Here is a 60,883-nt window from a genome sequence, read left to right on the forward strand (position 1 = left end):
AATCCAGTAGCAAGAAAACTCTTCCATGGCACTGTCGCTGAATCGTGCGAAAAAATCTGCAAAGGCAATTTCGACAGAGGATTTTCAGGCCGTAACGGTAAGTCGAGCTGTGAATCACACTGGCCGACAAAGATCCGAATTCTTTAGCCATAAATTTACAGAAGACATACGAACCTTAACCTATCATTTAAGAATACATAAATTAATGACTTGACTTAAGTTTTGATAGGCAACGTTCATTGGCCCGGGCACTATTACGAATGCATTGATGTTGCGAATGCATTGAAGCATGAAACCAACGATGATTAGGACGGTAAATGGTGCAACTCTTACTGGGAATTTAAAGATATTGTTTGTCTTCTTTGCCAAAACTACTACATGTCATAAAATGTTTGGTTTGTCACTACAATTTTTTTATTAAAAAAGTCTTTGAATTTATTTAAATTTGACCTTTTTTCGTCATTTGCAAAGAAGACAAAAGTAAAAAAAAACACATTTTTGTCTCACTTGTTAAAAAACATATTAGTAGAATTGTTTTTTTTATAGATGGGTGTCCACTGCCCACCATTGAACATGTTTCTAAATAATTGACTTGACTTAAGTCGTTTGGGCAAAAAGACTTGACTTTATTCAGGTCTCATGGACAACTTACTTTAAAATGAAATGTTTTTTCATTAAGCAATTTATTTTATAAGATTGCGTTAGTTAGTTATATTAATGTTTGCTCATAAAACAATTTACTGGTCTTACGATCCGGTAATGTTATTTTTTACGACTTGTTTACAACACGGCTGGCCACCGTCAATAACATCGAAACTCAAACAAGCATGTCTCGACATTTCAACTTTCGCATGGTTTGCGAATTCCAATTTGCGTTTACAAATACATACCATCTCCTGCTATATAGCTCACACCGAAGCACATCAAGTATTTCGTTGAGTGCATTTGCACAACACGCAAAGTTAAAATAAGAACCATAAACCTGACACAGAGATTAAATAAAAGGCAAGCATAAATGAATATCTTTACCTTAACATTCACAACTGAAGAGAGGAGTGGACGTTAGTTTTCCCAGTTTTGATATTGGACAACCAAACGTTAGAACAGGCTTACTGGAGTAAAATTTTCAGTAACTACTGATACTAACATATGTTATCCATGAAGTTGGTGTCCGAATGACAAGAATTGCGGACGCAAACGCATTTTTGCTTAAAAGCTCAACACATTTACCAGGATTTTAACATATTATCATTATTTCCATATACTCTGTTACAAATATAACCTGCATAATACATTCAGTTTATGGTGCATGCCTTGATCGTCACATGACAAAGCAATGTAAACAAAACGTATACTCTTGTTTCCGTTGGAACTTATGCGTGCAAAAAATTTTGTACTAAACATTTGAGTTAAGAACACGTTAGGCAAAACGTCGCATAATCCCGTTACATTTGGCGTGAATTTAAAAAGTAAAAAACGCACGGAAAGGCAAAAAGACTGCACTATAGGTTCAAAAATATTTGCTAACGACAATCTTTCCAGTTTAAGATATTTTATTACATTTCCAGCTACCGTGTTCGGGCACGGCGTGTACTTCGCTACGACTGCAAGTTACTCGAACGGATACGCGACCGGAGACACCAAGCATATCTTTCTGGCTGATGTTATAACTGGAGAATACTGCCAGGGCAACAGGGAAATGCGTGTAGCCCCGGAGCAGCAGAACGGACAGCCTTTCGACAGCGTCGTTGATAACGTCACAGACCCCACCAAGTTTGTCGTCTTTAAGGACGCGAGCGTTTACCCATCCTACCTTGTAACGTACACAACAGGGGGTTAAAAGTCAATTGCCCCCTGAAAGTCGTACGCCGGCAATATCTGCGTATTTCAATTTAATTGTTAGTTACCAATTTGTTTCTGGATGCCAACGCTTCAATTGAGATTGAAATTAAGTGCAATACATTAAAACCACTTACCTCTAAAATGCCTAAACGACACTAGGCTATTATATGTTTTTTTCTGGCTAACTTTGCCACATTTTATAAAATGGTGTAACTTTATGGAATCCAAAACCATTGGCAGCAGGTTACTGCTTGTCGATCACTGTTCCGCCAACGTGTATATATACCAGATTTTGTTTTGCAATGAATGTTTTTGTGCAACAGTTATCCTTTATAATCTTGTAAACTTACTTTGTAATGTGTGTTATAAAACAATAAAAAAATTCTAATCGCCTGGCTACGGAAGATCTCGTGTACCAAGTAACTAGAAAATACGTCTGTTCGAAAGCTTCAATTTTATTAGATCTTTTTATTTTTTAGGTTGGGTTGAAGGTTGGGTTGACTTGGGTTGAAGTTAAGTGTTTTCATTTAATTTGAATGCTATACGTGTTGTTTTTTTCGTTAGTTTTTAGTTGAATAATTGCTAATAATATTTGACTTGGGTATAACTAATGACTTGGAATGGGACTTGACTTAATACTTTTTTTAAGTTATTTTACAGATGACTGACTCGGACGTAAGTCATTTTAGTATAACTCGTTTACAAAACCGAGTGTATTAGTTTTTCCTAGTTTTGAAGAGTCTTAGATTTTATTTAAAACAAACCTTCTCTAGAACTTTTGAACAATCTTAGATTTTATTTAAAACAAACCTTTTCTAGAACTTATCAGTCCAAGGTCATTTCTTAGAACATAAAATAATAAACAAGTAATATGCGAAACAGTGAAAAACAGAACCCTTAACTCAGTGTTTTTTAAACTTTTATTGCTAGCGGCATCCCTCAGAAATAATAAATAAATTGCGCTACCCCTACAAGATTTCTCGTAGGTAATTCACTAAATGTCACAACAAACGGAACTGGAACAACACACATCAACTGTACACAACGTATTAAGTTTTAATTGGATTTATTCCACTCTAATCTTTACAAAAAAGTTGTATTAGTTGACCAAAAATTAGATTTTAAAAAATTCTCAAATATCTCTGGGGCTCCATTGATTAGAAATGGCAACCTAGAGTGCCGCGGCAACCCGGTTGAGAACCACTGCCTTGTGGTGTGTTAGCAGTTGGCAATGGTGAGCGTACAAATTGGGCAAACGGTTGAATCCGTGCCATTCATCACCAGCAAAGTAGTTGCTGAAGTCAATGTCAGCTGAAAGTTTTTGAAAAAAAGTTTTTGAATAATAACGAACTAAGCAATACATCAATCTTTTAGTTTTTTTCACAAATAGAATTAAGCTGTTGTTGTTGTGTTTGCTTTCATTTTTACATTTTTTATGATAGTTGGTTCATATATTTTTAAACTATAACTTAAATTACCCCATGTCTAGCAATAAAGTATTTTCTACAATGAATCCATTGGATTTATCTGTACAGTGGCTTAATACTAAAAGTGCGGTAATACTAAAAGTGCGGTTTAATACTAAAAGTGCAATTGAAATGCGAAAAATATGCTTCAATTAAAACAATTTATCGCTCGATGAATTTAATAAGATGTGGCGCTTTTTTTTTTTCTTGCCTTTTTAAGCACTACTAAGTAATAACTTACGAATATACACCTTAACAAAACTTAAAAAATAATTTGCATTTTAGTAGATCATTTAAAGTTGATTTACTAAAAGCAACGAACGAGAGTGGAAAATAAATTTATTAAAGTAAAACACAAAAGAACATAGCACAGGTGAAACTACAACAGAAACTACAGAGTAAAAAATAATAGCACAATAGCAATAAAACTTTGTTCTTTACACGGATATGTACGGTGGCTTGAAAAGTATTGTCAAAGCCAAAAAGTCAAGTAAATCAATATCATTTAAAAAAATACATTTCGATAAGAACTTATATTATATATCATCAGTTAATCTGACTAAAATCGCTGTTCGTTGCGATTCGTTTTGGTTCCTTGCGATTCGTTTTAGTTCGTTGTGGTACGTCGCTGTTCGTTACGGTTCGTTTTGTTTCGTTGTGGTACGCCGCTGTTCGTTGCGCTTCGTTGTGGTACGTTTCCGTTCGTTTTGGTTCGTTGTGGTACGTACCTGTTCGTTGCCGTTCGTTTTGGTTCATTGTGGTACGTCGCTGTTTGGTGCGATTGGTTTTAGTTCGTTGTGGTACGCCGCTTTTCGTTGCGATTCGTTTTAGTTCGTTGTGGTACGTCGCTTTTCGTTGCGGTTCGTTTTAGTTCGTTGTGGTACGTCGCTTTTCGTTGCGGTTCGTTTTGTTTCGTTGTGGTACGCCGCTGTTCGTTGCGCTTCGTTGTGGTACGTACCTATTCGTTGCCGTTCGTTTTGTTTCCTTGCGATTCGTTTTAGTTCGTTGTGGTACGTCGCTGTTCGTTACGGTTCGTTTTGTTTCGTTGTGGTACGACCTGTTCGTTGCGCTTCGTTGTGGTACGTTTCCGTTGGTTTTGGTTCGTTGTGGTACGTACCTGTTCGTTGCCGTTCGTTTTGTTTCCTTGCCGTTCGGTTTGTTTCCTTGCTGTTCGTTGTTCGTTTTGGTTCGTTGTGGTACGTCGCGGTTCGTTGTGGTTCGTTTTGGTTACTTGCCGTTTGTTTTGTTTCGTTACCGTTCGTTTTATCTCGTTGTGGTACGTAGCTGTTCGTTGTGGTACGTTGCTGTTCGTTTTGGTTCGTTGAGGTTCGTTACCGTTTGTTTTGTTTCGTTACCGTTCGTTTTATCTCGTTGTGGTACGTTTTTGTTCGTTTTGGTTCGTTGAGGTTCGTTCCCGTTCGTTTTGTTTCGTTACCCTTCGTTTTGTTTCGTTGTGGTACGTCTCTGTTCGTTGTGGCTAGTTGCCGTTTGTTTTTGTTCGTTGTGGTACGTCGCTGTGCGTTGCGGTTCGTTTTTGTTTCGTTGTGGTACGGCGCTTTTCGTTGCGGTTGTGGTACGCCCCGTTTGTTGTGGTTCGTCGCACTACGTTGTGGTAAGTCGCGGTACGTTGCGGTAGGATGTGGTACTTTGTGGAACGTTGTGGTAAGTCGCGGTTCGTCCCTTCGTTGTGGTTCTTTGTGGCACGTCGCGGTATATTGTGGTATGTGGTACTAATAGCCCTTACCAGTGTTCAACAAATAAATTATACAGGCAGACAAACTTTTTAAGAATACATGAAATGCATGATATGGAACTGGCAAAATGTATGTACCAATTTAAAAGTAAAAATTTACCTAGGGTTTTTGATGTTTTTTTTACTCGTCTGACAGAAGTCCACAAATATGGTACAAGAAAAGCCCTTAAGCAAAACTACTATGTCCCTCGCATCTCCACAACACGTGGCCAACAATCTTTAAGATACAAATGTGTACAAGTATGGGACAGTATACCGCATGCCATTGCAACCAAAAGTATGTTTGTTTTCAAACGTGAATTGAAACTTACATACCTGGACAACTACTGAACGTCATATGTAAATTACTAAACCAGCATCCAGTTGTTGTTGTTTTTGTTTTGTTTTGCCTGGCACCACGTGGTCCGTTGTTTTTGCTCCGCAGGGTGTTCTGCCTTTGTTTTACCTCAATACTCCGTTTGATTGCAACCGCCTTGCATGTGATTAATTATTCAATTACTGTCCAGTCGTCGCCGTAGGGCGATATTCAACGCATGGTTATTTCGGTAATTTCACAACGCCTCGTTTATACTGATGTTTTTTTAAATAATATTTTTTTTTTAATTTATGACATGTATGTATTATTTATTGTTATGTGCGTAGCTGTGTTTTATTTATTTAGTTTCTTGCAAAAGCCGTATTTGTGTTTCTATGATTATTTCCTCGCTTTTTTTCTTCACTAAATCAAACTTATATATTGCTAAAACGAAAAGGGTCGGTCTCTTTGTATAACCACTTGTGGTTCAAGGCTGATCCTTCCCCAAATCCGGAACGTTATTTACTTTTCTATTTGTGTGTGTATTGTATTAAGCGCGGATGGGGACAAAAATAAACTTGAAACTTGAAACTTGTTGTGGTACGTTTTTGTACATTGTGGCACGTTGCGTTTCTTTGTGGTATATTGCGGTTCATTGTGGTACTTTGTGGTTCGTCGCGGTGCGTTGTGGTTCTACGCAGCGTTACGTCGCGTTAAACATGAACGTAATTATCAATGTTAAATATTTCAGGTAAATACTGATTTTATAAAAATGTAATAATTCGGTTTTATGAAATATTATTGTAAGAACATTGTGACCAATTCCATTGTTCTTAAAGGTCCAGGCTGGCAGCAGACTGTGGACTATTGGTCAATCGACTGGGCTTGAGGCTACGTCGCCAGTAGCAAGCTTGACGTCATTGTGGTGACGTTTGACGGAAGAAGCACCGGGTTTCGAGGCTATCACATTTTGCACATGGTTATATTTACACATGGAGATAAATATAACAATTTTGATTGAAACATTGGAACTTGCTCAGAACAAACGTCCATTATAAAGTTTACCAATTCAAATGTTATAAACGATGTCCAAGTCAACAATAAAAAGTCAACCGTGCTACAATAAAATGTCATTAGTTTATCAAATTTTTTATGTAAAGTTAGGGAAAATCACACCACTTCGTTTTCTGTTCAATTTGGATGCAGTAAATTAAGCAAGCTTGCGCATTGTTGATGTTTTTTTGTTATTTCTTTGCTCTATCCGTTTGATTCAATTCAAGGGGTATTGTCTAAAACAGGGGTCGGCAAACTACGGCCCACGGGCCGGGTCCGGGCCGCCGATGTAATTCATACGGCTCGACGCCTCTTTGACAAATTACACACGAGTCCATTCAAAATACTGTACATTTTGACTATTTTAACTTCGTAATTGCAAAACATTTTCGCGCTTCGCGCGAATCATCATTCTACGTCCGCTTTTGTTTACGTAAGTTTTATTACACTATTCATTAGTAGTATGAATCACGGCGTGTGAACTCGAATTTTAGGCCAAACAAACGCCTTTTTTCGTGCTTTGCGCCAACATTTTACTGTCTCCTTAAAAGTAATTGAACACATTTTAATGGTAATTAAATAACAAAAGTAATTAAACACATTTAAAACATTACGTTCACTCATTTCCTTAGTGACCTATTTCAGACACAAAACTGTTTTTGGGTTATAGGTTAATTTTTATTTTTACACTGTTTTAGCCAAATGCAAAAATTGTTGAGATATTACGGAGACCAAGAATTAGATCTTTAGTGCCACTCAGACAAGTGACATAATATAACACGCCATTTCATCAATGCCGCTTTCACACTGGCTGTGGGGTGTTATTAGGTTAACCGATTTTAAACACACGATATGACATGATTTCAAACACATCATATGATTTGAAATTTGTATTTAGTGACACGCAGTGCAAACGTTTAGGCTTAAGTAAAATGTTATACTGTATAAAAAAATATGTTTTATTTATGCTTCTTGCGAAGATCTCACGCTATCCGTAAAATTAATTTTTGGTTATATGATGATTCCCACATTTATCTTGCATGATCATTGGCTATAACATGAGGCTAGCAGTTTAACATGTTACAACGTAATGTACAATAGCGGTAAAAAAAAATCAAATTAGGTATATTGCCCTAATAAAAAATATTTTTTTATGGATTACGTAAAAAGCAAGGGTTAATAGTTTTTCTGACGTAGGTTGCAGCTTAATTTGGCGATTATTGCAAAGGTTTACCATTTTTCACTTTTATAAACATACTTTGAATAAACATCAGGAAACTTACACGCAACAAACCTTACCAACAATATTGTGACAGTGATTGAGGCCTAAGCCTAATGGCTTCTTTTTACAATGTGTGCATCCACGCAATTCTTGGAAGAGTTAGCAAAATATTGCGTTTTTTGCAGCAGTTTTATTAGGATTCTTTCATGAGGTACTAAGACACTTACACAGACACGTACAGCAACCCTAACCGAGTATAAACTACGCAACATTTGGCCTAAGTTTGCAAAATATCGTGTGAAGCGGTTTGAACACTAAGCAAATTGTCTTTTCAAGCGGGATTTTCTTTTGTTGGATGCATGGTACCTACCGGGATTACGTATTTGCTTAAATTTCGCGCATTTTAAACAATTGCTGATATGACTTTTTTACGTTTGTTAGTGTTTTTCTATCAACATATGTCACAGGTGTTTGTTGCGTAATATATTATGTTTATTGCAGCGGTTTCCTTAACATTCTTTTATGAGGCATTAGGACGCTTACACAGACAACGTAGAGCAACCCTAAATGAGTATATTCTACGCAACATTTGGACTGAGTTTGCAAGATATCGCGTCTATTGCAGCGGTTTGAACACCAAGCAAATTTGCTTTTCAAACGTTTTTTTTTGTTGGATGCAGTATTTTACCTACCGGGATTACGTATTTACTTGAACTTCGCGCAATTTGAACAATTGGTGCTACAACTTTTTCACGTTTGTTAGTAATTTTTTATCGACATATGTCACGGGTTTTCGTTACGTAAAATTTGCGAGACGTCTTTAGCCGAGGTTGTGTGTTTAGTAGCTCCATTTTGAAAACACACAACGTTGCAATTTGGTTTGATGTTAAATGTATTTTTTAAATTATCGACTATAACATGTAGTGGTCTGAGGAAGAAGATTATACAATCCTGGTAACACGTGATTAGTGATTAAATGGTCAGAGCGCGTTCGCGCCTTACCTTTAGTGACCTATTTCAGACACAAAACTGCTTTTTATACGTTAATTTTACACTGTTTTACCCAAATGCAAAATTTACAAAACGTTTAGGCATAAGCAAATTTGTTATGACATTAAAAAAAATATGTTTGCATTATTTATGCCTCTTAGAAAGTTCTTACGCTATCCGTAACATTAATTTTTGAGTATATTTTTATTACCACATTTATCTTCCATATTCATGGTATATAACATGAGGCCAGCAGTTTAACATGTAACAACGTCATGTGCAATAGCGATAATGAGCCCACAGTATGTTGGATTGTTTCATTTTGTTTAATCAGACAACATTCAGGTAGACTTCGTACATTATGGTGATAGTTGTTGTGTAAATAACTTTTAACCAGTGGTAAATATTCTATTTAACCTGGGCAACGCCGGGTATTTCGTCTAGTTTCTGCTATAACGACATATTAAAAGCTTTGAAAGCGCACCGCTCGAACAAAAATCAGTCAGCAAAAGTCTAAAACTTTTAATACAATTAATAAAATACATTCAAGACGAACAAAGACAAAGACAGTCAACCACCAAAGTAAAAACAAAAGCAAAAGGAGCATGCGATACGTGTAGCGGCCGCAGAAAGCCACTGATGAAAACACGGCCCAGGGGGAAGCGGTATGAGAATCAGTGACGCAGCTAAACACGGTAAATAAGAAAATAAGATGACGGTGGAAAGGCAAAAGCAAACCTAAAACAACAGTTAGACAAGAAACAGCATAAAGCTCACTTCCCGAAAAATGGAACGTTACAACCCAAAAACGAAAACACAAATCCGCAAAATTATATATAAAAAATATATACAAAAAAGCTACCGGATTTTGGTAAAATCATTTTTTGAATGTTAATTGAGACTCTGGTCAGTTTGAGCCATTTAGCCTCACATTCATGGAGCTTGCTAGGGTATTATCGAAATAGGAAATGGGATAGTTACACCGCAGAAATCCGGCACAAAAAATACTGTTTATTATATATGTCTAAATTAGAGGTAACCTAGTATATTTCCAAAAATATTAAGCAAAAAAAAACAACTAGATCTGAACCGAATGCGATAAACCAATCCTGAGTGGTAAATTCTGCCGACTCACGTAGGTATGCCGTATATATCTACTATAACGACATATTACAGTTAAAATGTTATACAATTCAAATAGTTAAAAATGTAGTTTCAAAATGTCGACTGATTAAATTTAGAACTGTCAAAAACAATACCTTTGTCCAGATGTGGTATCTGTTATCGACGACGTATTTGATTAAGTCTCGGTGCAAACATTGTGTTTGTTTTAAGATAAGCCTGCAAAAATGCTGAACCGCGGTAGCAGGTAATAACAAGTCAATTGTATGACTGCTTTGCTGGGTGCGTATTTGCTGAAAGGTTGCGCTCATGTGATGTCCTTATTCGGCGAAACTGTCCAGGAAACAAAAGGCAGATAGTTACTTGCAGAGAGGGCAGTATTTCTCAACCCATGAGTTGCCACCCAAAATCAGGTCGCCGTTTGATTTAGTCAGGTCGCCGATTGCAGTTGTTCACATGGTTAGATTTATTGAGATTTGTTCTGAGCAAGATTTTTCAAAACTTGAGAGAGTTGCGGAAGCAATAGAAAGGTATGGGTCATTTTGATTAAGTGCGAAATTATTTGTGCTAATATCTTAGAGGTATGTTTTCACTTTAAGCTTACAAAACAGATCAGTGAAGAGAATTGGGTTGCCAAAGTTCCGCAGTTAATACTTACGCTTATATAGTTTTGGGTCGCCATCATAAAAGGGCGAGTAGCACTGACATAAAGTTACTACAAGTGATGTTATCTTTTATGAACAGCAAAAACTCTTATTCAATCAAACTTGTGAATTGGAATACATAACGTCCTAAAATCGTGCGTCAAATCTCTTTACTGGACAATTTATTAGACATCCTAATGGAGCAGCAGTTCATAGTGGAGACAATATTCTATTTGGTTGAAGTTTAGAAGCTGGTTGTGAATTAATAAACTGTTTGATAACTTTTTGCAACGCTGGGGTAAATATCAGATAGTTGACTAAATAAGGCTTATTGCCGTATTCTTTCCTGCATAGATTAGGGTTTCAACCGAGATACGCAATCTTCAAATAATTTACTTCTGAAGACATTATTTCGCTTCAGGCTGTTAGCATAATATATTATGCAACACTTTGTTTTGTCACTTTGCCTATAAAAAACGTTACAAAATAACACAAAAACGAAACCCTCCTATTAGCGTTTAACTTTGTTTTTGAATTATGAGGTCATAGGCTAATAAAAAACCTTTAGGCCTAGTCTGTTTCTGACGAGTGGCCGACATTTTATTGATAGCTCGTTAAACTGAATGAACGATGAATGTAGTTACGGTTTATGTCACTGATATTCCGGAGGGGTTTTCCCTTGATCTGTTACAATCTCTCGTTGAATCAAAGCTAAGGAATGAAAACGACTTGCTTAATATCACGTGGGTGGCTCCTTTGGACGGAATAGTGTCATCGGCAGAGCTACAATTGAAGAACAATAAGTGTGAGTTTATCTCATTAGACGATTGTTTCAGTAACATTTACCCGCCATGATGTAAATACTTCGAGGCTTATTTGTTTTTATATTATCATTGAGACATTACTGTTCGGAATGCGTAAACCTACAACAACTGCCAATTACAACTAACTTGTTTATTCCGTAGAGTTTAAATATGACAAATAGATTGTTTTCAGTAATTGGTGGTTATTATACTTTCGCTCTGCCATGAATAATTCCGAAGCTCTTGATTTAAAAATATATATAATCTTTAACACATCTTGCATATTCCTTGTGTGTTTAAGGCGCCCAAGCTCTGATCAACCTGAGATCGATTCCTATAATGTTTAATGGGGAACGGCACTTAAACATCACTGAAGGTGACACAACAAGTTGGCTTCGCGAAAACGAAACTCCGCCGCTTCAAAGTCTACACGGCGCCAACGAGGAACCGAAAATTGAAACTGAGAAACTGACTCCTGGTTACAGTCACCAAAATTTATATATAGATTCAAGCCAGATCTTTCACGCCGGCAGTAATTCAGGTATGCACACATTTGTTTGCACAACACACGGTATATTGTGCAAACAGCCCTCTCCACAAGTGGTGTAATCTAGTCGGTTATTTTCCACTTTCAGCGAACTTTGGCTAATATTAAACCATGGCAAATATGCCAGATACGCTTTGGCAAAGGTAATTACCTGAAATCAGGGGTTCTTAAACTTTTTTCACCGCGGACCCCGAAAACATTTTTTTTGCCCTGCGCGGACCACGGTAAGCAAGAAATTTTCAAAAATGACGTCATAAATTGACGTCCCACTATATATATATATTCTGCAGTAAATCTGCAGTTTTTGGTCCACCAAATGTAAAAGAAAAATAGAGTCTAACTAAATTCAGTGCAAAAACGTTTTGTTTTTAATTAAACTCTTTGAAAAAAATGATTATTTCCTAATATATACGTTAATATTACATCAATTCGGGCTTCACGGGCAGCCTGAAAATAGTTCCCGGACCCCCAAGGAATCCAGCATGGACCCCAGTTTAAGAACCCCTGCCTTAAATGTTTCGAGAAAAAGTAGCTACTGAGGGCAAACCAAAAGAACAACAACATATATACGTCCCTTTATGTGTATATCTAATTATTTTGACAACTGCCGTTGTGTAACGTTGTTTAGAAACTAGAATAACCGCTGGTGAATGGTCTTAAATTCAGAATAACCGCTGGTGAAATGGTCTTAAATTTGAGCTACGTAAAGCCTTTAAGAAAAGTTTCGTTTTTCTTTATACGTACAACCATGTGTTTCAGTATACATGTTGTATGTACGTACTAATTTGATTTGCTGTTTCAACAGCTACCCATGAGCCGATTTATAAAAAATTGGAGCCAATTTACCACTCTATTTGAACAGGGAGTTCCTTTTGTGATGAAAACGTTTCCCTGAGAAACAAACAACCACGCGTTGATCGAGTTACAACCACTTCGGCGTCTTCAAATCGTAAGTAACTTTGTGTCATGTTGTTTTTATAAGACATAACAAATGAATCATATTCGAATTTATTGAATATGAGCAATCTTTTAGTAATGCCTCTCCAATTTTCTTGGGTATTGTAGAAATCTTCTAAGAACTAATCTAAATGAATCCAACCATGTGAACTGCTGTAGTAAGAAACCTAACCAAACAAATGGCCACCCAAAATTGAGTAGCGACTAAAAGGTTGAGAAACACTCTAGGCCTTTATCATACTAAAAGGTTTAGGTAACTTTAGAGCATGTACCCTGTTGGCTATAGCGAGCCATGTACTCCTTTATATTGTTTATACATGGTTATCGATTAACTCATGTTAGTTTGTTTGTCTGTAATTGCCTTAGCTACAATGATTTTGCATATTTTTTACAATAAACTTCACAGCAATCATAAATTGAATTTAGGTCGTTTTTGTTTGTTTTAGAACAACTCGTAACCGAGTTTGAAGAAGTATTAAATTATACAAAGGACATTATAACGTTTATTGTAAAATCGACAAATGGAATTGGTCCATTAGCTAAAACTTTGGAGGGTGTGGCCCAATGTGAGATCTATCAAAGTAAAAAAAATGAAAATGGAATTAAATACAAACCCAACATCCAGGTTAGTTAATTGAAAACCACTAAAACTGGTGCAAGAATTTAACAAACACTTGTATGTTATAGACTAGTTTAAACATTGATATCACTGATTGTTCGTCGAAGGCAAAATAGAAATAGGATTATTAAGAAATAATTGTTTTTTAAATTTTACGTTACATGTTTTTAACCTAGATGATAGATGAGAGTCTAAAACATAATCAAAAAAAGTTCGAAGCAAAATGCAAAAAGGAGAGTCGTACATTTTTTGAAAAGTATGTGTCGCAATCAGCTAATTACAGCCGAGACAACCTGTCAAGTTTAAAAGAAGAAAATTCGTGGAATGAAAGCGAGCACATTGTCCAGATGGGATGGACTGGAAACTTTGATGGGGAAGTATATGTCAGGTATGAAACTCACGATACGTAAATACTTTTAGGTGTGGTAGAATTAACAGGCTAATATGCCTGACACGGGGACGCAAACTGACTAAAAAAATTCTCTACTTTTGTAACTCTACTTTCGGAATCTTCATGTCTAACTCTTCTCCTAACTATTCTTCCAACACCAAATTGTAAAACACCAACTTTAACTACAACTCAAACTTCAGACTAAACTTAAACTCGAACGCCAACTTCAATTTCAATCCGATTCTAAATAAGGCTTTACCCCAAATCCAACTCCAAATTCTAACTCCAACTCCAAATTCTAACAATTTAACCACAAGTCCAACTCCCATTTCTAACTGCAAATCCAAACTGCGACTCCGAACATGACTCCAACTCATGCTAAAATAAAAACAACTCATAACTCAAAATTCTAGCGTTAACTTCACACTACATTAAACCGCATTATTCCTCGTTTGACATCTCCTTAAATCATCCGTTTTCAGGTGGGACCTACAATTCTCTACTTTGGTAACTCTTATTGCGGAATCTTCTCTTCTAACTTTTCTCCTAACTATTTCCAAATTCTGAAACACCAACTTTAACTCCAACTCCAAATCCAACCTAAACTTCAAATCCAAACTCCAACTCGAACGCCAACCCCATTTTCAATCCGATTCTGAATACAACTTTACCCCAAATCCAACTCCAATTCCGACTCTAACTCCGAATTTCACCAGAATTCCAACTCCCATTTCTAACTGCAACTCCAAACTCCGACTTCGACCATGACTTAGATTACAAACACCAACTCTAACGCCCAACCTTAACTTCGAATCCGATTCTAACTCCAACTCAAATTCCAAAGCTAAACTTTAACCTCCAACTCATACTCAAAATAAAAACTCCAACTCATACTCAAAATAAAAACTCCAACTCATAACTCAAAATAAAACCTCCAACTCATAGTCAAAATAAAAACTCCAACTCATAACTCAAAATAAAAACTCCAACTCATAACTCAAAATTCTAGCGCTAGCTCTAAACTACAACTACAACGCCCAACTTTCATTAAACCGCGTTATTCCGCTCTTGACATTTAACCAAATCAGCCGTTTTCAGGTGGGACCTACGATCGGGTTGCGTCACGGCTACTGGCATTGAAGCTGACGTTAAATGGTTCCTTGGATTTGTCAAAGCCAGCTGTGACATCACTGAAGAAGCGGTGCATTTTTCAAAACAAACTTACAGGTAAGGTAAATCCCTTATAATTAGCAATAGGTATATGTCACAAGATAGCTGTCAATATTTGGTAGCTAAAATAGCAGTTGTCTGTCGTGTTCCATCGTCATGTTAAAACACCACGTTTCATAATAATTTTAATAATATTATTCTTGTAAATTTGTGTAGTCGGTAAGGGATTCCAAAAGTGGGTAAATGGGTGATTTAAATAGGTATGGGTTTTGTTAAACATATATAATAAAGTAGTAAGTGACAGCCAGGGTATGGTTTTGTGGTACTATTGAGCACTTTGGTGATCGGTCAATTTTTAAGTAAACACTTTAAGCTATATTAACGCGTTTTGTTGCGGTCGAAAAACGCGTGGAAAGCATGAAACTGCGCAGTAGAATTGTCTTTCGGTTTTTTCTCTAGTAACTTTAATTGATGTTTGTTAAGGGCTCTGCAAGAGTGCAATGTGATTCACCGAAGCGAGATTGCGATGAACAAATTTGTGACCTTGACACCAAAATGGGAAGACAATGGCGAACAATGCGTTGTTTTGTTAAGAGGTCCCAGTAGGGCTGTTAAGAAGGAAAAAGGAAACCTTACCGCCTTTAAAAATGTGAGTGGTGTTGATATTGGCACGATGTGTATGGGCTGATGACGTATATGTAATAAGACAGTAGTTCTCAAACTTTTTCAGCTTGCGGCACACTAAAATAATCTTAAATATAGTGATTTTACAATCGCCCTTAAAACACACCAAACTATATGTAAATGTCTCAATATTATTAATTCGTAATGAATAAGGCCTATTTACATCTAAAATGCTTGCGTATGACTAAAGGTAATACAAGTAACTTATAAGTAAAATGTTTTAAAATGACAAAAAGTTTCGTGACACACTTGACAATCTCTCGAGGCACACAGTTGGGGAAATACTGAACAAGAGGCTCATGGTTGGTCGTATCAACCATAGAAGTCTCAAATAGGATGAGTTCATATCTGCTCTTGTGTGTAAATTTTGAAAATTTTCGCTGGCATTTGCTCCCCATGCCATTTCCGGTGCATAAAATATGAGTTTTCAGAAACACTTAAAATAGGGTTACAAGATAGTAAAATTATTTGAAGAGTAACTTTAAATAAACGGAAGTATGTTTATGTGTAGCGTTTAAAGACACACCTTCTGCCAAGAGAAGATAATTTGACTAAGTTCCTTCTATCTTCGCTGAAAAACGAAGCATGTGGCATTTCGAAGGAACAAGAAGATGTCAGGCAAAAAGTGCAGAATAAGTTTAAAGACGAAGATATTTATGGTGAGTTAATTGGGTTTATTCGGACGATTTTGCTATCAAATGCAAAACTATAGGCTTGGTTGTGCAGTGAAACAACATGAGTAACAATAATCAAGGCCAATATTTTAATGGAAAAAGCCGTATTGGTATTCTGAAAAGTGTTTGGCGCAACATTATTCACTTCATATTTTGAAACATGTTGCTTTGAAAATGCGACGTCTAGGTGATTAATAATTAACACGCCAGTGGTGTTAACAAGTGTATGAATGGCTGTAGCCTACTTATAGCATGGGTGTTGCTTTCATGTGGTAAATTTAACTAACTTTCGTTGAGTGTTGTTATGTTGACTTAACTGCGCTAGAGTCACGGTTTTTAAATGACTTGAGTTGACTTAAGTCGTTCTGCTACCATGATTATTTTGAACAAAAAACTTGAGTCATTGATTTAAATGACTTGGGATAAAAAGGTCCTTGCCCTTAACATTATTTCATGAAATTGAGCTGTTTATCCCAAGATTCGAATTTTTTATTTTACTGCATGCTGTTTTGGGGTGTTTTACCAATTTTAATAGTTCACTGTTTAATTTTGATATAAGTGATTTGACTTGGAATTGACTTCCTCTAATTCTGACTGGACTTGAATTTTTTTAAATTAGAGTTGGACTTAACGTATTTCAGCAATGGTTCGGCTGGGGCTTAAGTTAATTTTAAATCACGTGTTTACAACACTGTTTTCTCTACATTCAATCATTTTTACCCAGCTTCACTCCAACTGAGAAAAGGCGAGGTTTGTCTGTTTTTTGTTGAACACAAACATCGCGACCGCGCAACGAAAGCCTTCAAAGAAATTTTTAAAGAGGAGATCATCGAACTACACCACCAAGGAAACGACCAACTTGTCAAATCGACCGAATGGATGATGCGTCGCAAAGACATTAATTCTGGGGGGACGACAAAGATATTCAGCAACGTGGCGGTATTAGACATACGTAAAATTAACACAACATAATTATGCCTTGATAGAAAACTCTCTCTGGGCAATCCATTTTAGTAGCCTTTTAGACTTAATGAGCAAAAGAGAAAACTCTGGTAAGAATGGAATAGGCACTTTAATAAAATCTTAGGTGTCAGGTATCCACATGTTCTTTCAACCTAGAGTTTTTTTTATGTTTTTCGCTGCACTTTGCTTGTGTAATGGACTTCGGCAAAAAATTTACCTTTCGGATTTTTACGATTTTATATTTATCATTAATAACTTAATTTGCAAAAGTTCTATTTTATTCGACTGAGCGCTTATGTTCTGCCTTAAGTCAAACATCTGCCTGTTCATAAAAAAAATGCCACGGAACGTAATTAGTGAGAACAACGAGCTTGCGCATTACAAAAATTTACTTATTATTATCGACTACCTAATAAAAAACTTTTTGATTTTTACAGCACACTTTCAATATTCGTAGAAATATATTAAACCCTGCATTAATACAGCGACAATAACACAAAAATAACTTGTACTATATAGGCAATATACGTGTGACCTCACATGCTGGTCATCGTACAGACGGATAGCGTGGTAACTGGCAGCTATGAAATGCACGAATGTTTAACCCAGGGAGTCTTAACTTGGGGGTGCCCGTACACAGGCACCCCCAAGGGGTGCGAGAACCATTCCTAGGCGGTGCAGGAATGCTGAATTATACACAGAAAATGTAATCCTGCAATTTATTTTATTTTTCCAGTTAAACATTAAACCAATTCACATATTGGTATTGTGCTATTGTGAAAAAATTTGGAACCACTGTTTTTTCCCATTGCGATACCGAAGGATGCTAATTTATATTTTCCTACGTATAATTATGAACGGCTAAATAATGTTACAAGGCCGCAAAACTGATCTAATTTTTTAATGAAACAGGGAGATCTAACGTCGATTGCTGTCGTGGGCCTCTGGGATGAAGTTCAACCGAACTTAATCAAAGTTAACGAGTATTTCGACGAAAACAAAGTCACCTCAGCCGATGTAGCAGTACTTCCCGTCGTGGTCCAGTACTTTGAGAAATACTTATCCTTGTTCAAGGACTACAAGGCCAAGACCAAAGATGTCGAGTTGACATTCAGCAATGGAAAAAGACCGGCGATTGCTGTCAAGGGAAAACGCGAACATTTGCAAACAGGTAAATCGTTATGTCTTCACAATTAGTGAAAAGCGTTGTGAAATCGAGATTGTGGACTCAAAGAAATTGGAATATTGAAACGTCCCACCAGGGCCTCGCAATGCACAGTTTGATTAGTCCAATTTTCAGTCCTGCTTAAATTTTCCCAATTAGCTAAAACCAAATGATTTCAAAGTGTAATTTTATCGTCAAGTTGTAACTATATGCTGTAAAGTTAAATTAGTCTTATAATTGTAATCGTTTTTACAGCAATTGCCTTTATTAAACAAAAATAGCTACCCTGTTTACTTTGTCTTGTTCTCTGCGTTTTGTTCGCAACGTTTCTTCTGTATGTGCTTAATTTAAATATTTTAAATAAACACGGTATCATCATTATTTGCATTATGATTTATTTTCAAGTATTGAATGTTTTATTGGGTCTATTAAAACAAAAATCGTAGACCAGTTCAACAAAATGTTTACTTGCCCATTTTTAACCTATTACTTTTTCATACACATTTGTTGGCATTTTAATATGCATTTTTAGCTCTTAAATGGATCGAAAACAGTAGATCACAAGTCGACGTGTCAGTAAGGCAGTTGCTGGAACCGGGAATCCCCGCCTATTTTCGCACTGAAAAAGGAAGAGAGGAAATTGAACTGATCGCAAACGGCAATATGTGCATCGGGATTGTGGATCCGGCTGCGCAAGCATATCAACCAAGTAGTGAAGAAGAATGGAAGATAATGGTAGGACTGTATAACTACAGTTGTTATAACACTAAAATAACTTCAAAGGATGATAATATGCCCAAGTTCGATTATAAGTTAGTTCTCTTTCAGCGTACAATAGTTTAATGCAGAAACTTAAAAAATAGGCCATGCAGTTTGTTTATACGAGCCTGTCATGCGTAATTGGACTTAACAGTTTTGCTAAACATTGTTGGCATTATGCTGCGCACGGAAATTATGTCCGTGAATCACAAATATTTTTGTCTGGATTGTACACATCCTTATTGACTTAAAAATCGGGCGTTTCTATTTCAGCAAACAACACTTAATCGGCACTCCGACATAAAAGTTGAGGAAGGCCCAACAGTCGACGGAGTCAAACTTCAACTGGTAATCGATGACATCACACAGCTAAACTGCGAAGCAATCGTAAACACCTCAAACAAGGAACTAGAATTAAGAAAGCGAGGAATTTCAGGGAGCATCCTTAAAAATGGTAGGCTTTTGATGAAAAGGGGAAATTTCGAGTATTTTGTATTATGTTTTAGGTTGGAAATTTAATTGTCACTCAGTTAAAGCGTCTGCATATGATAAATCCATAATGCTACCAGGTTAATTTAAAAGAAGGATTTATATTGCCGTGTTAAATTATCTCCGCTATGAATACACCATTTATCTTTAAATGTAACCAGCTTCTTTTAACGATATATAATACTAGAAGGGCAATTGCTAAAATTAAAACAAACGTTTTTAGGTGGTCCTAACATTCAAAAAGAGATGGACCAAGTGCGTAAAGTGATTGGAGGTCAACTTTCAACAGGGAATGCTGTGAGCACAAGTGCTGGAAAATTGCCTATGAAACAGATCATACACACTGCAGGACCGAATTTTTCCTTTGTACCCAGGTAAGACCTTTCTAAAAATTAAATTCTTGATGTACCAAACAGTATATAACTTACACTCAAGTGGGCCTAAGTTCTGGTTGATAAATAATGTTCCTTTGGTAAACTGGAAACTATACGCATGCACAATGTTATGGGCATAACTACTTGCAATCTTAAATGTTTATTACCTGTGTTACTGAACCACAGAAAACAATCTAACGTACACTAAAAAATAGATAGGCCTACGGAAGACAATTGTTTGTTACAGGCGGTTTCTGTATGGTGCTGATCGCAAAATTGAAAAATTAATGAAATCAGTGTCAAGTTGCATGGAAGAAGCAACGGAACTTAACATAAGGTCACTCGCCATCCCAGCAATAAGTTGTGGAGTATTTGGAGGTGACCCCAAAGTTTGTGTTCCAATTATTGTTAAAACTGTCGTTGAATTTATCAAGTTGAACCCTAACACGTCTCTGGAAGAGGTACTTCAATTTTGTTTTCTATATATAAGATTTCTAAACGATTTTTTAACATACAATAAGTAAAAAACATGACAGATATTCTTTCTAAACAGTATTGTACACAAGTTATTTTGAAATTAGAATGGTCCTAGTCAATTTTGTTCAAATAATCAACAAATCCATTTCCAAAGTAGTTTTTAAAAAAACGATAGGTCATTAGCATCAAAAGTAAATGCTTTAAATCAGTGAATTTCGATCAATGGACGCGATCCAAATTTCGGTCGCCGTTTGAGTTGATTGGGGCGCCGACTAAAGTAGTTTTTACGGTTAGATTTATTGTGAGTAATTCTGAACAATATTTCTATAAAACAGGGGTTCTTAAACTTTTTTTGTCGCGGACCGCTAAAATTTTATTTTACCTCGCGTGGACCACGGTAGGCGAGAAATTTCCATAATGACGTCATAAATTGACGTCACAATGCAAATAGAAATCAGAAATCTGCCGATTTCGGTACAAAAAATGTGAAAGTCTAATGGAGCCAACATTCCGTTAATTTAAGTGAAAGTTATTTTAAAAATTTATTATTTTTCAAATGTATACTACTTTTCATTAGGCCTTCATGGACCCCCTAAAACTAGTTCACGGACCCCCAAGGGGTCCATGGACCCCAGTTTAAGAACCCCTGCTCTAAAACCTATAACAATTTCGGAGGCGGTAGAAAGACATATGGTTCTTTCAGGCTATTTTTATTTTCGGGATACTTATCTTAATTTTTGCACGTAAAACAATTATATTGCTACATATTGAATTGTGGTTCATAATCAGATGAGTTTACCAATTTAAACGTTTAGTTTTCTGATTATATTAGTGTATTGATTTGGAGATAATTTGCGTTAATAATGATTTGACTGGGACTTGACTTGGGTAGCTGATGACTTGGCTGGGACAGTCTTGACTTGGACTTAAGTTATTTCACAAACGGCTTGACTGGGACTTTAGTCATTTCAAAATTACTTGTTTACATCACCGGCAGTTTTTGTTTAGGTTGTTTTTGTTGAAAAACAAAATAAGAGCATAATTTCCGAGTTTCGAAAAGCTCTACAATTGATCAACAACGAGAGAAAAGTTCAACGTACTACACAACCTATTACAGCAGCAAACAAGGTTAATGCTTGCTTTTGTGATAGTTTTATGCTTCCCTAGTTTTACGATTAAAACATTTTTAAAACATATATTTTGAAATGTTAACAATTATTTAATTAAACGTATTTATAATTTCAAGTAAATCTTTTCAGCATCCTGTGTTGAGCTGGTTCCATTTTCGTTAAATATAAAATAATTTTATTTTAAAAATCATTTTTACATAAATATTAATCTAAAAATCTTACTTTTATAGGTTACAACACCAGGACGACCAATTAAAAACACTCTTGAAATAACCATAAAGGCCGGAAACATCGTAGAGTTTAAAGTAATGTTGCTATCTGTTAAACACAACACTCCTATACAGTTGTTTAACCTTAGTTGTGATTCAAAGTGTTAAAATTACAGGTTTAACTTCAAATACAAATATAGGTTTATTTTTTGCCTTCCGTATAATATAGGGCCGGGGTTCCTAAACTTTTTTCACAGCGGACCCCTAAAAATGTGTTTTGCTTCGCGTGGCCACGGTAAGCAAAATATTTTCAAAAATGACGTCATAAATTGACGTCACAATACAAAAAGACTTTACAAATCTGTAGGTTTCGGTCCACAAAATGTGAAGGAAAACAGAGTGTAAATACATTCAGTGCAAAAACGTTTCATTTTTAATTAAACTCTTTCCTTAGAAAAATTGATTATTTCTTAAATATACATTAAAATTTCAATTCGGCCTTCACGGACCCCCTAAAACTAGTTCACGGACCCCAAAGGGGACCCCAGTTTAAGAACCCCTGCTTTAGGGTAACTTTGTTTTGGTAAAGACCTTCTAATAACTACAGCAATAGCAAACTGGTCGAGAAAATCCGTTTAGGTTGCCCTGTTTTATAAGTCGTTTTATGTTTAAAATTCGTAATGGCACAAGAATGATATCCTGATTTCCCCAACTTAATAATAAAAATCGTATTGAGTTATGTATAGCATTTGAAATAGATAACAAAAACATCTCGCGACATTCTCTGAAAAATGACGAATAACTTGTTGCAGAGCGATGTTATTGTTACAAGCACATCTTCCAGTAATTTGGCATCTGGGGAAGGATCAGCGATATCAAAATGTCTACTTAAAGCAATAGGTCCAGAGTTTCAGGTAGGGTATGTTGTTTGGAAACACAATTTTTTTCATTAGGACTGAATTTAATGCATTGTAATCAGTTAAATTGAATAGATATTTACTTTTTTAGTCCATGTGTGCATCAGCCGCTGCCAGTAACCGCGCCCTCCAGCCTGGCGATGTGGTCAGCACACCAGTCATCAACCAATCATACAGCAGCATCTTGCACGTGATCTTAAGCAACTATGATGCGTTTACGGGCGAAGAAATGATCAAGAAGGCGGTGAACCAATGCTTGGCCAAAGCTGATGAGGATTGCAACTACTCCATCGCGTTTCCTTGTCTTGGTTCTGGTGGTTTTGGATTCCCCGTTGACAAAGTGGCTGAGTGGCTTGTTGATGCCGTCCGTTCGTTCCAGGCCAAATTCCTCCGTAAAGCGTTCGTTGTAGTTTTGCCAACGGAGGAATATTCACTCTTGGTAAGATGCAGGATTACACTATACTTGACGTATTCACGAGTTCTTAACGGGTCGTATTCACCAACAGCGTATATAGTGAACTAAAATAATGCACAGTCAAGTAACCCGATTAATGCTAACCTATTTAAATCCAGACATTCCAAATTCAACTCGACACAATCCAGCATCCCCCCCGACAACTTTATGAGCCTTTTAACTCTTTACCTATTGATGTTGCTGTAATTCAAGGAAGCATTACGTCAGCGAAGAGTGACGTAATAGTTAACTCAACTGTTCAGTTTGACCTTACAGGTATGCGAAAAACATTGTGCTTTGCGGAACCTTTAGGCTTGTTAACATTAGTCCAAACAAGGCAATGCTAATATAAAATGACAATTGGTTCAAGATCAAGTAAGGTTTGACATCAGGAGAAGAGTCATTTTGGTGAAGCACTAATCCGTGGCCAGCAAAAATATTTCGCGATAGTTTTAAAGCTATGTTTTAGCTGTTCAGGGAGTCTTTTTAGCCCAACAACGCTGTGCTTACCATTGCACTTTTCCACTGGCATTTGTTGGATGTGGTATCAAATTATATATATTAAAAAAAAAGGAATTGTGCTGAACCTATCTAAATATGTAATTTTTTCCCCACTGCTGTAAACTAAGCAAATCAAAAATAGGGTACGTTTTGTAGAAATAAACATTATATTATTATCTCGAACTGTGTCTTGACTGCAGGACTTTATATTGAACACCAAGTATGCCAAATTTTTATTCTAATATTGGTGTATTCACAGGCCAAATTGGCAAAGTGCTGGTCGCGAAAGGGGGGCAGACTATTGCACAGGAATGCGCCAATAGCCCCCAGCACAAATCAGCCAATCTTCGCATCACAGGAGCTGGTACCTTGCCCTACCAGCACATTTACCACCTCAACGTGCCGAAAGACTTAAGCCGACTGGAAGATGTACTCCTGGAACTCTTAAAAGAAGCAAACAAACGTGGCGTTCAATCACTCGCAATGCCAGCTGTCGGAACTGGTAAGCCAATTGAATGGTATACCGAAAGCCATTGCAGACTCACCGAATCTGTCGATCAATGATGCAAGCAATTCAGACTAGAAAACCAACTAACCTGCAGTGAGGTTCGAACTCACGACTTCTAGTCGAGAAACAACCATATGCCAATGCTGGCTACATTACAACTCAACAGTTAAGCAGGCTACCGGTTTCCAATACTTTTTATCAATTAAAACACAATTGAAATAACCATAACGACCGGAAACATTATATAGTTTAACGAAATTTTGCTATCGGTTAACTCAACTCTTCTATAAAGGATGTTTAAAATCAGACCTAATTAATTAAGGTTTTAAAAATACACGTTTAACATTCATTATAGGATATCTACGTTTGGGTTAACATCTTTTAATAACAACAGCAAAGAGAAATTGATCGAGTAAACTTGTTTCGTTATCTCTGTTTTTATAAAGGCGTTTTTCTAAAATTATTAATCGCACAAGAGCAAAATAATGATTTCCTTAACTTGATTATCCAGATTGTTTGATAATAAGTTGATCATATTTCATGTAAATTTACATTTTTCATTCATCTGACTTGATCCAAATAGAAGGTATTGTTTTACTGTTTGAGCTGTAACCCCTTGTGTCAGCCCCTTATTTATAAAATAAAAAGATAGATTTATTTGTAGAATTTCCAATGATTTCTAAAATTGGTTTGAATACTATGATCTCTTTGTTAGAGAAGAACAGTTACAGGATTTTTCCTCTTTAGGCAACATCGGCTTGCCAGTTCAAGCTGTGGCCAAATGCATCAGAAAATCCATTGACAAGTTTGAGCAAACTAAGCCTCTGGCTCTGCGTGAAATTAGCATTCACGTTTTTGAACTGACGATGGTGGCAACTTTCCGAGACGAAATGGCGAAATCCATACAAACAACGGAAAAAGTTTCAACAGCGCCACAGATGGGTTTGTTTTTCTATTTCATTAGTCCTGTTTTTGTTTTTTTTAAATCATTCTGTCCGCACATAATTAATCACATGTAATATAAACATTCTGTTGCTACCAGACCTGGTATACTTAAAAGAAGATATCACTTGGTGAACATATCCTGTTTAATTAGCCGAAATGTCGGCTAAAATAAATAAGTTTCGCAAGTGCTTCTTTTTAGTATACATGCATTAGGTTGGTTTCAGAAGGTCAATACGGACAATATACCAGTAAGCCTATGAGAAATATATCAACCCATAGGCTGATACCCAAATTTGGCTCGCAGTTAAAGAAACTTTGAAAAATTTAAGATATTTAATAAATAGTTTCAATGGGAAGTGCAGTAACCATTTTGTTTTATTCTTTTATCCAAATGATTTTTTGAAGGTCAATTGAGTCCGATGTCGACAATTAGGACTACACGACAATCAGCGGATTCCGTGACCGTTTTGTTTTGTTCACTTCCAGATAAAGTCAACAAGGTAAAGTCTATTATTAATTCGTAAAACACGTCGCCTTTCAATCACTTTGCATTCTCATCAAATACACGAATGGACTTTGTTCGTAGTGATTGGATTGTACACTGACCAGTGACTCTTACTGTTATAATCATTTTCAAATACAATGTGAATAGTATATATAAATATTAATAAGAAATAAAAAAGAAATTGCTTAAATCCTGCAGAATCGGTCGAAAATTTTTATATCAATTTGTTTAATTTGCCACATTTTATTATCATTAGTTTGTTTCATGGGTAAGAGTACAATATACTACTTACCGGCACGTTTGCAAATTTTACCGCTTCGAGACATGCACGCATATGTAAGTGAAATCTAACTTTAAATACATTTAAAATGGTTAAAACAGGGCATAGTCAGTTTTGAAAAGAAACAATCTTTTCACGGGCAGTTCCGGACCATTTCGGCCTACTTTCACTGCCTGGGTCTTAAACAAACATTTGATGAAGAATATTATTCCGAATTCAGGCTTGGGAAACGCTGCATGCAAAAGTGGCCGACCTGAGCATTTCGCAAACGATTGAGAGCAACACACTGCAACATCTTAGCACGGCTGAAAAGGAAAGCATCATGGCACCAATTAAAAAAAGAGACCTGGCGATTGAGGCAACAGCTAAGTACGGTGAAAGACGAGTATCAACCGTTTTTATGCTTTGAGTTTTTTTAGAGCACTATCCACCATTGGCTTTTAACTTTTGTGTTTGTGGTGCAACAAACTTTTAAAATAAGTGTCAATCTTTATTTGGACCAATAAGCACTTATGCCTGTTGACAAAATAGTACCCGACATTGACGGTTTTATATTTATAGTAAATAACTGAATTAGTGTGAGTTCTATTTTATTCGATCCTATAGCGCTTATGTTCTACCTTAGTCAAAATATTTGCCTGATTCGCAAAGTACTAAGAAACGTAACTACAATATGCCCCTTACAATAATTTAGGCCTACTTAAAATTCTATTAAACAATAAACAATGATAAAATACTTTTGCATTATAACATTTTTGGTTATGCCATAAATGCCTTTAAACCTGTCAATACAGCAACAATAACATTGCAAAAAATAACTTGCACTATATAGACAATATTCGTGTGACCTCACAAGCTAGTTATCGTATATTGGCGAGATGGATATCGTGGTAACCGGCGCCTATGAAATGCACGAGCACTGCGATAATGAGTGATCAAAAGACTTAAGTCAAGTCAAGTCGTTTGATCAAAAGACTTAAGTCAAGTCAAGTCACTTTGCCAAGAAGACTTAACTTCACATAAGTCACAATAGTCAAATTATTTGACTTGAATTAAGTCGTTTGGGCAAAATGACTTGACTTGAATTAAGCTACATTTTGCTGTTGTGGCAAGTCAAGTCATTGTCAAGTCAGTGACTTAAATCATTACAACATTGATTCCTATGTATAATTATGAACGGCTAAAATATGTTAAAGGCCGCAACAGCATTAAAATAATATTGGTTTTGTACACTCAGCAAAATTACGCTCCGAGGGTTGAAAGTCAACGTTTTGGAATCACAAACTGAAGTTCTCAGTGCTATCAATCGTTACAAAGATGCCATTAGCTGCGCCGAACATGTCACCTGGAAATACGAGGATTCATCCACTCGAAAATGGGGTCAATTCGAGCGGATGGCAAACTACGAACTCGAAAATTCCTACAAGGCGAGTTTTGAAACTTTGTGTAGGTTTTTTGTTACCAACAATACATTTTGACATCGATTGTAATTAAGGACGTGGTGCCTCTTTTTTGCCACGTTTAGTGTTAAACCGGCACACAGCAATTAGATTACATTTGCAACTTTCGGTGTCCTAATGTTTACCACGAGTTTTGCCGGAGTTACACTCGGGACTGGAGTAAGACAACGTAAAACTACACGAGTCCCGAGCCCGCCGTGCGCATGCGCATTAGCAGATTTCGGAATGGAAAAGGTCGCATGCTGTAAATTGTAAACGTGAAATAGCATATGGTGGAATACAGGCTGCAGAGTCGCAGCCGGACTCGGGACTCTACGAAATCGCACATTTAGACGGAGTCCGACTCGGGACTCGGGAGTTGGACTCGGGCTCATTTGTTTGACAACAGACGGTTATCTTTAATTGACTCCGCAGCCCTGGTCCTAATGTTTACCAACTATATATAATAACTAGACCTTTACAGGCAAATGAAAAAGGTTCCAAAACCATCACAGCTGTCGTGAAAGGTGAACAACGCACGTACAAAGTGAACTTCGACAAAATGAATCAAACTTGTTCAAACGGAGCGATTGCTAAAGTGAAGAGAGTTTTGTTTTCTAGTGGTAAGAGATGGAATATAACTTTTCCTCAAATCGGTAGTTTGACATCATCACTAAATGTGACGCCATTTCAAAGACTTTTGTGTCCCCTTTGAGCTGCCCCTGACTGTATGCCGCGCGACGTGAAAATATGGTTGATTACAAAGTTAAAATGTAATTCACTTAAGTACAATCGACTTAAAAAACTCGACTTAGAAACGAGACCTGTTTGGCATCCAAATGGGTCAAAATATGAGACATTTAAAACGGAGGCTGTGTAAGTCGAACGTTTATTTTTTCGTCTGCAGTTTTGATATAGCGCAGTTAATCTGTTGTGTTTTAAGTCCTTCCAGACGACTGGGAACATATGGAAGACCAAGCTTTAAGGAAAGTTGAGCTTTCGCCAAAATCACCGGAGTATCAAAATGTTTTGACACAGTTTCAACAAACACTTAAAATCAATGTTATCAAGGCAAGATATTAGTCATCTTGATATTGAATCTCTAACGAATTAATGTCGAGTAAATCGACAAGATCTTGGTAAAAACGTTTCGATATACTTGTATCATCGTCGGTTATTGTCATAACCTATTGAAACGTCTTTATGAAGATGATGTCCATGTAATTGACCTTTTTGATTTTGTGATTCATTATCAAGCTGCAATATAGATCCGTCCATAGTCTACCTATATAATTTTTCATAGTTAAAGTATATTGGTGTCCATTACGGATTTCGGATACAAAAAGTTCAAGCTTTGAATACGAAAGCTGGAATATCTCCCATTTAAAGTAGTGCAACATGAGGGGCCTGTTTAGTTTCTTTTATTGAAGATGAATATAACTATCCACAATGCTTTCTTCGATACTTTCAAACTTTTAGATTCAGCGAATTCAAAACCCAACGGTTTACAAGATGTTTCACGCACAAATGCAGGAAACTGCAGATCGCATGTCGCTCAAAAAGTCTAAAAATCCAGTAGCAAGAAAACTCTTCCATGGCACGGTCGCTGAATCGTGCGAAAAAATCTGCACAGGCAATTTCGACAGAGGATTTGCAGGCCGTAACGGTAAGTCGAGCTGTCAATCACACTAGCTGATGGGATCAGAAAATAAGGTTTTAGCCATAAATTTACAGAAGACATACGAACCTTAACCCATCATTTAGGAATAGGACTTGACTCGAGTTCGCTTATGTTATTGTTTGTAAATAATTGACTTGACTTAAGTCGTTTGGGCAAAAAGACTTGACTTTATTCAGGTCTCATGGACAACCTACTTTAAAATAAAATGTTTTTTTATTAAGCAATTTTATAAGATTGGGTTAGTTAGTTATATTAATGTTTGCTCATAAAACAATTTACTGGTCATATGATCCGTAATGTTATTTTTTACAACTTGTTTACAACACGGCTGGCCATCGTCAATAACATCGAAACTCAAACAAGCATGTCTCGACATTTCAACTTTCGTATTGTTTGCGAATTCCAATTTGCGTTTACAAATACATACCATCTCCTGCTATAGCTCACACCGAAGCACATCAAGTATTTCGTTGGGTGCATTTGCACAACACGCAAAGTTAAAATAAGAACCATAAACCTGACATAGAGATTAAATAAATAGCAAGCATAAATGAATACCTTTACCTTAACATTCACAACTTAAGAATATGAGTGGCGTTAGTTTTCCCAGTTTTGATATTGGACATCCAAACGTTAATATAGGCTTACTGGAGTAAAATTTTCAGCAACTACTGATATTAACATATGTTATCCATAAAGTTGGTGTCCGAATGACAAGAATTGCGGACGCAAACGCATTTTTGCTTAAAAGCTCAACACATTTACCAGGATTTTAACATATTATCATTATTTCCATATACTCTGTTACAAATAGAAACTGCATAACACATACAGTTTACGGTGCATGCCTTGATCGGCACCTGACAAAGCAATGTAAACAAAACGTATACTCTTGTTTCAGTTGGAACTTATGCGTGCACAAAATTTTGTACTAAACATTTGAGTTAAGAACACGTTAGGCAAAACGTCGCATAATCCCGTTACATTTGGCGTGAATTTAAAAAGTAAAAAACGCACGGAAAGGCAAAAAGACTGCACTATAGGTTCAAAAATATTTGCTAACGACAATCTTTCCAGTTTAAGATATTTTATTACATTTCCAGCTACCGTGTTCGGGCACGGCGTGTACTTCGCTACGACTGCAAGTTACTCGAACGGATACGCGACCGGAGACACCAAGCATATCTTTCTGGCTGATGTTATAACTGGAGAATACTGCCAGGGCAACAGGGAAATGCGTGTAGCCCCGGAGCAGCAGAACGGACAGCCTTTCGACAGCGTCGTTGATAACGTCACAGACCCCACCAAGTTTGTCGTCTTCAAGGACGCGAGCGTTTACCCATCCTACCTTGTAACGTACACAACAGGGGGTTAAAAGTCAATTGCCCCCTGAAAGTCGTACGCCGGCAATATCTGCGTATTTCAATTTAATTGTTAGTTACCAATTTGTTTCTGGATGCCAACGCTTCAATTGAGATTGAAATTAAGTGCAATACATTAAAACCACTTACCTCTAAAATGCCTAAACGACACTAGGCTATTATATGTTTTTTTCTGGCTAACTTTGCCACATTTTATAAAATGATGTAACTTTATGGAATCCAAAACCATTGGCAGCAGGTTACTGCTTTGCGATCACTGTTCCGCCAACGTGTATATATACCAGATTTTGTTTTGCAATGAATGATTTTGTGCAACAGTTATCCTTTATAATCTTGCAAACTTACATTGTAATGTGTGTTTTAAACAATCAGAAAAAAATTCTAATCGCCTGGCTACGGAAGATCTCGTGTACCAAAAAACTAGAAAATACGTCTGTTCGAAAGCTTGTAAATTTTATTAAATCCATTTATTTTTTAGTTCAAATGACTTGGGTTGAAGTTAAGTGTTTTCAACATTTAATTACAAAATTTGGCAATTTATCTGGGTTTTTTCGATAGTTTTTAGTTGAATAATTGCTTATTATAATTGAATTGGACAACTAATGACTTGGAATGGGACTTGAATACTTTTTTTATAAGTTGTTTCACAGATGACTTGACTCGGACGTAAGTCATTTCAGTATGCTCATATCTTGTTTACAAAACTGGGTGTAATAGTTTTCCAAGTTTTGAACAGTCTTAGATTTTATCTAAAACAAACCTTCTCTAGAACTTATCAATCCAAGGTCATTTATTGGAACTCTAAATAACAAATAAGTCATATCCGAAACAACGAAGAACACGATGCTAAACTAGTTTACAGTTTCACGTTGTCGACAAACACTGGAACCAGCTTCAAATGTCGAAGCATATTTCCAGGTGGTGTGTAAGCAGCTTGTAATGGTGAGCGTACGAGTTGGGCAAACGGTTGAATCTGTGCCACTCATCACCAGCAAAGTAGTTGCTGAAGTCAATGTCAGCAGCTATCAGCTCCTTGGAGAGACGGGCAGAATGCTGCGAATAAAATTGACCACTGTTATTCATCAGCTTTAAATCAAGCTGTAGTTTATTTTATGAAAACAGCAGGGGATTGTGGTTGGTTACTAGTGTTTCTTCTAAGGTGCGTAACTCAGTAAACACCACGCTATTTTATTACGTTAAAGAGCCTAAATAAAAGTTTTAACAGACAAAATACGTTGAAGGGGTTATTTGTTTCGGTTGGAAGGGGTTTTATGGAGGGCTGATTTTAAACTTTATAAACGGAATATAACTCCATGTGAAAAATACGTTGCAAAGAAAATTATCATAACCAACTTGCTTGATTTAAACAAGTAGACGTAAAACTGACCCTTATACAAAACCTATTTTGGGCAAAACTTTATCTATAACTTTAGCATGTAGTAACTATCTATATTAACTATTGGGTTTATGAAAAGATCAACAAGATAGAAATACAATAGATGTAGCAGTGTAAACCGTATATTGTACTTTAAACCTGTATGTGGACGTTTTCGTCAGATATTCCGTGAACAAGCACAAAATAATGCTTTCCGTAGTTTTCCAGTTTTTGTAAGGTTGTGGAATTGGCGTACCCCTCCTGTTTTTAAAAACGAAAATTTTAAAAACGGAAAAACTGTTGTAAGTGCTGATATCACCTGTAGATTGAATTACGGATTGGATTATATAGTTACTTAGAGTAGTTGTTAGCACAGAGACACTCAATATATGGATGTTTTTTAACTGGGAACCATAAGGAGGTACCGAGCTACTGCTACAATAACTGGAATGATTGTTAAAAAGGAAATGGTATTTGGTAGAGCACATTCTACTCTTATTTCTGCAATGAAACCTTAGGGTGTGTCAGGTGAAACTATAACATACGCTCAACCAGGGAAGGTTTCAAGGGGTGGCCCCATGGCCATGCCCCTCTCTCTCCCTAAAAAATGTTGGTAAATCAAAAGCATCTTTGTAATGTAGCTTTTGTATTGAAAGTAACCATTCTCCAAATTAAAAATGAACCGACGTCACGTGGTTTTCTTAAAGTTGTTTCTTTGTTTCGACAGATTTGCGGTAGCTTTCTGACGGTACATTTTGACGTATCTTGTGACGTCACATTGTGGCGTAATTTAATAACGCCATCCATGAAAAAATGTCATATGCCCTTACAAAATGTCAAATACCATATGCCCTCTCACAAAATGTCATATGCCCTCTCACAAATCCTAAATACGCCTATGCGCTTAAAGAATATGATTGACGTAAACTTAAACACTGCAACTTTGCGTTGCATTTACCTCGTTGTCTCCAGTAGGAAATCCCATGTACCTTTCCGTATAATGCGAAGAATAGAGAGTCCAGTCCGCTACTGGTGCAACCGCGAACCCGCATTTCAACACTTGGTCGACATCCTCACTAATGGCGCGAGCAGTTACGTATCTGGAAATGAGTGGGATATAATGGTTAATTAAACCCAAGGTTTCAGACTTGAAATATTTTTCTATATAACAGAATCTGCCTGAAGGCTATTTGAGAAAAAGGATTTTAAAGAAAGAAAAATATTTGAGAAAGAAACACAAAAGTAATATAAGATACACAAACGTACGTGTTACAACTGTGATCTAGCCCGTCTGGAGTCTCTTTTTGATCAACGATAATGGCTTACGTATTATAAATGGCTTGCATATTAGAAGCCATCTATGACTAACTGAATCAGGCGCTCAATTATAGAAAATAACAATAGCCTCCAGTGAGGTTCGAACTCACGACCTCCGGTCATACCAGAACCGACCCTCTACCAACTGACCTAAATAGGCTCAGAGTAACAACCATGAAGTCAATGCTTACCACATAATGTTAGTACTAGCAACAACTTCACATTGAAGGGGATAAGGGGTTGCATAACTACTGTATATTATTGCAAGTGAGCAAAACTTGTTGGTTTAAATTTTTTACTACGCACACTTTATTTCCAATTTAGTTTGTTATGCCTAACTTAAAAAACATTGTTGTTCATTTAGGGTGCAATACAAATAAATAGTAAAACAGCCATTGATATAATTATTGCATTGCAATACATCTGTACATATAATTTTAAACAGCATGGTGTGTTGCTCCTCGTGGAAGCCTTAAATATCAATCATTACTTTATACCTTCAAATATACTTTTAAGTACTGTTTTTTATCTCACCCTCCATAAGATCTTCCCCATATTGCGATCCTACTTGAATCGATGTAATCGAACTTTGTCGAGATTTGTCGTGCCGCTTCTGATTTGTCGTGCCGCTGGTCCAACGGCTCGCAATGACCAAGTTTGCGGTACACCTGTTGGAATCACACACACAATCCACTTCAAAATGATTAAAATCTTTTTTATAATCGCCTTGTCGAAAAATGACTCAAGGCCTACTTTGATAATGAATTTGCTTCTGGGCTCACACAGATGACAAAACATGAATTGCAAAAAATCGATGTAACTGGAAGAAGTTTAACACCGGTCCGCGTTTGGGTAATCGAACAGTTTTATGCATAAATTATACAGTAGATCGCAGTGTTGTAATGACTTAAGTCAATGACTTGTAATGGTTGGAGGTTGTAGTTAGACGTAATAAGAATATCAAAGCCCATACAGAAGTAGGTATCATTTTTGAACGTTTCGAATAACTCTTTATTTATTTTCAACATACAAAATGATAACTACTTCTGTATGGGCTTTGATATTCTTAAAATAAACCTTGCTTTAACTTTTTAAGTTATGCAACGAAACAACTCAAATTTCTGAATATATATGTTCACATTACTTTGTCATATGATGTAACGTAGCACTTCATTGAGTTTGAATTTTACCTTTAGTTCTCCAAAGATGTCGAATCCTCGGCAGACCCTCCCCAGTGCTATTTGCCATCTCATTCCACAACTTGAGAATCCGCCAATCCGCATTTGAACACTTGGTCGACATTCTCACAAATGGATCGAGCAGTGGCATATATGAAGTGAATAATGGCTATAGTCAGTTAATTAAGTGGAAGCTTTGTCGTGGAATACTAGGGCTAATACACATTTAGAAAAACACACATCTCGCTTAGCAATGATGGGTGCACAAAGTCGATGGATGTTGAAATGCGACATTAGACTCGATTATAGTCTCAGAAAAAACATAAGATTAGGCCTACATCAAATACTGCGCCTTTTACACGTTTGATGATAGTCGAAACAATTGTTTTCAATAATGGCTACCAAAAGTGACAATAAGTGGTGGGCCGCACGTAAACATCAGGCGGGCCGCAATGCGGCCCGCGGGACGCAGGTTGGACATCCCTGGTATGAGGTAACATAAATTAAGCACTAGTAAAAAGTCGACCACGCCATATTATATATAGCGCCTTTGTTTAGCACCGTATTTATAGGCTGAGTATAAGTAACCCTCCATCAGGTTTCATCACTGAGTCATATCTGATCAACCCATAGCTATCTATACAAATTTCTCTTCATGTGTTATCTTACCCACCATACGATCTTCCCCAAGTATGCTGGACAACAATAAACCAAATTACACGTTTTTCATTTCTTTCAAAGCTTAACACTATAAGAAAAATTAAAACAAAAAAGCTTAGAATTGCAAAAATTTTTAAATTGAAAAAAGGGAATTACTTTGCAAAAAAATCCAAAACAAAAACATACGTTAAATACCAAAGCATCAAAACAATAAATATTCTATAACAATCATATATTATAACGTCATACCGAGGCAAAATTACCTATAAATTGTTTAAGCCAGATTTTGTCCAAACAAGCGCTTTTTACAGCTTCCTTCAACTTGAAAGTACGCAAGGACTGAAATAAGTTTTGGCGAGGAGATGGTGGTACTACGTTACTATGCGCATAATTTTGTAAACGTTACGGAATCTATTAGGTACCGTATTACACGAAACGTTCCACACATTATTTAACAAAGTGTATAGGGTGACTTTAAGTCACGAAATAATTCCATAATATACTAGCATTACGATAGGTTACGAACCGTAGTATCGTCGCGTAAAAAAGCGAAATATAACGCCACGTAAATGCAACGATACACAACAAAGTGCGACCTAACGAAGCGCAATGTAATGCAACGTATCACAAAAAACGTTACGTAATGAAACGTAATGTAATGTAACGTAAATTGACAAAATACAACGCGACGTAGCGAAACGCAATGTAATGCAAGGTAACCCAAAAAACCTAACGGAACTTAAAATGACGTAACACAAGTTAATGTGGCCCCATAAAACGCAATGCAACGTAACGCAACGCAAATAAACGTAACATAACGTAATGTAAATAAACGTAACGTAACCTAACGTAACGCGAATAAACGTATCGTAACGTAACGGAACGCAACGTACGTAACGAAAATAAATGTAACGTAACACTTCGTAACGTATTGCCAGCGCCTCCCACCAACGAAGTTGACTACTCCAAGTCGAAGCAGGTCTTCATCTTTCGCGTGATCGTCTTGTAAACGTCTCGGTAGTTGTTGGGCGTGTTGCGCATGTTGTGGTCGTTATCGGCGGCAAACGAAGCGTCGTGGTCGACGTCGCTGGCGATGAGACGCGCGCTGAGACGAGCCGCGTTCTGGAAGTGAACGTTCTCATCGCTCGTACCATGAAGAATGGTGAATTTGTGCGACTTGAAGTTCTCCATCGAGTTTAGAGCGGAGCTGGCCTTGTAGTTTGGCTGCGACAAAACGGTAAACGTATTTAGATAAATAAGGTACAAATAAAACTAATTTTGTTTAAGGCAGAGTAAAACACGGGACCGGACTTTACTTAAACTTATATTTTGCGGACAAAACAAAAAACAAACAAAACGATGAACTTGCGTAAAGATGTAAAACTTAAAGTTTAAAACGTAGATTAAAATATAGGATAAAACTTTGCTTAAAAACATATATTTTGATTAAGTGGCATCACTAGTTTTGGTGGAGCAGTAATCTGCAGGAAAAACTGCTGTCAATGATTGGATTTGCTGACACGCCACTTTGCATAAAGTCAAGGCACTTTATTAAGTTTATTAATTTACGCATAATTTTCAGCCAAGACAACCAATATAGAATTCATCTTTAACTTTTACAATCTTGGTGGTTTTAAAATAAAACGATAAAGCAAATTACCGTTTTGGAGGATGTCTATAGTTTCAATTGGGATTTTTTTTAGAAAGTATAAAGTTTTGTTGATATCTTTTTTATTGAATTTAAAAAAAACTTGTCAACCTTATATAAGATCAAAATAAAAGGAATCTTTTACGGCACTTTTGAGCATACTATGCCGGGTAGCGACTTTCTTTTTTAAAGTATTCAACATTTGCCAATTGTCTCCTTTTCAACTTGGCAAAGACTGGCGATATAATAGCATTCGTAGGTTGACATTTACCATGTTATCGCTTGGTTTGAGCATGAAGCGTTCCGTGTAAATGGCGTGGTAGAAATGCCAGTCGGTGACAGGGGCCACTGCATATCCGCACTTGTAAATGTTCTCGCTGTCGGCCGCTATGGTTTTGGTTGTTGCATACCTGTGCAAAAAGTTTGAGAAAGGTGGCATGACTATACATACAACTAAGAATAACCAAAATCGACAAACGCATCCGGAAAAACTAACTAATATCGGTCGGTTCATTCAAGATTAAAGTACACTTCAGCCAGGCTAAAAAAGTCACTATACCATGTGAGCTACACAGGCTCAGAGAGGAAAACGTCAAAAATCCTACAGAATTCGGTTAGAGTAACTGCAATCTTGTAAATTGAATGTCAATCAAAATATACAGTATACAAAGGCTAGAGGGATCGCACTAGAATCAAACGCGTGTCAGAGAGATTGTTCGTAGCAAATCCTTGTGTTCTTTGCCATCCGCAATATAGCACCCTTTTTTCAGGTTGAAATTTTATAGGAAGGGTTTAATGTGTAAAAAGAGGTGCTTAATTCCATTGAAAATACAATTAAACGTCGGTCTTTTAACATTTAATCCAATCAGGCCCTAAGTGAATAATCGGTTTGCTGGCAAACAATTTGTTACGTTAGACCAGTGGTTCCCAAACTTTTTTATTCCGTGGCCTAATTTTTTTTACAAAACAGATCGTAGCCCATTGTTTTTTCCACCACTATTGATGACTAGTTTATATTGGTTGACAAAGGGTTTTTTTCAAATTTTACAAGGATTTTATTTGTTGATACTACTTGTCTAACAACAAACGGAGCTTTGATAAGTTTCCAGTCTGTTGAAGTTGAACAACTCGCACGCGCACAGTTTTCGCAGTCACAAGACGTTTTACTTATGCAAACAACCATTTAGGAAAACAAAATGTATAATTGTAATGTTTTTAAATAGTTCTATAGCCCACTTAAAATGGTCTTATGGCCCACTACTGGGCCATGGCCTACAGTTTGGGAATCATTGCGTTAGAGTCTAGTAGCCTAGTTTCTTTCAACTTACCCGCCATATGACCAACCCCATATCGCCTTTCTAGAAGGGTCGATGAACGAGTTTTGTTCGGCCAAGATTCGAGCAGCCGCGATTTGGTCGAGCGGTTCAAACTCACCGAGACGTTTGTAAACCTTGAATGAAAAGTTAAATCAAGTATGATTTGAAAATTGAAATGTGTTTTTTAAGTGTTTCCCCCTAAGTTTTCCCCACTGTTGGGAATGTTTACCTACTTTATCGAAAATGAATTCCATTTTGCATTCGATAAAGTTATTTTGTATTGACATCGACAATTTCAAATATGACTGCGTCTTTTTACAACTATTATATGCTTTGCCATTTGGTTTGTTGATATACCTTTTCGAAATACGGATGTTGGTTATAGAGGGGGTTGATATGACGTTGCAAAGTTACGTCTAACGTGAATTCCGAATTAAGCTCAGACATACCATAATTATCAATTATAAAGGGGTTATTCTGACAAATATGCATTCAGTGCTTTGTCAAAAGAATCCCTTAATAATTGACACAATGCCTGGCAGCAACAGTATATTCATACCATAACTATAGTTTATACTCGCGTGGAACTTAGCACATTTTTGCACAACAAATAATACAGTTTATTATCAACTGTTATCTAGCCCTTCTGAAGCCGCTTTTTGACCAACTATCAAGGTTTACGTATAATTAGTACACCGGAAGCCATCGCAGACTCAACAAATCTGTCGGTCAATGATGCAAGCAGAGCAGACTAGAAAAACAACTAGCTTGTAGTGAGGTTCGAGCTCACGACCACCGGTCAAGCCGGGACCGTCGCTCTACCAACTGAGCTACACAGGCATGGAGAGTCGAGAAACAACCATACGCGATCAATGTTGCAAGCAAGGAAGGCTGGAAAAACTACCAGCCTGCAGTGAGGTTTGAACTCACGACCTACGGCCACAACGGTATATTCACACGTTGCCAGCTGACCTTTAATTTGGAATCATAAACAATCTCATGAAACTTTTTAGTTATATTCACATAATGCCAGCTATACTATTTAGCTACAAGTATCCTACAATCACAAGTGCGTAAGTGTTGGATCACAGCAGAACCCCAAACTCACCATGTGCATTGTTTCGTCTCCCCTGAATCCCGTTCCTCTGCCGTCAAAACTGGTGACGATCACGCCGAGTGAGCTGGACACATAATCCTTCCAAGACACTGCAAACCTGTCGGTCACCTCCTGATAGCCGGGACCTTTGAAGTAAACGACCGCGGCATGTATACGCTTGAATTAAGCTAGCTTTGGAGTCGAGTTGCGTATGGTCAAAATCAGTGGTTGTATTGAATTAAGTCAATGATTTTAGGTAAATGCCTAATTCACTGTTTTCAAAAGACTTAACTTGACTTAAGTCAATTTGGTAAAATAACTTGAATTACGTTTTTGGACAATCACTTGATTTGGACTTCAATAAATCGGCCTAGTTACTTAGATTGAAATTAAGTGTTTTTATTTACCATTTTATTATAAAACGAAGCCAATTATATCAAGCTTTGTAAATAAAACGGTTAGATTGCTACACGTTATGTATGTGGTAGTTTTATACTGAGTTTTGCTCATAATCGGATATGTTTAGCAGTTTTAGTGGTTTATTGTTTTATGTTAGTGATTTGACTTGGATATGTATTGTTCTAATACAGACTTGACTGAAACTTTAAGTCATTCCCAATAAGTTGTTAACAACACTGACCAAACTAAATCGGTTCGTCAATACAACTCTCTCGAACTTAAAAATGGTAAAGTGTATTTGAGGGAAAAAACATTAAATCCAGCTGAACAGATATGTCGAGCGAAGCGTATTGTAGTTTTAGCTTGCGACCAGTATACAATATTCATAAGCTATATGAAAACCAAATAAAGCAAAGGTGGATTTAATGGTTTGCCTACTGGCTATCTGACAAACGTGTTTTGAATATCTGAATTTAATAACTTTTCTCTTTCTGCTTAGCTCAGTATAACATTTTTTTTCTGTATCATAAAGCAAGACTTCAGTTTGCGTAGCCTTCTACTGATTGCTGCGTGTGCAGCACGTCCTTCACCCTAGGATAGTCCTTGTTACTGGGTCAGTAAGCCTGAAACTGTTCCCGCTATATTGAACTAAATTTATCGTTTTTTTATTCATTTGTGCATAAAACAGGCCAAATGAATTATTGTTAGATCTGTCTTATAAAATGTTATTACAATGGACGTTCTACCTATCGTTTAATTGAAATGCCTTAATACTGTATTTCGGGTTTGGCTGATAACTAAGGCTTATCACACTTAGCCACAACAATATAGCGTAAACTTATGTACACGACGTGTTTTTTTTTTTTTAAGCATGATTAAGTTCTTGTAATCACCTAATATAAGTGAACGGACTAAAAACACCAGGACACGGTGACAATACAAATAGAAAGCATACATACTTTAGAAACTGCCTATAAAAAAGTCTGGTATGCAGACTTATTCTGGCATGCGGGAGTAAGGAATTTAATCACTGGATATCAGTAGGAATGTCTGTTATACCGATCCACAACTAAATAATTACTGTGCTCAAACAAGCAAATAGATGTATTGTAATGATGAAAGGTGTTTTTCCAGGTTATTAAGCCAAAAGTCGTTTTGGCTGTAAAAGTGATCTCCAGTTGTTAACCTACTGTTTTAGATAAAATTACCTTTCAATGTATAATTGCTGCATTAAATAAAAATCTTGGCTGAAATACAAATAGTTTGTAATTGGATCGGAGCCGATACAACCCTAGTATCGGTTCCAATCCGATAGTAGATTACTAACCTAACCAGAGGTGTGTATTACCAAGACTCTTTCTTCGCAAAAGCAAAACACATTGCTCACCTGAATATACTTGCACCATCATGGGGTACTTCTTGGTTGGGTCGAAGTTGGGTGGTTTATGCATCGTGTAGTACCAGTCCCCCTGCACGCCGGGTAGCTTAATCGTGCCGTACACTCGATCGCGGAAGTAGTATTCTGTTAATCATAATGTTTAGGGGTTTTGGAATTTAAAATACAGTCAAAAGTAGAGATATGTAATACTTGGCATCTTGTTTCGACATAGATACCTAATATTTGGACTAAACCAATATTCGATATTATAGAAATTTAGACTAAGCCTATACCTGATATTTTACCAAAATTGATTAAAAAAACAAATTAGGTGAAATTGAAAAGTTTAAAGGTATTTTTTCAGGTCATTGGGCCAAAGTTGGCTTTATAGCATTAATAAGTTTGGCCACATTAGGTTTTTGATTTCTGTTTATTCATTAAGTCCATTTTTACAGATAAAAACGGTTGGTTGAATCGCAAAGCATGGCTTGAATCCCTTTATTAATTAGGAATCTAATCGACATCATCCCAATTTCGGTAGACGACCAACACTACTACCTGGCATCCTGTATTTGTATTTGATACGATAATATCAGACAACCTTTGATGAAAAGGCATGTAACTTAACTTGCTAAAATGGTTTAAAGAGAAACCCTGACAAACAATTGGAGTAGGTTTAAATTAAAACGTCAGTTGCCAAATAGTATATATATTTGTATTTAGCAGAGTACCTTCCAATTTGTTCTGAAGGTCCGTGTTGTTTTCAGCAATTCTCACAAATTGGTAATCTCCGACACTATCTTTCTTGTGCACCGTTGAAATGGGAACACCTGCAATAAACAAACACAATTATACAAGCAATACAACAAACAACACAAAAAGATAAATATTTTAAAGCACCTAATAACTGTACTTTCGTTTTTACATAATAACATTATGTTGTTATATATAAATGTTATAGTGTGTTGATAAATTAGAAGTGAGCAAATTTATTGGCATTGGGGCGCGGGAAATTTGTTTTTATATTTCGTCATTTTTGCTTTATAATATCGTATTTGCATAGCGATTTGACCTTTTTGAAAGCAACGCAACGGGTTAAAGTATTCGCCACTTTACTGGTCTTGATTTTTATCAATGTCTGTGAAAATTTAACTAGTCGGCCACAAACCTGTGAGGGTAAAGTTATCGGAGTAATACGGTATTTCCGCAAAGCTGTATCCTTACCATTGCCAGATCCATACCAGTTAACGATCAAGTAGTTTCCATTTTGGCTGAACGGATTAAAGCTTGAGTCGCTTTACTGGTGACCCGGACGTGATTTAAACTATTGCGTTAAAAAGTTCTGTATGTAAAGCTGTGGCCTTACCATTGCCAGTTCCACCACAGTTAACGACCAAGTAACTTCCGCCCTTGCTGAACGACGGGTTCACCCAGTTGCAACGATCCGCGAAAATTTGATTCAGCTCACACGTGATACAGCTTCGCGTTATGTCATCGCCATGAGCTGCATCATATGAAAAGTTGTCACATCAGTTTTTAGGCACTTTACTAGGTTGGTCTCAGCCAATTTAAAACGCTTTCGAGAATTAAGAGGGTTTCGTGACATCACGCTGGACTGTGTCATATGAAGCGGTTTCACATAAACTGTTTATCCATGAAACTACTTACATTAGTTATTTTAAGAGCTTTCAAACACGATACACATTTTCTAGTTTATGTAAGGCAAAGATTCGTAATCTTTTCTGGCCATACACCACTTATGGCGCTTATTGTTGTTTGGTACCAACTGGTTTAATAAAGTATTTTGCTTAATTTACCTATTTTTATTAAACTATAAAATGGAATTAAAAAACCTTGCTCTAAGCGATAGCTGTAGAGATGGTAGAATATAATTCGAATCATTGGAGCAAAAAGAGAATATAACTTGATTAATATTCCAACAGTTAATTTTCCTAAACTCCTCATAACAATAAATTTAACCTTTCGCTCTCCATAGATGTCGAATCCTTGGCAGACCCTCTCCAGTGTTATTTGCCATCTCGGTGCTGGTGTAATAGACCCAGTCGAAAGTCGGATCGTAGTTGTGAATAGAGTTGTAGCCTAAGCTGGTGTCGGTTACCTGTAAACATTTAATGTGTGGCAATATCTGTTTGTTTGTTTAATGGGTAATAATGTAGACACTAAATACAAGTCGATTTTTCTAGCAACAATAATACTATAGCCTTTGTATTACTGGACGTTTAAAACATGTAGGTTCCTCACACTCTGAAGTGGAAATGAAAATTCATGCTTTCATGTGCTTTGTTTATATATCCTCTACGGGCGTGAGTAACTTTCATTTCTTCTATAGATTTCTAACCCCTCATTCCAGAACGTATAAATTCCTTAAAGCTTTCACATTTTTTTGAAATAAAGTCAGTGTTTCTCCAACTATGGGACGCCGTTTACTTTCGTTGGGTCATCGACTACAGTAGTTAACGGGGTTAAATGTGTTAAGATCGATCCAGTGTAAAAGATATTCAAAATTCGACAAAACGTTTAGAGAAATGGTTGATATTGCTTAAACTGCAATTGACTACTTGTTTTACATTTTGTTGCCGTAGGTCACATGATTAGATTTATTGAGATCCACACCAAAATGTATTTAAATTTCGGGAAAATAGTAGGATAAATATGAAGACGTGGTCTATAATAATTCAATTGTAATATATTAATGCTACACGTTTTGTTTACTTAAAAAAGTAAAAAAAGTGAATATAATACGGTAGTCATTGTTTAATTATGCATTGAATTTAGCTAGCCGCAAAAAAAGGTTGAAAAACTTTGCTTTGAAGTGTTAACAAACACGGACCTCGAAACTTCCGTTGGTTCGCCAATCGATGGCCATGGTGCCGGCGTCCATCCTGGCCAGGTGGGGGAATCCCGCGTTGCTTCTCACGGTGAAGTATTCGCTCTCGCTGTTTGATGGAAAGATGTGCGCCACTTTATAATGGCCCACCCAACCGGTAGAGCTCAAATCCATCATGGCGTGGACTAAAAACAAAAAAAAATCTTGTTTAAAAAGGCGGATTTAATCTTTGAATGAACTAATCCAATGCACGTCATTCTTTACGTATTCAAAAAAAAAATTGCGGCATGGTTTGTTACAATAGGGGTTCATAAAGTCATAATGAAAACCAGTAGTTTCCTTGGCTAATGCGTAAATACTATATGATGGTGTTCCCTGAATGCTGTTATGTGGCGTCCTAGAGGCCAAGGCCTAGAGGTTTTTCTGGTGAGTTGTGGATTTAAACAAAAATTAACCGAAACTAGGGATATCATCGAACGTTGCTTATTCATTCTTCAAAGTTAACAAAGTTGTATGCGGTCGATTAGGAAATTTAATACACATATATCTTACAATGAGAACAGGTGAAGTTAGGTGCCACACAGGTTTCAGACAGGGACTCGTTCTGAAGTCGACTTTTCCAAGTTGGAACGAAGGTGTTGTTGCTTATCCAAACCGCCGAGTTGAGGTAGTGGTCCGGCCACATCATTTCGATATGCTGGAAGTAAAGTTCCTTTTTGAAGAACAGGAGATAAAAATCGGCGAGAATAAAAGTGTCTCCAACCGCTTTAATCTCACCAAAAGATCCTAAGGGCTTCGCGGACCCAGTTTAAGATCCGCTAACTTATAAACTTGTAGTATTGCAATTACTCAAGTCATTGCCTTGACTTAACTTGAGTGCACTTAAGTCACAGTTTTTAAGTGACTTTTAAGTTTTAAGTGTTTTTATAATACTGTGGTGCTTCGACTCTCAGGAGTTCAACTTACGCCATGTGGGTCAACTCGCGTCGTGTTGGCATGTGTGACGTCAACAATGGTCAGATGGGTCTTGGGGACGGGGGTTCCCGCTTTGGGGTAAGGGATACTAACCGTCTTGGGGTATTGCAGTTTGCCGTACAGGGTAAACTCGAAAGGTTTAACGTCGGTTTCGTCGATTCTAAATAAAAATTAATGTAGAAATTATTGGTATTATAGATAGCAGGATTAGGTCAACCGAATGCTTTCCCGTCTTAATGCTTTAGTATTCGGAGAAAAGTATTATATGTGCATGGTCTAAGATTTTTAGTATTTGCGGCAAAATATTATTTGAGTATTGTTTTCGTTCCATTCACAGCATACCGGGATTTGGGATACAGTTTATTTAACACATTAACAACAACAGTTTTAAATCATAGCCTTTCAATCAAACACCCTCGCTGTTAAAGATCCCTTATCTCTGAATAATTTTTAGCGTGAAGCGATTTATTGCAATATTTTTGAACTCTACTTATTTTAAAACTAAAACGGGCCGCAGAAAAAAACTGTGTTTCGCAACATACCGCTTTAAATTATAGCTTCATAGCAGGCCTTGATAAAGTTAATTAAATGGACTGTAAATATCTCTAATATATTTAAAGTAATGTTCAACTCACTTGGAGATTGCGTTTTCCACTCGTTTCGAGTCAAAAACGTACAGTTTATAATGGATTCTGTGTGACATTGATTTGCGCCTCTAAAACTCATTGCGCAAACTCCAGCAAAGTGGCTCCCAGTTTATAGTTTTAGTGGATTTCAGTTTCATATTTGTTTAGTCGTTAAACAGCAGGTTTCTTAGGTCTACTTGTTTTATGACGTCAGACTATGGTCCACGCCAACCAAAAATATTTTTTGTATGGTTCCGCGTTTAGAAGTTTAAAAACCCCTGGTTTACGGCATTAAAAGGACTAGTTTCGAGTCAAAAACGTACAGTTTATAATGGATTCTGTGTGACATTGATGTGGGCCTCCAAAACTCATTGCGCAAACGCCGGCAAAGTGGCTCCCAGTTTATTAAGCCCTGGTTCTATTGGTTTTATTCATTCTGTACAAACTTACGTGGCAAATGCGAGGTACTGTCCGTCGGGTGACCACCACAGTAGAGCGTCGTCGTCAGTAATCTCAACCCAGAAAAGCCAGTCGGCGATTCCGTTAAATGTCATTCGTTCGTCACCGTCGTTAGTTATTCGTACCGGTGACGTCATAGGATTCTGCATACGAAGTAAACAGGAAATGACTTCTTAATATCTTATGGTGTATATAAGAGGTTCAAAACTGGGATTCCGCGGCACCCTGGGCTGCCATTTCTAATGCTCAAAGGTGCCGAGAAATATTTGAGAATCTTTCAGAATCTGATTTTTGCTCAACTCCTACAACTTTTTGAATAAGATTAGAGTGAATCAAATCCAATTATAACTTCGTACGTTGTGTGGAGTTGAGGTGTGTTGTTGAAGTTATGTTTATGGTTTGTTATTTTAGTGAATTACCCACGAAAAAATCCTGTAGGGGTGCAGTAATCTAATTATTATTTCTTAGGGGTGCCGCTAGACATAAAAGACTGAAAAACACTGGTGCATAGTATAGGCCACCATCCAAGGCTATCAGCACTTGTACAACCCTGCTTGTAAATAAAGTTTAAATGGTGATTAAGGTTTTTTTTTAATTTTGATTGAACCAAACTTACCGCCGCTATGTAAACGTCAAATCCTAAGACGTAGGTAAAAGCATGGCCGACTGGAGACCACTTGAACTTCTGGATTTTTTCTTCGGGGAAGTCGGTGAACTTAATTTCTGCTCTGTGAGTAGATAATTTTACGTCATACCAACACATGATATGGCTGTTAAAAGTGTTTGCCTATAGCATAACCAGTATGTTAGTTATTTTGCTTCAAATTTTTGTAACAAAATTTAATTAAATGACGTTATTAAGAAGAATGTTTTTCATTATGGTTTGAAATTATAGAATTGAGTTATTTTTTCAAAATATATTATTTCTATACATAAGCCTAAAGGCCTTAAAGTGTGACCGTTTGCAATAATCAAGTCAAATTGGACTTCCCGTGTACGCCTAAAAACTGATTCATATCGATTTTACGCCGCAACGTTTTAAAATTACTTTTTTAGGCAACTTTCGAAACTAAATATTTAGAAAACGATAACGGCAGTTTCGTTTATAAATAGGCTATATTTTACACAAGTTGGTTGTACGATTGTAACTATATACTTTTATACAGTTGTGGACATGAATTGTACGCTATGTTTATATTAACTTTCATCGTGTTTTTTACAAATAATTCATCAAATATTTTCTCATATTTTCCACCAGACATTTATAACAAATTTCACCATATTTTAAATTACGTGATTTTTATTAAGTTACAACATGTTTATCACAATTTGCTTCACCTACCTTTAAGAAACATTTTACACTACATATTTATTATATATCAGCATGTTTTACGCAGGGCATTTAGTGTCAATTTTTTAAATTAGTTCTACAATTTAATTATTATTACCATTTAACATAATTTTACATTTTCATGACACTTACTTCGTAACCATGTCGATGAACGCTATGGAAAAAGTTCTCACGTAATGTGCGTAGCCCTGCAAAAGCACATTTCCAATTGTTGTTTGTTAAATCTTATTTATAATACCTTAGTTGAATGTTACTCAACATAACCTAAGAAATTATACAGTAGGAGATACTTTCATCAAAGCCTGCAATATGCATTACTTAATTGCTTTTCGTATTTCAAGGAGCGTATGTAATTTTAAAGTAAAATTGCATACTCGTCTATTTTGAAGAGTTTATCGCTAATAATTTTCAAATTAATAATAATTTGACTAAATTTATCACTTGCAAAAATATGATTTGGCCAAAAATTATTTTTGAAATACGTTCAATGTTTTTTGTTTTATTTCGAACAGGGACTTTATTTTTGTTTTATATTTTTATTTGTCCTTTGTCGCAATAATTCACTTAAACAACGAATAGGTTATTCGAAATACCTATTGCTGAATACTTACGTCAGTTTGGTTAAACTGTATTGCCATGAACGTTTGATCGGCTGAAAGGCTCCAAGACATCTGGTTCGGGTAAGAATTCTGCAAAAAAGGAAAAGCTGTGCGCACCTGACATTTGGAATGAACAAACAGTGTCTTTCAGAGGTTCTTAAACTGGGGTACATGTTTAAAATATTTAAGAACTCCTACTTTACGGCATTAAAAGCTTTTTAAATAAAAAGTTGTAGTTAATTATTTGCACTGCATTTATAGTTGACCTCTTGCAATCAGTTTAAATTTAAACTTTTTTACAAAATACGGAGGTTTAATGGTATATTTCAACCAAAAAAATTAAACTGATTAAAAATTTCTTTAAAAGTAACCTTTACTTACAACTTAACCAGTTCCACGTATTTATGTGCAAATTTAAACAAATACCCATATGTTGGCTGGAAGTATCTCGTCTTCTGCCAATCCAGTTTCAATATCGACTTTGGCGAACGAACCGTCGCTTCTTCTGTACACATATTCCTCGCCTGCATTGAAGTGAAAGGCTTAAGTATTAAAGTAAACGTTGTGTTTCGATAACAGCCCACAGGTGATTACAATATATTGCCTGTCAAATATTGCGTTGTCGTAATCCAAATGTAATTCGTATGATTTGCTTTGTTCTAAGATGTTTTGTTTTCACATTTTATCGTTATAAATATGTTTAACGAAATCGAAAACGATGGTTTAGCTTAGAGAACAACTTATTTTTACATTTTCGTGCCTCTATTTATGTTTCCTAGAATTGTTTTGCTTAATGGTCCGATTTATTGGGCCAAATAGTAAAATTGTGCATAAACGACATCATTCATAGTTTTGATGTCAAAACAAACAAAAACAACTATAACCTGCAGTGAGGTTCAAACTTCGACCTCGGCTATACCGGGACCGTCGTTCTACCAATGAAATACACAGGCTCAGCAGCAACTGTGATCTAGCCCTTCTGAAGCTGCTTTCTTGACCACCCATTAAGCCTAGAAGTCGTGAGTTCGAACCTCACTAAAGGCTGATAGTTGTTTTTCTATCCTACCTTGCTTTTATCATTAAGCGACAGATTCGGTGAGTCTACGATGGTTTTCGGTGTACTGATACGTAAGCCGTAATCGTTGGTAAAAAACAGCTTTAGAAAGACTATAGTGTAGATCACAGTTGTACATTTGTGTGTGTAGGCTATCTCTCAGTTGAAAGTGATGGGTGTTTCGTATCTCTATTACACCTTTAAAATCTAAAAACAAAATCAATCAAGGCCCAATACTCTTTCAATGTAGCATGCAATAATTTAAACAAATATGGCGCCGTTTACCTGACACCCAGTGCGGATAAAAGCTTTTAGCGCGAAACTCCCCGTTCAAGAAGTCGTTAAATTCCATGTACTTCTTGTCATCGGCTTTAGGAGCAGCATCTGGAGAAACAGAGGCAAAATCTCGAAGTGCAAAGTTTACATTAACCAACTGTACTCAAAAATATGCTTTATAAAAAAAAATAGCAGACTTGAGAAGTATATTTGTATTGTGACATCAATTTATGACGTCATCTCTAGAATTAATTTGCTCGGAGAAGTTTAATTACAAGTTTTTAGATTTGTAATATACCTAGTAGCATCATGAACATCAAAACAGACGTGATGCTCTCAGCGTGCTACAAACACCTGTTCAAGACTTAGAGTGATTCGTTTTCGAAAATTGCTTTATCGTGTTGTTGCTTGCATTTTTTTTAAATTTTTACTTTGTTTTTGCTTTAATTTATATTATACAAGCGTTGAACGTGCTTCACCCTGGAGAAGGTAACTTGAATAGGTTTTCGAAACGTTGGAGGAGAAATATAAAACACCTGCTCAAGGATTAGATGCCACGGTAATTAGATATCGCAAATTGTTTTATCGTGTTGTTGCTCGCGTTTGTTTTCATTTTTCTGTTGTGTTTTACAGTAAGTTGTACTACGAGCGTTCGACGTCGTTCACCTTGAAGAAGGAGACCTAAATAGGTTTCCGAAACGCGGAAGAAAAAGTACAATTACAAGGTGAGCTGTTTTCAGATTAGTAAGTCAACCAACTAGCCCTACCTCGTTTTCCCCTTTCGCCGACGTTCAAGTCCTCGTTGATCGAAGAAGACACGAGAAGAAAGAAGAGCAAAGTGCCCACAATCTTCACAACGATTCCGACGGCAAATATGCGCCGTTTGTTGTTCCAGGCCGCTCGCAAAACACCGCGAAGCATCGTTGGCGTCGCGATCAAAGTCTAAAGCTAGGACCGTTTTCAGTTACGTAACACTGTACAACTGCCACAACGGATATGTTAGATGTATAATGAACCCTACAGCAGGTTAATTCCGTAAATTTTACAATACAACCGAAACTATAAAGATCACTTTTGTTGGATTTTGAGTGTCTTCCTGGCCAAAGTTTTTAAGTTTTTGATAAAAGTGTATAAATCAAAATATCGTTTGTTTAACACACAACTAAAGCTGTCCAGATTTACTAAATGTGAAGTGGTACAAGTTAAGCGTTGCAAATAAAACGAAACTATGAGGATCACTTTATTTAATATTTTAAGCGTCGTGGATGTCAAAGTGTTTCATAAAACGTATAGTTTGTTTTAGACAAACCTGACTATCCTGTTGTACTAAAAGTTTTACCTCCAGCGATCTACGTTAAAGGAAAAAATCACACTGCATTGAGGTATGGCGTAACAACAAATAACAAATGCAACTTGATTTCAATGCGAACAATTAAATCCTTACTGTGCTTTTATCATGTCACATATTGCATTCCAATGCATTAGAGCAGGTTTATAGGTTTTCTTTGTGCGACAAAACTAAGTCAGCTTAGCAAAGAGTGCATGGCCCATTAGTTAAGAATTGCTGCGCCACAGCACTTAACTAAATTGGGTAAAAATAAATATAAAAAAACTTTTTTCACCACAGAATTACCTGTCAGAGTTTGACATTTCTAAAAAACGTAAATCATCATCACTAAGACTTAGGCCTCATAAACATGGCTGGCCTATATATGGAGACCGTACAATTGCTAATATGCGCGTATATTCTACGATGCTTTTCTATAAACGCTTTTTACTCCTTGCTAACAGTCAGCATCATACATTAAGCTTGAATCATTTTCGATTTAGCGTGTATTGCTAGACGCACTTTGTTCGCCAAACACTGCTTCAATCATTAATCGAATATAGAAACGCTTGCAAGTGTGTCGCCGTAAGTTATTTGCGCAGACCTTTGGCTGCCTATAACCTGTGTACACAAAACTGTACAGCATGGACAGCAAGTAAACAACCAAACAAGAAAGCTTTTTTGTGAGTTGGCACGAAAGCGACTTGCAAGACGCGGCGCCCATATTTCAAACAATGTGCTCAAGGTTCAAGATGCCCGTTATTTAACTTTTTAATCCAACACCCGATATTATACACAAAAATATCGCGATTTGATCTGACATCTAATGACGTCATTTTGATGGCCAAACAACCAAAATAGATGAAATGGAAACCTTGAAAGATAGTATTTACTGTATTTTAGCCCAAAGTTTTTGTTAGTGTTAAGGTGTTTGGTTACCTCCAGTTGTCATCCTATATGCTACATTTTTTATTTTCCTTTCCAGGTGGGATCCTTGTGTTAAAATCCTGATTAAAAATCTTGGGTTATTTTGATATCAGAGCATTATAGTATCGGATGAATAGAGATACTACAGTTTGGGACACGGTAACAGATCCGACCTGGTATTATTGGACATTCCTGCTCAAGGTCACGTTTTAACATGCCTTGATGTTCGAAGCTGCGAAACATGTTTACCTTCATTACAAACACGTGTTTTCTCTATGTTGGCATCGTTGCTTGCGCGAATCGGTACAAAGTGAAAGCATTTTTCATCCATTCCAGTAAAGTTCGATTAGAAAGTTTTTTTTTAATTTACGTTAACTTAGTCGGCCGACTTTTTTACTTAGATCTTGAGCTTTTTAATTCTTGTGAACGAGATTGTGTTAAAAATAGACTGTTGTCTTGTAATTTTTAAAATCTCTGAAATATTTTCTTGTTGTTTTACCTGGAAAGCCGCCTAGTCAATCTTAAGGTCGTTATTTTTACATTAACTTGAAAACGAAAACTCAATTAAAGTTAAGATTTAATGGCAACGTGCGCCACCAAGCGGAAAATACAAGAGCAGAGTTCAAAAATATCGAACATCATTGGCCTGGGAAAATACTTTGACCAAATTTTGAATCCAAGGCTGTATAAAGTATGACATAATGCTTAATTGCAGCTACTTGCAACGATAAAAATGTTTTAAATAATGTTTATATTTTTAAGCAACAAATCTGTGGGGCTGTGAAAATTGTAATTAAGGTAGAAACACACTCCTTGTTTAAATGGCATACTCAACCAAGCCAGATTGAAGTTCTCCCACTATAACTACTAACTTAGCTGTAAATATACTTAAGGTTGTTTACCCATTAAACTAATTATGTTAGTTGTTTTGCTATTAAACAATCCTTCGATTCATGTCCGTCGTATTTGTCACTCATGTTCACAACAATATATCCGTGGCGTTCTGAAAATTGGTATGTTGAAAATACGATTTTATAGACGCTTTCCGAATATGTCGCTAAATCATAAATTACCGCCATCTGGTCGATATATTCGACGTAAGAGGAGAGTTAAAAGTTAAATATCATTCGTAGTTCTATATTTATGGAGCCAGTTGCATGTTCCATTTTTTACAGCTAATATTTACCTAAAATATTTCGAACATAATGTGTAAGTACTGTATTGCTTTTTGTTCGTTGTAATTAAAATGGTTTATTGTAGAATTCCACACATAAAATGAATATATCAAAGCCTGGAGAGAACTTACCACCCAGTGGTATTTACCACCCAGTGGTATTCTAAATCTGTCGAATAACTCTTTATTCATTGTGAATATAAACACATATTTGTTAAATTATTGGCCTGAAAACTCAAAACCAAAAACTGCAAATCCTTTAGATATTTTTTTAAATGTTATTTTAATGCAAAACAAGTATCGTAAATAAAACATTGATACATCAATAATTTTAACACAGGATAGCCTCTATATATGTGGGCCTAAAACTAAACTCCAAAATTATAAAATTTCCTTCTGTTGATATTTGAAAGCTAAATTGTTACGTCATATTGAAATTGGTGTTCTCATCCAGAACAAGCGTTGTATACCATTGTAAGTAAACAAAACACAGTTTGCTGTGCTTTGAACCAAATAATGTCCGCTACTGTTTTGAGTCACAATGCTTGATCATCCGAATGGAATCCAATCAGCCAAACACGTGACCTCGCATCGTTGCTAGGGGCAACGCAGGGTCAGGTAACAGTCTCCAAATCGTCATGGGAAAACGCCCGGGACACTCGAGGCAATGCGCATGGCTTGGCACAGATTAAGGGCCCCCGAACGGGGGTTGATTGCCCCCTTGTTTATGGCACTCGACCGTGTTTTCCTTGCCCCAGGGAGGACTGGGCCCGCGCCATGGTTCCTCAGGAAGGAAAAGTCCCAATAGTACAGTAGATAAATGTAGATGAAAATGGTTTTTAAACTTGCTTGGTTTGCTCACTAACTCCATATTTGAACCTAGCAAAGGTTCGAATGCACAAGACTTGCTTAAAATATTAAATAAAAATTAATTTAGATAAGTTTATGTCTAACTATTTTTTGTGAGCGATATTTGTCCCCCTTGTTCACCTTTGGGAAAAATGCGGCATGGTACGTCACAAGAAAGTTCTTAGAAGCAAAGTGAAAGTGTACACCTTGATTTCTGGCTTAGCTCCAATATGAAGTACGGTACCCTGAGATGTTTCTATAGGTACCTTGTGGCAATTTTCCCCCGACTGAAGAACTCATTTGTGGCAATTAAAAAAACAAAAACAAACCTATAAAAAACTAAAGATGCTTCAAGCGTGTGAATCTTTCTGTTTTTTGTTAATCAAGACGCAATTCTCGTCAACCTTTCTTCACGGTCCGATGTTGCATATTACAATTCAACGGCAAAGTCAAGCCTTTTCAACACTCCACAAGTCAAGTTCCAACTAGGTTATTATTAGAGCAAATCAACTCCAAGTCCAATATTGTTTCTAAGCAATAAAAAAATAAACAATAAACCATTGAAATCGTTGAACTCTTCGGATTAGGGGCAATAATATGAATAAAAATAGCAAAAAACAACATGTAGCCGTCTAATCGTTAAACGTGCAAAAATTGAGATAATAGCTCAATTTTATATTACAATGTAAAATTAAACACTCAATTTGAACCCAAGAGATTTGTCTTAATGAAACAAGTCCACGTTAAGTCAAGTCAAGTCATTTCAAAACAGTTACTTTGGTGGTCTTAGTCTTAAGTCAGGTTATCGATTGGAGTCATTACTACACTATCAATCTCGTCTCTTTATCTTTCTACCCAGCCACAGTTGCATTGGTGGGTTAGGGGTAACAAAAGAGAGCCCCTTTTGTATTCACGAGGGGCATGCTCGAAATGGGGTAGGGGTCCCCGCGCGCGCGGGCGCGATTTTTTTCTCGTGTGAAACTGAAAACCGCGACGCCTCGAGAGGCAAAGGTGAAGCTTTGGCCGGGAGGCAGTCGGAATAGCTCGCGCGAACCTCAAAGTGCCGAGAGCGCCGCTCGAGTGAAATTAACTCCTCGGTTTTTCGAGTGCTTGAAAAATAAATCGCAGGCAAAGCGGCACGATTAATCGCCGGCTGAAAACAAATAACCCAAAGGCTATACAAGGGTCTGTAATTATTAAAGAGCCCACACTGGGCAAACACAAAAGGTCTTGTACTATAGTGGTTTCTTTCGTTTCCATTTCACAAAGATCAAAATACAATTAACAAAAAAAAATTATTTTCCTAGTTGTTTTCATTATAACACGGACTCCGGCAATAAGACCGAAATAAGAACAACCTCGACGTCGGAATAAAATACAGTTCGGAATAAGACCGATATAGGACTAATACCTATAATATAGTCATGATAACGGAAAGATCGGAATAAGTCCTAAATCCGTCGGAATAAGACCTAAATGGCCACTTTGGTGGTTACCGAGGTCCAGTGGGAATAAGACCTGAAGGCGCTGCGAAAAAAATCGGCGTGAAAAATGCGTGCAACATTGGTTTAAACTCCAAAATGTCTTCGTTATAACGGTTGACTTTTATTTATTGTAAACAAACAATAAAAGTCAAAGTTTACAACCCGAGTGAAACAAGGATCAGAAATTGTACACTGGTACAGTCACTTTCCTATACGCCAAAAAGTAAAATACATGTACATTATACTTATTGTATTGATGGATAACTTTATACTCTTATTAATACAATAAAATTCAGTTGTTGATTTACAAAGAAGAACATGATCTTCTATTTGTATCCTAACATAATTATTTTTTGGAAAAAATGATTTAACATTTTACCTAAATTACGAACAGTCTACTGATTTATTTGGTTTGAAGCAAGGATATTTTTTTACGATTTGTTTGTCTAGAGAAAATTTCTTTCATACTAAGCATACAATTTAATTTGTGCTAAAATATTTATAAGCAAAAGGCCCTCGTCGTGCCTTTTTTCTCGACAGTACGTTGTGTCGCCCTTGAAACAGCATAAGCGTAACACGCTTCGACACAAAATGGCGTCCAAAAAATGTGCACCGAAGGTTTTTCAAAGATGCAGAATTAAGCGTTTCGTTGTGAAAACAAACAGGGGCCTAAATTAATCAATCGAGGGAGTATCTGAAACAATAAAGTCGTTTACGCGAACATCGGCGTGGTAGTTTGTTGCCTGTATTTTCATTATAAAACAAATGCCTTTGCTTGTGAATGTCGTACAAGTAGCCTTTATAATTGGTGAGCATAATGGTTGGAGGTTGTAGTAAGACGTAGTAAGAATTTGCCCATACAGAAGTAGGTGGCATTTTGGACGTTTTGAACAAATCGTAGTTCATTTTCAACAACGTTCAAAATGATACCTACTTCTGTATGGGCATTAAAATTCTTAGTATACGTTTAAACAATTCTTCCTTCATTCTTTTCACCCGACCTTTACGCTTTAACCTGAAGCAGCGGAAATTTAAAATTCATCTACATTTCTGTACATGAAATTGTTCAGTATACATTCGTTTGTTTGTCGACAAAGGAGTCAACCAGATTTTGTTGTCTCAGCAGAAACGCCTGCGAATTTATAATCTCGAAAGAAACCATTATTGTTGTTGGCAAGTAACTTAGAAATGACTCAAGTCTCAGTCAAGTTATTCATAAAATAACTTAAGTCCTAGTCAAGTCTAAATTCGAGCAAGTCAACTCCAAGTCAAGTCCTTTTGTTATTAACATAAAACCTAAATTATGGTAATCTCGTCCGATTGTCAGCAATAACTCAAGTAAAAAAATAACAAAGCGCAACATATAGGAATAACATTGTGTTATGTGCAAAAATTAGGATAAATAACCATATTTGGTCCAAAAGACTTAAGCCAAGTCAAGTTAAGATATTTTTCTTAAAAGACTTAAGTCAAGTATTTTAAAAACGGTAATTTAAGTGCAAAAGCAGTAAATTAAGTGCAATTTAAAGTCATTGACATAAGTCATTAAACCCCTGGAAACCATGCAGTGGTCAAATTGCACGTTCACTTAAAAACAAATTGATGCTTTCCCAGCGCCCCGGTGTAGGTTTCTAATGGTGCTAGAGACTGAGAGGGAAACCAAACTTCCGGCTATCCTATTTGCCTCAGCCCCTTGACAGCAAAAACAGCCCACTCAATCCAAGTAAAGTGCTCCTCGGCTATAAGCATGTGTGGCTGTAAACGCTCTGGGCTATAGATGGCGATTTTGACGGCGCCATTTATGGGGCTTAGCGCTTTTGGCATAGCTGGGGCAAGCTGGGGGTCCCGGGGGCCGGAAACACGATACCCCTCACCCTCTCAAGCCGCTAAGCACCGGCCGCTCCGCCACTGTTTTCACAAAACAACGCCAGCTATGGGAAACTGCCATCGGCCGTGAAGTGAAGCGGAAAAGAGTCGAACTCGGCTCGGGCTCATTTCGATTTCAATTAACCCCGGGGCGTCCTCTCATTTGCGAAATGCGCCCCTGATGCCATTTTTTTCTCATTTTGAACGCGCAGTAAATTTGTTTTTACTGTCGCTTTACGCACCTTAGATTTTTTTCGTCAACGTATTATTTTTGCGGTTGCTTGGTGGTTTTGGTAAAGGCAATTTTTACCTTTACTTGCCCGTATCACACTATCTAGTTTCAGAACTCATGTTTTTACCAATACGTGTTCATAATTTTTATAACAAATGGTTGTTTGTTTTCTTGTAGTGCCTCAGCGCCACTCTTTCGGTCACGGCGTGACTTTTCACATTGTTGTTTAGAGTCAAAACTTGTAATGTAAATATGAAATATTTTTGTTAGTTTTTTTGCAATAGAAAGTAGAGCTATAGAAACAATATAACATTTGTAAAAATTGCAGTAATGATATTTCAGCAATGTTGTCATATAAGCGTTTACCATTTGTTCAAGGTTCACCAAAATTATTTACATTGCCTTCAACAATTTGAAACATATGAAATCAAAGTGAACTTGAACAAGGAAAGTGTGAGTCGCTCATCTAGAGAGAAGACCTGATCCCTTTAAAAAACGTAACAAGCACTCTTGATAAATGTTGACATCTGCATCCAAAACAAACACAGTCTCGATTTCCAACAAGCAAATACAAGAGCGCTTATACCAGTCCGGTATCTCCCAGCGGTTCCTGAGAGCATTTGGTCGCGGAAAGACAGGAAAGTATTAGCAGCAAGAACAAGCGCCTGATTGAAGATGAAGAATACACGCATTTCACCTGCCTAGGAAAGTTTAAAGTTACAAATCCCGAATGTCCGGCTAAAGCACCGTAAACAGGTTCCGGCTCAGTTGTTTGGCGAGGATAATGTTCAATCAATTAGTGATAAACCCTCCAGTCGAACTTATTGACTGACATGCCAAGCATACACACTCGAGTAATTAGTTTCCGTGCATTTTAAAGTTCGACGTGGGAGACCTAAGTAGACAGACAATGTCTTTCATTCTGTCTATACCATGCTAGTTTACTTGGCAACTTCTACATTATATAAGTCATTGTCTTTCTAGTTCGTGCACATCACAAAATTGTTTGTCGAATGAACACCTTTGCTCTGACTCTCTTTTGCAATGAAAATAGTTCATTTTCCCAGCAAAAATATTTATCTCTCATGGGCAAATGGCCGAGATTAATTTGCCCTTCAGGCAAATTCCGAGAAATACTTTGAAGATTTGCCACAATAATTGCATACAACAAAAATGGCACCCATTGATATGATTTCATGGTTACAAAACTTGACGTTTTGTTGTCTATATGGAAAGATAGTTTATTCATCATAAGAAATATGTATAATACCTTACATGTTTTAGTCCGACAAGCAATAAAACTTACATATTTCGTCTGCAAAAAGCAATAAAATTAAACTGGTGTTTGAGTATTGTTTTAGAGTCAAGTTTCTTAAACAAAATTTTCATTTTTCAATAAACCCAGATTTATGCTTTCCTTTGCTCTCTTTGTGTGTGTACTTTTTCGTAAAAGCAACGGCAGCCAAAACAAAACAGATTTAGCACATAACACACTCTCAAGTACGCCCTCCGCTCTTTACACAAGGGAGCGACTGTAACGCAATCCGTCGGGCAAATTCAGGTGAGAAGCTAACCTAGGGGCGTCTTTGATCCCCAAGCGAAGAGTTTTAGCGCCCATAGACGCCGGTTTCTGCTGCCTGAGAGGGGCGCAGGCGACGATAATGAATTGTTTGCACATCCCTGACTAATGTGTCCCATCAGCGGGGGTCTAGCCTGTCGAAAAAGATTCTGGCGAGTTTACAGACGGCCAAAGCCTCGAAGACTTGCCTCCAGGCATGCTGTAACAACACTAGCTATTCTTGGGGTCCACTAAGGGGCCGTCAACTCGCCAAAGCATGCAACACAGCTGCCTGCCACATGCCATGTCTTGACCCTGGGTTAAAAACTAGTGGTCTACTGTGTGTGTGAAGTAATCAGGGATGGTTCAAAAATTTTTCTCGAGGAGGGAGGCGGTATTTTTTATCAGGCCGCTTGTTATTCGTTTATATGCCCAGATTTCTTAACGATTCTGTTATTTAAAGATAAGGGTTTGCCTAGCTTAGTAAGTTAACAGTAATTTAGCAACATAAGGTATATTATGTAGCATAAATGGTTTGGAGTTTTAGTAAAACGGAGTAAAAATATCAAAACCCATACTGAAGTATGTTTTCTTGCATACGCCGGTTTAGTGTATTTCTCCTTGTTTCCTTCTTTGTGGCAATAAATATATAACTAGAATAGGTGCTTCGCACCATCTTAAAAATGCATGAAGAGATATTTGAAACGTTCAAAATGCTACCTTCTTCAGAAAGGTAAATTATAATTTAAAACTTTAACACAAAACTTTCTATTAGCGGGATACAGAGAACATGTTTTTTGCTAATCAACATAAAGCACCTTAAACGTTAAACCATTTGTTCTAACTCGGTTGATTTTTTGTTTTGACATTCATTTTCATTTTTCGGTTGGCTTCCATTTAATAAAAATCATTTTTAATAAAAGAAATGTAAAATAATCTTGTTGTGAAGAATTTTTGTGAACAAGCAAGTTTAGAAAACAAACTGTAAATTCGCAAAAAAAATTAAAATTAAAAAAAAAAATTGGCTACTTTTACAAAATTGACTACTTTTTACACGGTACTAGTAAGAGATAAATCGAACACTAAAAAATTGTAAAATAAAACTGGCGCAAAAAACTTAAAGGCTTTATAAATACGCGTGGTACTTCATAACTAAAGACATCTCAAATATTACAAAAATATTTAATTTTATTTTACCGAATTTTGCTTTTGAAGGACTGTTAGATCCCAGGGGTGTCGCCCATATCTGTCCTCTTACAGTGGACACGTATACACACACACCAAACCTAATAAAAACAGCTCCATGGTCTCGCCAAATTCTGTCCGCGGGCCGACGAAGCGTCACCCATAAAGTGCCCCCGAGAAGACACTCGACTTTTCGAAGGGGGAGCAAATTACTCGCGCATTTGTGGGGGCAAATTACCGGGGACTGTGGGTGGGCAAGGGTGAGCAAGGGTGAGCACTCGAAGGTGAGAGGGGTACGCTGAAATTTCTTTGAGTACTTTGCCGTGTATCTATTGGGGTCACGACTGGCTAATGTAGCGCCTGCTACCTTTGGAAAGACTGTGATAATTGTATTTTGTCATATGATTAAAGTTTGAGTTAAGTGACATGTATAGCGAGCTGTCGCGTTTGCTGCCAATGTTGTCTTCTGACCACGTTAAACAGTTGCACATTTTGGTAAAGTCAGCTAAATATTTACTTAGTGATACGCTTCTGTAAATCGTTCAAATAGATTCTTTAGATTAGTCAAAACTGTAAAACGTTCGAAAATCGAATTAATTATTGACATAATTATACCCAGAATATAAAAATATATAAAGAATATTACCACTAAAACATCTTTCAAATTTTTGTTTTGCACACAAAGATTAAACCAATTTGATATGTATTTATATATTCAAGATTTATCAAAGAATTAAATATGTTAACAACTATGATTAAACACTTCCGTTAGATGGCGATGTTGTCACAGTAAAGTTAACGTAACCCATTATTTTCGGTCTAGCATATAAACAACCGAATATTGGACAAATATGGTAACAATTGGCAAAATTGCCATTTCGACCTTAAAGTAGCAAGTCAGGACATATAAACAAACTATTTGGCTTCCATAGCTATATGTTTTGCTCAACCATTTTATTTTACGACGAATTCTTCAGTATTAAATAAAAAATTGTAGTCATCCCTTGTGATATAAAAATTGCCTTTATAAGGGGTAAAATACCCGTAATTTGTGAACATATACTGGGTCAATTTCCTTCGAATAAACGTGAGCGATGTTTCTTTTGATATCAACTAAACCTTAACGTCGAAATTTAATTCTATACCTGTAATAAAGGCAGTCAGAAACGCACCGTTTGAAACAGAATCTATCATCTCACCGCAAGGGCTGATTTCAAACGGTAGGCTGGCCTGACTTTAATGCCAAGATCGCGAAGACCTTATTAGCGGGCGCCGCTCGCCTATAAAGCAAAGTATCGTTTTCCGCAATCCAGGTG

At 36.7% G+C, this 60,883-nt stretch overlaps 3 protein-coding genes across 3 annotated transcripts in view; 2 read left to right on the forward strand and 1 right to left on the reverse strand.

The window, feature by feature from the left end:
* Positions 1–1,840, forward strand: part of LOC146141027 (protein mono-ADP-ribosyltransferase PARP12-like) — a 3,473-nt gene extending 1,633 nt beyond the window's left edge. Inside the window, exons 4-5 of the mRNA XM_083392784.1 lie at positions 1–97; positions 1,569–1,840. The exon at positions 1–97 is cut by the window's left edge and continues 90 nt beyond it. Coding sequence (XP_083248910.1) covers positions 1–97; positions 1,569–1,840 — 369 coding nt within the window. The remainder of the gene's footprint in view (positions 98–1,568) is intronic.
* A 9,177-nt stretch (positions 1,841–11,017) lies between these two features.
* LOC146141028 (protein mono-ADP-ribosyltransferase PARP14-like) lies at positions 11,018–30,403 on the forward strand. Its single transcript, XM_083392785.1, has 24 exons — positions 11,018–11,192; positions 11,492–11,731; positions 13,141–13,319; positions 13,490–13,701; positions 14,803–14,931; positions 15,358–15,523; positions 16,070–16,217; positions 16,957–17,171; positions 18,108–18,366; positions 18,893–19,095; positions 19,393–19,573; positions 19,832–19,982; positions 20,230–20,443; positions 22,807–23,154; positions 23,289–23,445; positions 23,930–24,172; positions 24,926–25,120; positions 25,610–25,623; positions 26,129–26,277; positions 27,146–27,335; positions 27,832–27,970; positions 28,291–28,418; positions 28,827–29,013; positions 30,132–30,403. The coding sequence occupies exons 1-24, from the start codon at positions 11,018–11,020 to the stop codon at positions 30,401–30,403; spliced, it is 4,494 nt and encodes a 1,497-aa protein (XP_083248911.1).
* Positions 30,404–31,304: 901 nt separating this feature from the next.
* On the reverse strand, positions 31,305–49,886 carry LOC146141029 (dipeptidyl peptidase 4-like). The gene is made up of 19 exons (XM_083392786.1): positions 49,733–49,886; positions 48,975–49,094; positions 48,062–48,159; positions 47,648–47,725; positions 47,169–47,224; positions 46,302–46,413; positions 45,677–45,828; positions 44,592–44,760; positions 44,178–44,322; positions 43,629–43,810; positions 42,758–42,896; positions 42,144–42,281; positions 41,509–41,607; positions 40,787–40,921; positions 39,013–39,146; positions 33,637–33,770; positions 32,744–32,885; positions 31,945–32,046; positions 31,305–31,463 (listed from the first exon to the last, which is right to left on the reverse strand). Exons 1-19 carry the CDS (start codon positions 49,884–49,886, stop codon positions 31,305–31,307), a joined length of 2,448 nt encoding a protein of 815 aa, XP_083248912.1.
* Positions 49,887–60,883: the final 10,997 nt, after the last annotated feature.

This window comes from Ascidiella aspersa, chromosome 6, assembly GCF_963924565.1.
Source record: "Ascidiella aspersa chromosome 6, kaAscAspe10.2, whole genome shotgun sequence".
NCBI classification, from domain to species: domain Eukaryota; kingdom Metazoa; phylum Chordata; class Ascidiacea; order Phlebobranchia; family Ascidiidae; genus Ascidiella; species Ascidiella aspersa.

Excerpts from the sequence above, each read along its gene's own strand:
- LOC146141029 (XM_083392786.1), bottom strand. The coding sequence starts at position 49,886 with ATGCTTCGCGGTGTTTTGCGAGCGGCCTGGAACAACAAACGGCGCATA. Across the intron at positions 47,726-48,061 it reads TACTTCCAGCCAACATATGG|AATTCTTACCCGAACCAGAT; the intron begins GTATTTGTTTAA and ends CCTTTTTTGCAG. Across the intron at positions 39,147-40,786 it reads GATGGTGCAAGTATATTCAG|GTCCCGGCTATCAGGAGGTG; the intron begins GTGAGCAATGTG and ends TTTACTTCAAAG.
- LOC146141028 (XM_083392785.1), top strand. The coding sequence starts at position 11,018 with ATGAATGTAGTTACGGTTTATGTCACTGATATTCCGGAGGGGTTTTCC. Across the intron at positions 16,218-16,956 it reads TAAAGACGAAGATATTTATG|CTTCACTCCAACTGAGAAAA; the intron begins GTGAGTTAATTG and ends ATTTTTACCCAG. Across the intron at positions 26,278-27,145 it reads GCGATTGAGGCAACAGCTAA|CAAAATTACGCTCCGAGGGT; the intron begins GTACGGTGAAAG and ends TTGTACACTCAG.